Source organism: Eurosta solidaginis, chromosome 5, assembly GCF_040869045.1.
Source record: "Eurosta solidaginis isolate ZX-2024a chromosome 5, ASM4086904v1, whole genome shotgun sequence".
In the NCBI taxonomy this organism is placed as follows: domain Eukaryota; kingdom Metazoa; phylum Arthropoda; class Insecta; order Diptera; family Tephritidae; genus Eurosta; species Eurosta solidaginis.
The window spans coordinates 53,214,355-53,286,443 of NC_090323.1; the positions used below are offsets into that span (position 1 = coordinate 53,214,355).

At 38.4% G+C, this 72,089-nt stretch overlaps 1 protein-coding gene and 1 long non-coding RNA gene across 2 annotated transcripts; both read left to right on the plus strand.

Annotated features, from left to right (window-relative positions):
* Window positions 1–38,888: 38,888 nt before the first annotated feature.
* Window positions 38,889–40,701, plus strand: LOC137251697 (uncharacterized). The gene is made up of 2 exons (XM_067786464.1): window positions 38,889–38,991; window positions 39,876–40,701. The coding sequence occupies exons 1-2, from the start codon at window positions 38,946–38,948 to the stop codon at window positions 40,556–40,558; spliced, it is 729 nt and encodes a 242-aa protein (XP_067642565.1). The 5' UTR covers window positions 38,889–38,945; the 3' UTR covers window positions 40,559–40,701.
* An 18,933-nt stretch (window positions 40,702–59,634) lies between these two features.
* LOC137251902 (uncharacterized) lies at window positions 59,635–60,022 on the plus strand. Its single transcript, XR_010953389.1, has 2 exons — window positions 59,635–59,742; window positions 59,803–60,022. It is a non-coding gene; the product is annotated as an uncharacterized lncRNA (long non-coding RNA).
* Window positions 60,023–72,089: the final 12,067 nt, after the last annotated feature.

A 72,089-nucleotide genomic window follows, 5' to 3' on the forward strand; every position in this document is an offset into this window, starting at 1 on the left:
GTTCGAATGTTTATTGCTGTCCTCAATTTTGTTCAAAATACTGACTACCATTAAGGAAAGAACCGTCGTACTCCAAGCTGGAGACGCCACCATAGATGTTGAGATCCGACATCTGCTTCCCCCATAAATTTTCTTACAAACATCAAATTCTATAGAGTGAAAGAAAAATATAAATAGAACCGAACATAAATTTTACTCCAATAAACAAAACTCAATTGACCGCATTCAAAAGGCGACGACCGACAAACCAGACAAGGTTCCTAAAAAGGACATTTCCGACACATTTGACAAATTGTATGAGCGTGCAAAGAAGTGTATCGAAGTGAAAGGAGAGTATATTGGATAATAAAAAAGGTTTATAACTTTTCTTCAGTTGGAAGGTCATACTGGTGAAAGTCTAGCGATTCAAACTTTAAAGTTTCTTACTGAAAACTGTGGTTTAGAAATAAATATAAAATTGTAGAAGACAGTAATATGACAACACATTAAACATGTCCGGGAAGAATTAACGTGTGCAAGAAAGAACATTGACTTTGTATGAGAATGCGATGTATGTTCCCTGTTCAGCGCATTCCCTAAATTTGGTTGGAGAACATGCTGTGAAGTGCTGTTTTATTTTTGTTTTTTTAGCATCCAATATATTTTGCCAACTGTATACATAGAATACATGTAAACAATTTTTCGGTTTTTCAAAAGTAATTCATAATTAATTAAACTTAATATACTTGGTGGGCATGGATGGGTTGCTCTTGTACTGCAACCATTTTTATACTCAGCAGAGCAGAGCTCACAGAGTATATTAACTTTGTTGGCATAACGGTAATCCGTAACGGCATAAACTAATCGAAATAGATATAGACTTCTATATATCAAAATGATCTGGGTGAAAAAAGAAATTCATTTAGCCATGTCCGTCCGTCCGCCTGTAAACACGATAACTTGAGTAAATTTTGAGGTATCTTGATGAAATTTGATATGTAGGTTCCCGGACGCTCATCTCAGATCACTATTTAAAATGAACGAAATCGAACTACAACCACGTCCACTTTTTCGATATCGAAAATTTCGAAAAACCAAAAAAGTGCGATAATTCCTTACCAAAGACGGATAAAGCGATGAAACTTGGTAGGTGCGTTGACCTTATGACGCAAAATAGAAAATTAGAAAAAATTTGGACAATTGGCATGGCACCGCCCACTTTTAAAAGAAGGTAATTTAAAGTTTTGCAAGCTGTAATTTGGCAATCGATGAAGATATCATAATGAAATTTGGTAGGCACGTTACTCCTATTACTATATGTGTGCTAAATAAAAATTAGCGAAATCGGATGACGAACACGCCAACTTTTAAAAAAAAAAATTTTAAGTCAAGTTTTAACAAAAAATTTAATATCTTTACAGTATAAAAGTAAATTATGTCAACATTCGACTCCAGTAATGATATGATGCAACAAAATACAAAGATAAAAGAAAATTTCAAAATGGGCGTAACTCCGCCCCTTTTCAATTAATTCGTCTAGAATACTTTTAATGCCATAAATCGAACAAAAATTTACCAATCCTTGTGAAATTTGGCAGGGACATAGATTCTATGACGATAACTATTTTCTGTGAAAATGGGCGAAATCGGTTGAAGCCGCGCCCAGTTTTTATACACAGTCGACCGTCTGTCCTACCGCTCGGCCGTTAACACGATAACTTGCTCAAAAAACGATATATCTTCACTAAACTTAGTTCACGTACTTATCTGAAGTCACTTTATCTTGGTATAAAATATGGCCGAAATCCAAATATGACCGCGCCCACTTTTCCGATATCGAAAATTACGAAAAATAAGAACATGCCATAATTCTCCAAATATGAAAAAAGAGATGAAACATAGTAATTGGATTGGTTTATTGATGCAAAATATAACTTTACAAAAAAATTTGCAAAATGGGTGTGACACCTACCATATTAAGTAGAAGAAAATGAAAAAGTTTTGAAGGGCGAAATCAAAAGCCCTTGGAATCTTGGCAGGAATACTGTTCGTGGTATGACATATATAAATAAATTAGCGGTTCCCGACAGAAGATGTTCTGGGTCACCCTGGTTCATATTTTGGTCGATATCTCGAAAACGCCTTCACATATAAAACTACCACCACTCCCTTTTAAAACCCTCACTAATACCTTTAATTTGATACCCATATCGTACAAACTCATTATAGAGTCACCCCTGGTCCACCCTTATTGCGATATCTCGAAAAGGCGTCCACCTATAGAACTAAGGCCCACTAATTTTTAAATAATCTTTAACACCGTTCATTTGATACACATGTCATACAAACACATTACAGGGTTACCCTAGGTTCATTTTGCTAAATGGTGATTTTCCCTTATTTTGTCTCCAAAGCTCTCAGCTGGGTATGTAATGTTCGGTTACATCCGAACTTAGCCTTCCTTACTTGTTTTTTACTGTTTTTATGCAGCCGATTTTTTCGCCATAGTTGGGGCGTATTAAAAAATAAAATAAACAAGTAAAGATTTCTAAGTTCGGGTGTAACCGAACATTGTATACTCAGCTTGAGCTTCAATTGTACATTTCATTTCAGATAAATTACTTTTCTACATAACACGTGGCACCGCCCGTTTAAAAGAAATATTTCTCCTCATTTCCTCTTACAGTAAAACTTGATAAGTGAAATATATTTCATTCAAAATTATTGTTTGCTAAATTGAAGCTTATTATTCCAGTACGATCCTTTTAAACTTGTTTTATATCTAAGTTGCCGTGGTCTTTAACCAATCCAGTCCATTTTTACTAGAAATGTTTTCTGCAATAAGTAAAATAAGTGTAAACAATTTTGTTACGATCCGTTAATTTTTTTTCGAGTTATGGCTCCTGAAACATAGAAAATCGCTTGGTCCTAAAAGGGGCGGTGTCACGCGCATTTTTTAAAATTTAAAGTTTTTCCTATTTATTGATATAAATGCGCTTGGGAAATTAAATACCATTGACATAAAGCTCTTTTTTTGCAAAGATATAGCATATTTTATTCGTCCACGACTTTTAACATTTTTTTTTATAAAAGTGGGCGTGATCCTTAACCAGTTTCGTTAATTTGGTGAAGATATCTCAATATTTACTGAAGTTATAGGGTTAACATACGGACGGACGGACATGGCTCAATCAATTTTTTTTTCGATACTGATGATTTTGATATATGGAAGTCTATATCTATCTCGATTCCTTAATACCTGTACAACCAACCGTTATCCAATCAAAGTTAATATACTCTGTGTGCAAAGAACTCTGAGTATAACAATGAGACAATTTTGAAGACATTGTCAACCACACGCTATGAAGCACATTCGAGTGCGACGAATGCAGTTTACCATTCATTTGATATCGTATTAGAGGCTCTAGAAATCGTTGCTGATGATGAATCACAAAATACTGATACTCGTTATGAGGCGACGTGTATCGCGAATAAAATGCAAAAGTTCGAATTTTGTTTTATGTTGATTTTATAGAACTCTGTTTTGACTGCTATGCGTTCAGTGACTAAGTCGTTGTAAAGTTAAAAAGCAGATTTGCAAACGTGTGGTTTTTTGTACGGATTGTTATAAAAGAGTTTAGTTTCATTCCGTGAAAATTTCAATGATTTCGAGGAAAAAACAAAACAATTATTACCTGGTGTATATTATACAGAAATCGTGAAATGTACTCGTCGTAGAAAAAAACTAACCTAATGACGGAAATGCTCCAGAAGTCCAGAGGTAGAATTTTCGCCTCGCAATGATTTTAGGACAACCTCGAAATCATCGACAATATTCACAGTGAAATCAAATGACGTGCGAAAGTGTATATGGAAGTTTCAACAGAGAGATTTGCATTTCTCACTTTTCTCTAAGTGATGGAGACCTACACGAAGCTATAAATAACATAGTTCCTTTTTATTCTAGAGATTTGGGAGATTTTTTTATCGAAATGAAACAATACCAAAGTTACGTGAACTCCAGATACACTGATTCACAAAAAACTCATAGTCATTTGTATAACATTCTAATGGAAGATCAATTAGCCGATGTATTTCCTAGCACAGAAATAGCTCTTCGGATTTTTTTTTAATGATCACAAATTGTTCTGCCTAACGCTGCTTTTCGCAATTAAAAAGGATCAAAGCTGCTGAAAGAGCTACAATGCGACAAGAGCGACTCGGGATGTTAGGTATACTTTGCATTGGGTCAGATTTATTGAACAAAATCAATATTGATGATAAATTGATGAATTTGCCGAAAACAAAACGACATATTTAAAATGTAGATAGTAATTTTATTAATTATTTTATATTAAATTTGTATTTTTAATCGAAACCAGAAGGGAACGGACGTGAAACAGGGCCCCAAAATTGATGGTTGCCTAGGGCCCCGTTGAGGGCTAAGCCGGCCCTGGGTGGCGCGACGTCATTCGAAGTGCGTTTGGGACACACGCTAACATATTTAATTTCATATATAAAATAAACAAGTAAAGGTGTCTAAGTTCGGGTGTAACCGAACATTATATACTCAGCGTGAGCTCAACTGTACATTTCATTTTATTTTTATTTATTTGTTTATTTATTTATTTTCAAACACACAACCTTAAGTTACTTTACAGTGTTTGATCTTAAACTAAATTAAAGTAAGTTGAGCTTAACCCATTAATTAATTGATCAGGGCGACGAACTGAGTTGATATAGCCATGTCCGTCTGTCCGTCCGTCTGTCTGTTTGAACGCAAACTTTGGTGGTGTGATGGTAGCGTGCTCCGCCTACCACACCGAATGCCCTGGGTTCAAACCCCGGGCAAAGCAACATCAAACATTTTAGAAATAAGTTTTTTCAATTAGAAGAAAATTTTTCTAAGCGGGGTCGCCCCTCGGCAGTGTTTGGCAAGCGCTCCGGGTGTATTTCTGCCATGAAAAGCTCTCAGTAAAAACTCATCTGCCTTGCAGATGCCGTTCGGAGTCGGCATAAAAATCACGTAGGTCCCGTCCGGCCAATTTGTAGGGAAGTCAAGAGGAGCACGACGCAAATTGGAAGAGAAGCTCGGCCTTAGATCTCTTCGGAGGTTATCGCTCCTTAAATTTATTTATTTATTTTATTTATTAAATAGTTTCTCACAGTAGATCGAATTGAATTCCAGAGACGTATGGTGTTGACGAAGAACAGCCTAGTAGATGCCACATAATTCAAACTGGGTAGATTCAGAGTACATGACCTAGTCGACCTATTAAACGAAAGCTTGTCATACAAGTATGGGGGAGACTTCGCTAAAATTACACTGAATAAAAATATGCAGCTCCTGGCCCTTTGATACTCAGTTAGGTTGCAACCTAATAGACGAGATCTCCATGCATATACATTGTCAAATTTGTGCCAGCCTATGTGTATGGCCGAGTGACGTGTTTGAAAGCAACCTCCATTGTATGGTAGAGCTCAAGTCTAATGCATTAAATACCAACCCTTGTTATGATTATGTATGTTATGATTGGCATAATGAGCTGTATGGCAAGCTTGCTCCTAATATGAAGGGGAGTGTAGGGCGCAGACTGCCTCAGATTACGCAAAGTGCCATAAACCTTACCCATCACGGCGTTAATATGATCGCTGCCATTAAGTCTGGAATTAATCACTATACCAAGATTCTTTACTTTATTGACGGTCTTCACGTTAGAGTTACCAATAATTATTGCAGGTATTTGAAGACCCGATACGTTTTTCTTAGCAATGGGTAACATGCATGATTTTGAAACATTGAGACATAGGCCATTGTCATTCGCCCAACGTAGCATGGACGACAAATCACTATTTACTCGACAACATAACTCACATATATCAGTAAACTCACTAGACAAATACAACTGAATATCGTCAGCGTATATATGCAGATTTACAAATTTACACACATTAAACACATCATTAACAAAGAGACTAAATAGCAAAGGACCAAGAATAGCCCCTTGAGGAATACCAGCTGTTAATTCCTTTGGCTGCGTTACATCAGTACCGTTGCTCACGAATTGCGACCAGCTGAGTAGTTAACTTTTTATCAAGTTGTGGGCGTTATTACCGTTAAAGTATCGTTGCAACTTTTAACATAACAATGAGTGGTTAACAGAGTCGAATGCTTTGGAAAATTCGAGTAAGCATAAAAAGCGTTAGTTGGCCTTTGTCAAAGGGCACACGTACGTCTTCCTAAATTTTTATTAGGGCAGTTGAGCAGCTATGTCCAGCTCTGAATCCTGACTGATACGGAGATAAAAAGTTATGTTTAAGCACGTGTGTGCCAATTTGTTCCGCTATTAAACTTTCAAATGCTTTGGACAAAACTGATAAAATGCTTATAGATATAAAGTATCCCAGAGAGCTTGCCTTGCTATTTTAAGATGAGGTACAACCTTGGCCACTTTCCATACATCCGGAAAGCATAAGGTTGTAATGGAATGATAGATGATGTGAGTTATTGTCCCTATTATAAACGGAAGAATAATTTTTAAACATTTTATAGTCATTTCATCCACTCCTATAGCCTTTGTTTTAATTTTGAGGATGCACCTTCTGTCACCGCAGAGAACTCAAGCCGATATAACTTTCATTATTCAAGCATTATTCCAGTATTATTCCAATCAAATAGCATCTGAAGCCCCTCGCACTTACGCCATTCTGCTTCAAGTATTATTCTTGTTAATGGCTTTCTCACCTTCTTCTTTTCCCCGTAATATACCATCTCATTTCCATGAAAGGTATAAAAATAATTACTATAAAACACTTATAAGTAAACAGTGAGGGAAATGAAGGCTAAGTTCGGGTGTAACCGAACATTACATACTCAGCTGCCAAATTACAGCTTGCAAAACTTTTAAATTACCTTCTTTTAAAAGTGGGCGGTGCCACGTCCATTGTCCAAAATTTTACCAATTTTGTATTCTGCGTCATAAGGTCAACCCGCCTACCAAGTTTCATCGCCTTGTCGGTCTGAATTATCCCACTTTTTGGGGTTTTTCGAAAGTGGGAGTGGTTATAGTCCGATTTCGTTCATTTTAAATAGCGATCTGAGATGAGTGCCCAGGAACTTATATACCAAATTTCATTAAGATACCTCAAAATTTAATCAAATTATCGTGTTTATGGGCAGATGGATGGACGGATGGACGGACGGACATGGCTAAATGAATTTATTTTTTCGCACAGATCATTTTGATATATAGAAGTCTATATCTATCTCGATTAGTTTATGCCATTACGCGGTACCGTTGTGCGAACAAAATTAATTTACTCTGTGAGCTCTGCTCAGCTGAGTATAAAAATAGGATCGCAAAGTAATCTCGAATGTGCTCCTTAATGGAGTCCTAGTCAGAATACAAGTCATGAATCCAAAGTCCTCTTCTTTTAACAATAGAGTAACATTGTAAGTCTTAGGTTGTAGCACCTACACGTGATCTTCGAAACTTAACAGCGTCGCGCTTGGGTGAACGAATTTTCCGCTTGGTCCATCATGGGCAGCTCTTGCATTTTCTTAATCACGCCGCATCCTTTTTCGCTAGCTCAGCAGATTTTTCATTGCCATCTATTCCCATATGCCCTGGGGCCCAAATGAATGACATCAAGTGCAGCGCTCGAGTTGTGTTTTTTTGGGCTCCCGTAATGCGAAGCAATAATAGCCTGAAAACCGGCTCTACTTTTTTGAAAAGGGTTATTTTTTGTGGGGCTGTCCATCAAACAAGGACTCCTCAGTACAACATAGGTTTTAAAATCGCTGTAAATACCCAACGAATGGGAGAGGCCGCTAGACCTCACGTACACACTATCGTTCTTCTACATGCATAAAGTAGCGTCGTGGCCTTCTTCACTCTCTCCTCCACCTTAGACTTTCACGTCAACTTACTGTCTAGCATGGGAATAAACCCAAAGAAGTAGTAAAGATAATGTCAACGAAAGAGATTAAGACGACAACGAAGCTAGAAACTAACACGAATGTGTTTAGCTAAGCCAAAATATGCCCTTTGTCCCTATAACACTTTAATTTGTGAAAAAAATAATAAATATTTAGCGCGATTCTTTATACGAAAGATGTAAACGATAGATTCCACACTGTCTGAGAAACTCTTATTCAAGTTTTTGGTATGTGTTTTACACCAATTCCACACGATAACGGGCAAATGGGTTTTTGGACTGAATATTTTCATGATACTTTATGGGGTGACTGAGCCGATGAGGACCCCCGGTTAAATAAAGTTTTGAAATAGGTTATTATGAATGAAGGTATTTGAAGTCAGGTGGTGTCTTATTATATCCCAGCAATTTTATATGTGCAATAAAACTTGTAATAAGGTTATTGTTATAACAGCTTATGTAAGCCTGATTTTGGATGGGCTATATATAAGACTTATATAAAAGAACTTAACAAAGCAAGTACTTTCTTTATATTCCATCTTATGGCTTATAATAATTCCTTACGTAAATTTTACTTTATATGGCCTATAAGCCTTATACACAAACACGTTTCTTTCAAATAAATATTATTTTGACATAAGTACAGAAAAACAAGAAGTTAGCCCATTCGTGTGGGTGCCATTTGCAACGGTTCAAGTCTGCCGTTTTACGCAGCATATATGTATCGTTGCATAGCTATTTTGTCTACTCAGTTAAATGTTTCTGAAATAAAAAAATTCAATTTCACTCAGTCATAGAATCGAATGACAAACACACGGAACGAAAAACTATATCAGGTTCATCTTGCCTTAATAAAGTTAATACGCCTACCATAATGTCAACAGTTTGTTTTCCTTAGCCCCTATTTTTTAAATCTAGCCCAAGTTCATTCAATGTTCTTAAAATTGAATCTACATACCCGTAAAACTGTTTATCTATTCTAAAATATAGAAAAAAGCTAAATAGCGACTTTTCAAGCTAAACGGAGAAAAAAACGAAAAAATAAAAATTAGTAGAAAAAAGCTAAAATGGCAACACTGGGTGTATCATGCGAATAGACGAATGCATTCCGGCCAAAGAGGATAAATATAATAAGAGCCACCAGTCTGCTACGAGTGGCGAGTAACTCGCTGGAAATAAAAAAATTTATGCCAAATATTTTCTATGCGGGATATTTTTGAATTGTCTCCCATTTATCCATTCGATGCAGGCACCTTATGCCAATGTGATTTTTGGAAAGAGAATAAATTGATTAATGAAGCACAGTCGGAAAATAAACACAAATACCCTACAAAAATGTATAGAATACTTTTTATGCACATCTCGCCAAAACAAAAAAAACAGCGACTACCTTGAAGAAAACATCGAGCAAGTGGCTACAAGTAACGAGTGACGTCTCTTAAAAAGTATTTCTTGGGTCCTATTAAGGTGGCAGACACACAATAGCAAACAACAATATTATATATTAAATAATTTATACCTCATTTATTGGCAATTTAATACCGCAAAAAAAAATTTAAAGCTGCGTCCGGTTCCGAGAAACGGGAGTGTCTGCTAGCTTAAGACTCAAGCCAGCAGACACTTCGTGAAAACACGACCTACGCCTTCCGAACGACTTGGATAATTGATATTACATTTATTGGCAATTTAATACCGCAAAAACAAATTTAAAGCTGCGTCCGGTTCCGAGAAACGGGAGTGTCTGCTAGCTTAAGACTCAAGCCAGCAGACACTTCGTGAAAACACGACCTACAACTTCCGAACGACTGATAATTGATATTAAATTTATTGGCAATTTAATACCGCAAAAAAAATTCAAAGCAGCGTCCGGTTCCGAGAAACGGGAGTGTCTGCTAGCTTAAGACTCCAGCCAGCAGACACTTCGTGAAAACACGACCTACGACTTCCGAACGACTTGGATAATTGATATTACATTTATTGGCAATTTAATACCGCAAAAAAAAATTTAAAGCTGCGTCCGGTTCCGAGAAATGGGAGTGTCTGCTAGCTTAAGACTCAAGCCAGCAGACACTTCGTGAAAACACGACCTACGACTTCCGAACGACTTGGATAATTGATATTACATTTATTGGCAATTTAATACCGCAAAAAAAAATTAAAGCTGCGTCCGGTTCCGAGAAACGGGAGTGTCTGCTAGCTTAAGACTCAAGCCAGCAGACACTTCGTGAAAACACGACCTACGACTTCCGAACAACTTGGATAATTGATATTACATTTATTGGCAATTTAATACCGCAAAAAAAAATTTTAAGCTGCGTCCGGTTCCGAGAAACGGGAGTGTCTGCTAGCTTAAGACTCAAGCCAGCAGACACTTCGTGAAAACACGACCTAGGACTTCCGAACGACTTGGATAATTGATATTACATTTATTGGCAATTTAATACCGCAAAAAAAAATTTAAAGCTGAGTCCGGTTCCGAGAAACGGGAGTGTCTGCTAGCTTAAGGCTCAAGCCAGCAGACACTTCGTGAAAACACGACCTACGACTTCCGAACGACTTGGATAATTGATATTACATTTATTGGCAATTTAATACCGCAAAACAAAATTTTAAGCTGCGTCCGGTTCCGAGAAACGGGAGTGTCTGCTAGCTTAAACTCAAGCCAGCAGACACTTCGTGAAAACACGACCTACGACTTCCGAACGACTTGGATAATTGATATTACATTTATTGGCAATTTAATACCGCAAAAAAAATTTAAAGCTGCGTCCGGTTCCGAGAAACGGGAGTGTCTGCTAGCATAAGACTCAAGCCAGCAGACACTTCGTGAAAACACGACCTACGACTTCCGAACGACTTGGATAATTGATATTACATTTATTGGCAATTTAATACCGCAAAACAAAATTTTAAGCTGCGTCCGGTTCCGAGAAACGGGAGTGTCTGCTAGCTTAAGACTCAAGCCAGCAGACACTTCGTGAAAACACGACCTACGACTTCCGAACGACTTGGATAATTGATATTACATTTATTGGCAATTTAATACCGCAAAAAAAATGTAAAGCTGCGTCCGGTTCCGAGAAACGGGAGTGTCTGCTAGCTTAAGACTCAAGCCAGCAGACACTTCGTGAAAACACGACCTACGACTTCCGAACGACTTGGATAATTGATATTACATTTATTGGCAATTTAATGCCGCAAAAAAAAAATTTAAAGCTGCGTCCGGTTCCGAGAAACGGGAGTGTCTGCTAGCTTAAGACTCAAGCCAGCAGACAGTTCGTGAAAACACGACCTACGACTTCCGAACGACTTGGATAATTGATATTACATTTATTGGCAATTTAATACCGCAAAACAAAATTTTAAGCTGCGTCCGGTTCCGAGAAACGGGAGTGTCTGCTAGCTTAAGACTCAAGCCAGCAGACACTTCGTGAAAACACGACCTACGACTTCCGAACGACTTGGATAATTGATATTACATTTATTGGCAATTTAATACCGCAAAAAAAATGTAAAGCTGCGTCCGGCTCCGAGAAACGGGAGTGTCTGCTAGCTTAAGATTCAAGCCAGCAGACACTTCGTGAAAACACGACCTACGACTTCCGAACGACTTGGATAATTGATATTACATTTATTGGCAATTTAATACCGCAAAAAAAAAAAAATTTAAAGCTGCGTCCGGTTCCGAGAAACGGGAGTGTCTGCCAGCTTAAGACTCAAGCCAGCAGACAGTTCGTGAAAACACGACCTACGACTTCCGAACAACTTGGATAATTGATATTACATTTATTGGCAATTTAATACCGCAAAAAAAAATTTAAAGCTGCGTCCGGTTCCGAGAAACGGGAGTGTCTGCTAGCTTAAGACTCATGCCAGCAGACACTTCGTGAAAACACGACCTACGACTTCCGAACGACTTGGATAATTGATATTACATTTATTGGCAATTTAATACCGCAAAAAAAAAAATTTAAAGCTGCGTCCGGTTCCGAGAAACGGGGGTGTCTGCTAGCTTAAGACTCAAGCCAGCAGACACTTCGTGAAAACACGACCTACGACTTCCGAATGATTTGGATAATTGATATTACATTTATTGGCAATTTAATACCGCAAAAAAAATTTAAAGCTGCGTCCGGTTCCGAGAAACGGGAGTGTCTGCTAGCTTAAGACTCAAGCCAGCAGACACTTCGTGAAAACACGACCTACGACTTCCGAACGACTTGGATAATTGATATTACATTTATTGGCAATTTAATACCGCAAAAAAAAAAATTTAAAGCTGCGTCCGGTTCCGAGAAACGGGAGTGTCTGCTAGCTTAAGACTCAAGCCAGCAGACACTTCGTGAAAACACGACCTACGACTTCCGAATGATTTGGATAATTGATATTACATTTATTGGCAATTTAATACCGCAAAAAAAATTTAAAGCTGCGTCCGGTTCCGAGAAACGGGAGTGTCTGCTAGCTTAAGACTCAAGCCAGCAGACACTTCGTGAAAACACGACCTACGACTTCCGAATGATTTGGATAATTGATATTACATTTATTGGCAATTTAATACTGCAAAAAAAATTTAAAGCTGCGTCCGGTTCCGAGAAACGGGAGTGTCTGCTAGCTTAAGACTCAAGCCAGCAGACACTTCGTGAAAACACGACCTACCACATCCGAACGACTTGGATAATTGATATTACATTTATTGACAATTTAGTACCACAAAAAAAAAATTTAAAGCTGCGTCCGATTCCGAGAAACGGGAGTATCTGCTAGCTTAAGACTCAAGCCAGCAGACACTTCGTGAAAACACGACCTACGACTTCCGAACGACTTGGATAATTGATATTACATTTATTGGCAATTTAATACTTCAAAAAAAATTTTAAAGCTGCGTCCGGTTCCGAGAAACGGGGTGTCTGCTAGCATAAGACTCAAGCCAGCAGACACTTCGTGAAAACACGACCTACGACTTCCGAACGACTTGGATAATTGATATGCCATTTATTAGCAATTTAGTACCGCAAAAAAAATTTAAAGCTGCATCCGGTTCCGAGAAACGGGAGTGTCTGCTAGCATAAGACTCAAGCCAGCAGACGCTTCGTGAAAACATGACCTACAGCTTCCGAACGACTTGGATAATTGATATTACATTAATTGGCAATTTAATACCGCAAAAAAAATTTAAAGCTGCGCCCGGTTCCGAAAAACGGGAGTGCCTGCTAGCATAAGACTCAAGCCAGCAGACACTTCGTGAAAACACGATCTACGACTTCCGAACGACTTGGATAATTGATATGACATTTATTGGCAATTTAGTACCGCAAAAAAAAATATAAAGCTGCGTCCGGTTCCGAGAAACGGGAGTGTCTGCTAGCATAAGACTCAAGCCAGCAGACGCTTCGTGAAAACACGACCTACCACTTCCGAACGACTTGGATAATTGATATTACATTTATTGGCAATTTAGTACCACAAAAAAAAAATTTAAAGCTGCGTCCGATTTCGAGAAACGGGAGTGTCTGCTAGCTTAAGACTCAAGCCAGCAGACACTTCGTGAAAACACGACCTACCACTTCCGAACGACTTGGATAATTGATATTACATTTATTGGCAATTTAATACCGCAAAAAAAAATTTAAAGCTGCGTCCGGTTCCGAGAAACGGGAGTGTCTGCTAGCTTAAGTCTCAAGCCAGCAGACGCTTCGTGAAAACACGACCTACCACTTCCGAACGACTTGGATAATTGATATTACATCTATTGGCAATTTAGTACCACAAAAAAAAAAATTTAAAGCTGCGTCCGATTCCGAGAAACGGGAGTGTCTGCTAGCTTAAGACTCAAGCCAGCAGACACTTCGTGAAACCACGACCTACCACTTCCGAACGACTTGGATAATTGATATTACATTTATTGGCAATTTAATACCGCAAAAAAAAATTTAAAGCTGCGTCCGGTTCCGAGAAACGGGAGTGTCTGCTAGCTTAAGACTCAAGCCAGCAGACACTTCGTGAAAACACGACCTACCACTTCCGAACGACTTGGATAATTGATATTACATTTATTGGCAATTTAATACCGCAAAAAAAAATTTAAAGCTGCGTCCGGTTCCGAGAAACGGGAGTGTCTGCTAGCTTAAGTCTCAAGCCAGCAGACGCTTCGTGAAAACACGACCTACCACTTCCGAACGACTTGGATAATTGATATTACATTTATTGGCAATTTAATACCGCAAAAAAAAATTAAAGCTGCGTCCGGTTCCGAGAAACGGGAGTGTCTGCTAGCATAAGACTCAAGCCAGCAGACGCTTCGTGAAAACACGACGTACCACTTCCGAACGACTTGGATAATTGATATTACGTTTATTGGCAATTTAGTACCACAAAAAAAAAATTTAAAGCTGCGTCCGATTCCGAGAAACGGGAGTGTCTGCTAGCTTAAGACTCAAGCCAGCAGACACTTCGTGAAAACACGACCTACCACTTCCGAATGACTTGGATAATTGATATTACATTTATTGGCAATTTAATACCGCAAAAAAAAATTTAAAGCTGCGTCCGGGTCCGAGAAACGGGATCGTCTGCTAGCTTAAGACTCAAGCCAGCAGACACTTCGTGAAAACACGACCTACGACTTCCGAACGACTTGGATAATTGATATTACATTTACTGGCAATTTAATACCGCAAAAAAAAATTTAAAGCTGCGTCCTGCTCATATACCTACGAACTATAAATACAGGACAAACGACAACAATAGGTCAGAACGAAAATCGACACTGACGATGGCACAACGCCGAAACCGGTTTGTCTCAAAACCAAATTTGACAAGGGATGACGGAAAATCGTTCCAATATACATCATTTATCCACCCTGTCGGAAAATCAACCAAACAAGATAAGTCAGTAATTGCTTGTCAGGCTTTTAACTTGAACGCGAACGGACTACTAACAATTTAGAAGCGACGCCTACTGAAAATATATAAAGCAAAGGCGAGCATTTGGTTCAACAAACAATGCCTGGAATTGAATGTTACTCCGAAATTCGCAAAAATAACAATAAAGGCAAATACCAAATCTAGCAGGAAAACAGTTAGAAAAGCGGAAAAGGATTTTTTAAAATATGAGTTGGAAAGCTTGTACTCGAAGAAGGATGAGATAAATGCCGAGTTATTATCTATCCATTTAAGATTGGCAGAACAACTACCTACGACTGCATTAATGGAATGTTTCGACCGCATTAAGACAGAGGTCGATCAGGAACTACAACAAAAATACAGGTCGCTGAACCGAAAATTGGACAAGCTGGCAGGACGACGAGAGGGTAACCAAAACAAAAACACTCACCAGTTTCATGACAAGTTCGTTAACCTCACAACAGTGGCCATTACCAAGGAAGAGGCACAACTTCTCGAAAAGGGCCTGGAGCACAATATCATGGACCAGAATACTGTAAGAAAAACGGAGCAAGCGATTGTAGATGCGGAGATCGCAATATCATTGATACCACAGGAAGAACAGGAGCACGCAAGACACATGTGCAGAGAAATTATAAAAAAGGAGGTGAAAGCACAGGAAAGACAAAAATCGAATACAGAGGAGAAAACAATAAAGAATCTACGGCATAAACTAAGGAAAAACAATATTGTCACAACGAAAGCGGACAAAGGAAACACCACTGTGCTTATCGAAAAAGAGCAATATATATCTAAAACCGAGGATCTCATAGAGGAAATGAAATGTCGTAGAATGAGAGAGGATCCCACAGATGAGTACCAAAAACAAATCAAAGTTGCTATAAAGAATGCAACCAATATAGTAGATTCTAACATGGCACATAGATTGGTCCAAATGAACCCTTCGGCTCCTCCACTGGTTGCGCTACCAAAAATCCACAAGCCGGACACGCCAATGAGGCCCATCATTAACTTTAAATCGGCACCATGTTACAAACTGTCCAAATATTTAAAAACGATATTGATAGATACTCTGGAGCTAAGGAACGAATATGCAATAGCTAACACAACAGAACTAATAGAGAGACTCGAGACCGTAGCGCTAACAAGAAAGAGCAAATTGGTATCTTTTGACATAAAAGATTTATACCCATCTATACCACTATCGGAGACTTTGGACATAGTTAGCTCAACAATAGTTCATAACACAAAAAACAAAGTGAAAAGTATGCAAATCACAAATACGCTAAGAACCACTTTACGTCAAAACTATTTTCAATTCAACAATAAAATATATAGACAAACAAACGGTCTTGGAATGGGAAGCCCCACATCAGCAATTCTTATGGAAGTGTTCATGCAAAATCTGGAAGAAAAGTACATACAGGAGCTGAAGTCCAAATTAGGCGTGTCATTTTATGCTAGATACGTGGATGACATAATATGCGTTTTAACTACTAATAACGAAGAGCTTGTACTGGAGTACCTCAACAAGCAGCACGGAAATATAAAATTTACAATGGAAACCGAAAAAGACGGAGGAATCAACTATCTAGACCTCACGATAAATATTGATAAAGAAGCCAAAAGATTTAACTATGACATATATAGAAAGTCAACGGCCACCGATACAATAATACACAATACCTCAAATCACCCTCAACAGCATAAAAATGCAGCATTAAGGCACTTGGTACATAGACTTGAAAGAACACCGCTTACACAAGAGGCATATAAGAGAGAACTTGAGGTCATATATAATATCGCTGCAAACAACGGATATAAAAAAGCACTAGTAGATAAGCTTAGAAGGACAAATGGAGAACCAAAAAGAAATAATGAAAAGGACGACTATGACATATACTGGAAAAGCAACATATAAATTGGCAAACTTCTTTAAAAAATATAACATTAACACAGCATTCAAAACATCGAACAATCTAGGGCGAAAACTAAGAACTAACATTAACTCAGAGGATCCGTTTAGCAGCCACGGCGTATACAAGCTTACCTGCGGATGCCAGCATAGTTACATAGGACAAACAGGACGGCAAATAAGAACGAGGTTCAGAGAACATATTAGAGATTACAACAAAAAAATACGGAATCAAAACATTATACCCGAGTCTAACTTCGCGAATCACATGGTCGAGAATGAATGCTCCCCAGCAAACATCAATAAAACAGTTAGGGTTCTTCACATACAGGAAAAGGGCCGACGTCTCAACGTACTCGAAAACATGGAAATCTACAAACAGAAAACATTCGACGGTAGAATAATAAACAAACAGATAAACATAATTTCTGACACAATATTCGAGCCTTTAAAACTTGTTTACAGGAAACAACTTAATCACACAGGTACAACAGACAAACACACAACAACAAATAAACACAAAACAATTAACACACCAAAACAAAAAACCGACAAAGAAGGTCAAACGACTAAAATCACAGATTTCTACCTACCCCAGTCAGCCACACAAATCGATTAGTAAACCACCCTCGGTTCTGAATGAACACACAGCACATACACATAACTAAATATACGCAAGCATCAATTTGACAATACCTGCTCATATACCTACGAACTATAAATACAGGACAAACGACAACAACAGATCAGAACGAAAATCGACTCTGACGATGGCACAACGCCGAAACCGGTTTGTCTCAAAACCAAATTTGACAAGGGATGACGGAAAAGCGTTCCAATATACATCATTTATCCAACCTGTCGGAAAATCAACCAAACAAGATAAATGGTAAAGCCTTAATAGAGTTACTCCTACCACAGGAAATTTTCAACATTTATAGTGCATGCAAAGAACATAAATGGCTACCCCGTTTATTAGCTGATTTTCAAAAACGCACACAGAATTATTTCCTGCATTTAAATTTTCGCCGCTAAAAATTTGTGAAGTTATGAAAATAAATTGCCACGATCAGGTGGTTTAGCAGGGTTGTTCTGCGACACCGCCATTTTTTGCAGGGTAAAAGAGTAACGCTTTTGCGTTGCGAGCAGGCAACAATTACACAAAAGAACGAAATACCCCGTAAAGGCTTTACCTGATTTTAGAATAGAACAAAATATATTTATAACTCTGGCGCTGCGTACAAAAATAATAACACTTTTGCCAGAAAAGAAAACGCTATAAGACCGGATCATTAAGTAAACGTCATTAAAGCGTAGGTACACATCGAATAAAATTTCCCCATGTAATTTGTAATAGAAAAATAGATTCGCATGATGCACATCTTAACATTAAAATTAAAACCTGCAATTTTTACAGGCTAAATTTTTCGTTGTCCTAGACAATATTTTCTAATAGCATGAGATAGCAGGAGATCTACCCTAGTGCGTACATATGAAAACAGATATGTACAATGTGCATGCCAGGGTTGCCGTTTGGATAGAATTGTATTTATTTGAATACATTTTTAATGAGTGGATACAAATATACAAAAAATTTGATATGTATACATTTTATTTTGGAAGATTGAAGCTCTGTCCCTGTCATGGGAACTACACATTTTCAGTAAGATTTCTAAAAAATGTTTGAATATGCAGTTTTATAGTAAATCAAATTTTAGAATGATATTTATTTTTTCCTTTATATCTATATTACAAGCAAGCGGCTCGCTATATAAACGTGCCAAGTAATATTTTCACCCCCGCTGAGCGGGTTGTGCGCTGGGCTTGGGACCCGCCACGTAAAACCATACTCCAATGAAATATAACAACAAGCCTCGGATAAATACACTCTCTATTGATGACGACCATGGCAAACGTTTGAAGGACAATGAATTGAGGGCATGCACCTGGAACGTCCGCTCCCTGAATGGGATTGGTGCAGATGCCCGGCTGGTTGATGTCCTCGTCAAAGCAAAATCTGACATCACCGCCATCCAAGAAATGCGTTGGACGAAGCAAGGAAGAAAGAAGATCAAAAATTGTGACATATATTGGAGTGGCCATGCGAATAAGCGCAGTTTCGGCGTCGGATTCGTGGTGGGAGAGAGACTTTGTCGCCAAGTGCTGGCGTTCACGCCTGTGGACGAGCGTCTCGCCGCTATTCGAATAAAAGCAAAATTTTTTTAATATATCATTCATCTGCGCCCATGCGCCGACAGAGGAGAAAGACGATGAGGTGAAAGACACTTTTTATGAACAATTAGAACGCACATACGAGCGCTGCCCCCGTCATGATATAAAAGTCGTGCTTGGCGACTTTAACGCCAGGGTGGGCAAAGAAGGTGTTTTTGGCCCTACAGTCGGAAAGTTCAGCCTACACAATGAAACTTCTCCTAACGGACTGAGGCTGATTGACTTTGCCGGTGCTCGAAACATGGTCATATCAAGCACAAGGTTCATGCATAAAAAGATACATCAAGCTACATGGCTGTCTCCTGATCGAAATACTCGCAATCAGATCGATCACGTTGTGATAGACGGACGGCATGCCTCCAGTGTTTTAGATGTGCGAACGATCCGAGGACCTAACATCGATTCGGACCATTATCTCGTTGCAGCCAAAATACGCACCCGCCTCAACGCGGCTAAAAACAAGGAACAAAAAACACAAGGAAAGCTAGACGTCGAAAAGCTTCAATCACAACAGACTGCCAATGATTTCGCAACTCGACTCTCACACCTGCTCTCTGAGGGCACAACTCATCCTGAAGGAATACAGGAGCAGTGGGAGCATATCTCCAAAGCACTTCATACTGCCGCCGAGGAAAAATTGGTTACCGGCGGCCACGAAAAAACAACTGGTATGATGAAGAATGCCGCGTTGCAACCGAAAGAAAAGACGCTGCCTACAGGGCTACGTTAAAAGCGAGCGCGACAAGAGGAGTGTGTGAACGCTATCGTGAGTTGAAAAGGGAAGCGAGACGCCTTTTCAGGAAGAAAAAAGCAGAAGCAGAAAGGCGTGAGTGCGAGGAGCTTGAGCTGCTAGCCACCAGGAATAACGCCCGAAAATTCTACCAAAAAATACGGCGACAGACGGAAGGTTTTAAGCCCGGGGCAAACTCCTGTAGGAATGAAAACGGCGACCTTGTAACTGATGTCCAGAGAGTGCTTAGATTATGGAGGGAACACTTCTCTGCTCTCCTAAATGGAGGCAGCAATTCACCGCGCAGAGATGAAGAACCCGATCCCGCAATCGATGATGATGGAATATATGTCCCCCCTCCCGATTATGACGAAGTTAGAATAGCAATAACCAGATTGAAAAACAACAAGGCCGTGGGCGCTGATGGATTGCCTGCGGAGCTATTCAAGTTCGGCGGCGAGGAGTTGGTAAGGCGCATGCAGCAGCTTCTTAGCAAAATATGGGCGGACGAAAGCATGCCCGACGGTTGGAATCTAAGTGTTCTTTGCCCAGTCCACAAGAAGGGGGATACTGCAAAATGCACCAACTATCGTGGAATCAGCCTACTTAATATCGCATATAAGGTCCTTTCAAGTGTATTGTGCGAAAGATTGAAGCCCACCGTGAACCGGCTGATTGGACCTTATCAGTGCGGCTTCAGACCTGGTAAATCTACCATCGACCAGATTTTCACAATGCGCCAAATCTTGGAAAAAACCCGTGAAAAGAGAATCGACACACATCACCTCTTCGTCGACTTTAAAGCCGCCTTCGACAGCACGAAAAGGAGCTGCCTATATGCCGCTATGTCTGAATTTGGTTTCCCCGCAAAACTTATACGGCTGTGCAAAATGACGTTAAGCAACACCATCAGCTCAGTCAGAATTGGGAAGGACCTCTCCGAGCCGTTCGAAACTAAACGAGGTTTCAGACAGGGTGACCCCCTATCGTGCGATTTCTTTAATTTGATGCTGGAGAAAATTATACTAGCTGCAGAACTTAACCGCACTGGAACAATATACTATAAAAGCGTGCAATTACTGGTATATGCTGATGACATTGATATCATCGGCCTAAACACCCGCGCTGTTAGTTCTGCTTACTCCAAGCTGGAAAAAGAAGCGGTAAAGATGGGTTTGATGGTGAATGAGGACAAAACGAAGTACCTGCTGTCATCGAGCAAAGAGTCAGCGCATATGCGCCTTGGCAACCACGCTACTGTTGGCAGCCATAATTTCGAAATAGTAAAAGACTTCGTTTATTTGGGAACCAGCATCAACATTAGCAACAACATCAGCACTGAAATCCAGCGAAGAATCAATCTTGCCAATAAATGCTACTTTGGACTAGGTAGGCAATTGAAAAGTAAAGTCCTCTCTCGGCGAACGAAAATCATACTCTACAAGTCACTTATCGTACCCGTCCTGCTATATGGGGCAGAAGCATGGACCATTACAACAGCAGATGAAGCGGCTTTGGGAGTGTTCGAGAGAAAAGTTCTTCGAAAGATTTATGGACCTCTATGCGTTGGCGATGGCGAGTACCGAAGAAGATTTAATGATGAGCTGTACGAGCTATACGCAGACATCAACATAGTCCAGCGAATTAAAACGCAGCGGCTGCGCTGGCTAGGCCATGTTATGCGAATGAAAGATGATGCTCCGGCCAAGAAAGTGTTTCTATCGGAACCCGCCTATGGAAGCAGAGGTAGAGGGCGGCCCCCACTCCGTTGGAAGGACCAGGTGGAAAACGATTTAAACTCCCTTGGTGTGACCAATTGGCGCCGGTTGGCGGAGCGAAGGAGCGACTGGCGCGCCTTGTTGGACGGCCATAACCGTTTAGACGGTTAAGCGCCAATTAAGTAAGTAAGTATCTATATTACATATATAGATAAACCGTATTTCTTCTACATAATTATTTTGTTGGTATTAGTTTTGTTTAAAATAAGTAGTGTTTGTTAAAAAACGTATAACAGCGACATTTATTTAAAACTGAGCGTTGGTAAAATTTTATAAAATTCAGTTGTGTGATCCGTTTAGCCAAAATAGTGCGGTGATGTTTTGTTTTAAATATTATTAATTTCAGAATTTTGTTTCACACATTATATAAAATTCAGACGAAATGACTCAAAAACTATGTATCAATCTATTAAAACGAATTGATACAAATTTTCAGGAATGATACACTTTTGGAACAAAAAAAAATTGGCGAGTGGCAACGCTGGAACATACATTCAAGGTAGCGAGCATACTTACTACACATGATTTGAGTAATGAGTAAATTTATTTGCATGAATATGTTGATTGTGTATGTGTTAGCACAAACTGATATGTTTGCTACTATAACGGTTTCTAAAATACATCTCGCTCTACTATTTTTCGAAAATCAGAGAAAAGTTTGTATTTCGATATGTTTCAAATGGCATGCGCGCAGGATCTCTGCGCTAACGGGTACATATGAAAAAGTGCATATTAGGGTGGTTCGAAAAAAATTTTGTCCAAATTCTATCCTCTGAAATGTTTCAATTTGATGTAAAAATAAAACCCTCACCAAAGTTTGGTCCTATTACTCCACCCTAAGTGGTACCCTAAAAACGGATTTCCCGCCTAGTTTTAAGGTCTTGTACAGGCTACAAACAATTTTTATAATTTTTTTCTCTAATCATATCATTTATAAACACTTTATTATATTGAGATCTTAATTACGATTTTTGTCCAAAAGTCGTGGCCATTTGAAGTTGTGTTCTTTGACGAAATTGTGTAAACAGTTATTTCACACTTAAAAAGTGTATTGAAATGATAAAGCATAAATTCACATAGCCATAACTAAAACAATATAATAATAACATAAATTCGTAATTAAGGTCTCAATACCTCAAGAGTGTTTTCATATGATATGATTAGAAAAAAATCATAAAAACTTTTTGGTCGCGGGGTCGAGCTCAAGGGCTAACAATAATTTTTTATCAAAATAAAAACTTTTTGTAACCTGTACAAGACCTCAAAACTAGGCAAAACGGCACATACAAGATTTTCGTAAAAAGTTGAGTAAATTCAAGTTTGGACAAAAAATAGTTGTTCCCATGTTAACGAAATGGGAAAATAAAATAAAAATATCGTACCCTGTAGAGTGGAGTTATAGGACCCATCTTTGGTAAGGGTTTTTTGTTTTTAATAAAATAGAAACATTTGAGAGGATAGAAATTGAAAAGTTGTTTTTCTCGGAACACCCTAAAGCACATATGTACATACATATGTACCCGTTATCAGAAATCCTGCACGCAACCGGGAAAATACAAATACGAAATATGCACAAACTTGTCTCTGATTTTCGAAAGAAAGATGACCGACATGTATTTCATAAACCGTTATAGTTGCAAACATCATCAACACAAAAACAATCAACATATTGATGCAACTAAATTTACGCATTACTTAAATCATTGTATGCGCGCTTACATGTACATTGTACATGTGTACATATGTATGCATGTATGTTCATACGTGTTTTCGCGAAGCGTTTGCTGGCTTCAGACTTAAGGGCCCATTACTGATACTTAGCATAGACTTGACTTGACTTGGCGTAAACTTGGCAATTTAGCACCGATTATACTCCACTTAGCGCATACACTCTGGCATCATAATCAATAAATGTCAATCTGTATGTCAAAATGAAATGGAAACAAACAAATGGCATCTCAAAATGTAAACGTCACCTAGAACTTACATAGAAAATCAAAATTCAACAGACTTCTAAGTCAAGTTAAGTGTTACTAAGTTTTGAGTAATCAGTAACATACAACTCACTGATTTTCGAAAGTTATAATTTATGTTTATTAGGGTCGGCAAAATATAAAATTTAATTTTTCCTTTTGGTATAGTGAAAATATTTTTCAGGACAACGAAACATTTAGGCAATCAATAAGGTATAAATTATTGTAGTCGTTAGGGAGCTGTACGTCGTGTTGTCACGAAGTGTCTGCTGGCTTGAGTCTTAAGCTAGCAGACACTCCCGTTTCTCGGAACCGGACGCAGCTTTAAATTTTTTTTGAGGTATTAAATTGCCAATAAATGTAATATCAATTATCCAAGTCGTTCGGAAGTTGTAGGTCGTGTTTTCATGAAGTGTCTGCTGGCTTGAGTCTTAAGCTAGCAGACACTCCCGTTTCTCGGAACCGGACGCAGCTTTAAATTTTTTATTGCGGTATTAAATTGCCAATAAATGTAATATTAATTATCCAAGTCGTTCGGAAGCTGTAGGTCGTGTTTTCACGAAGCGTCTGCTGGCTTGAGTCTTATGCTAGCAGACACTCCCGTTTCTCGGAACCGGACAGAGCTTTACATTTTTTTTGGGGTACTAAATTGCCAATAAATGTCATATCAATTATCCAAGCCGTTCGGAAGTCGTAGATCGTGTTTTCACGAAGTTTCTGCTGGCTTGAGTCTTAAGCTAGCAGACACTCCCGTTTCTCGGAACCGGGCGCAGCTTTAAATTTTTTTTTGCGGTATTAAATTGCCAATTAATGTAATATCAATTATCCAAGTCGTTCGGAAGCTGTAGGTCGTGTTTTCACGAAGCGTCTGCTGGCTTGAGTCTTATGCTAGCAGACACTCCCGTTTCTCGGAACCGGACGCAGCTTTAAATTTTTTATTGCGGCATTAAATTGCCAATAAATGTAATATCAATTATCCAAGTCGTTCGGAAGCTGTAGATCGTGTTTTCACGAAGCGTCTGCTGGCTTGAGTCTTATGCTAGCAGACACTCCCGTTTCTCGGAACCGGACGCAGCTTTAAATTTTTTTTGCGGTACTAAATTGCCAATAAATGTCATATCAATTATCCAAGTCGTTCGGAAGTCGTAGGACGTGTTTTCACGAAGTGTCTGCTGGCTTGAGTCTTAAGCTAGCAGACACTCCCGTTTCTCGGAACCGGACGCAGCTTTAAATTTTTTATTGCGGTATTAAATTGCCAATAAATGTAATATTAATTATCCAAGTCGTTCGGAAGCTGTAGGTCGTGTTTTCACGAAGCGTCTGCTGGCTTGAGTCTTATGCTAGCAGACACTCCCGTTTCTCGGAACCGGACAGAGCTTTACATTTTTTTTGGGGTACTAAATTGCCAATAAATGTCATATCAATTATCCAAGCCGTTCGGAAGTCGTAGATCGTGTTTTCACGAAGTTTCTGCTGGCTTGAGTCTTAAGCTAGCAGACACTCCCGTTTCTCGGAACCGGGCGCAGCTTTAAATTTTTTTTTGCGGTATTAAATTGCCAATTAATGTAATATCAATTATCCAAGTCGTTCGGAAGCTGTAGGTCGTGTTTTCACGAAGCGTCTGCTGGCTTGAGTCTTATGCTAGCAGACACTCCCGTTTCTCGGAACCGGACGCAGCTTTAAATTTTTTTTGCGGTACTAAATTGCCAATAAATGTAATATCAATTATCCAAGTCGCTCGGAAGTGGTAGGTCGTGTTTTCACGAAGTGTCTGCTGGCTTGAGTCTTAAGCTAGCTCTGCGCTAACGGGTACATATGAAAAAGTGCATATTAGGGTGGTTCGAAAAAAATTTTGTCCAAATTCTATCCTCTGAAATGTTTCAATTTGATGTAAAAATAAAACGCAGCTTTAAATTTTTTTTTGCGGTACTAAATTGCCAATAAATGTCATATCAATTATCCAAGTCGTTCGGAAGTCGTAGGACGTGTTTTCACGAAGTGTCTGCTGGCTTGAGTCTTAAGCTAGCAGACACTCCCGTTTCTCGGAACCGGACGCAGCTTTAAATTTTTTTTGCGGTATTAAATTGCCAATAAATGTAATATCAATTATCCAAGTCGTTCGGAAGCTGTAGATCGTGTTTTCACGAAGCGTCTGCTGGCTTGAGTCTTATGCTAGCAGACACTCCCGTTTCTCGGAACAGGACGCAGCTTTAAATTTTTTTTGCGGTACTAAATTGCCAATAAATGTCATATCAGTTATCCAAGTCGTTCGGAAGTCGTAGGACGTGTTTTCACGAAGTGTCTGCTGGCTTGAGTCTTAAGCTAGCAGACACTCCCGTTTCTCGGAACCGGAAGCAGCTTTAAATTTTTTTTTGCGGTATTAAATTGCCAATTAATGTAATATCAATTATCCAAGTCGTTCGGAAGCTGTAGGTCGTGTTTTCACGAAGCGTCTGCTGGCTTGAGTCTTATGCTAGCAGACACTCCCGTTTCTCGGAACCGGACGCAGCTTTAAATTTTTTATTGCGGTATTAAATTGCCAATAAATGTAATATCAATTATCCAAGTCGTTCGGAAGCTGTAGATCGTGTTTTCACGAAGCGTCTGCTGGCTTGAGTCTTATGCTAGCAGACACTCCCGTTTCTCGGAACAGGACGCAGCTTTAAATTTTTTTTGCGGTACTAAATTGCCAATAAATGTCATATCAGTTATCCAAGTCGTTCGGAAGTCGTAGGACGTGTTTTCACGAAGTGTCTGCTGGCTTGAGTCTTAAGCTAGCAGACACTCCCGTTTCTCGGAACCGGACGCAGCTTTAAATTTTTTATTGCGGTATTAAATTGCCAATAAATGTAATATTAATTATCCAAGTCGTTCGGAAGCTGTAGGTCGTGTTTTCACGAAGTTTCTGCTGGCTTGAGTCTTAAGCTAGCAGACACTCCCGTTTCTCGGAACCGGGCGCAGCTTTAAATTTTTTTTTGCGGTATTAAATTGCCAATTAATGTAATATCAATTATCCAAGTCGTTCGGAAGCTGTAGGTCGTGTTTTCACGAAGCGTCTGCTGGCTTGAGTCTTATGCTAGCAGACACTCCCGTTTCTCGGAACCGGACGCAGCTTTAAATTTTTTATTGCGGTATTAAATTGCCAATAAATGTAATATCAATTATCCAAGTCGTTCGGAAGCTGTAGATCGTGTTTTCACGAAGCGTCTGCTGGCTTGAGTCTTATGCTAGCAGACACTCCCGTTTCTCGGAACAGGACGCAGCTTTAAATTTTTTTTGCGGTACTAAATTGCCAATAAATGTCATATCAGTTATCCAAGTCGTTCGGAAGTCGTAGGACGTGTTTTCACGAAGTGTCTGCTGGCTTGAGTCTTAAGCTAGCAGACACTCCCGTTTCTCGGAACCGGAAGCAGCTTTAAATTTTTTTTTGCGGTACTAAATTGCCAATAAATGTAATATCAATTATCCAAGTCGCTCGGAAGTGGTAGGACGTGTTTTCGCGAAGTATCTGCTGGCTTGAGTCTTAAGCTAGCAGACACTCCCGTTTCTCGGAACCGGACGCAGCTTTAAATTTTTTTTGCGGTATTAAATTGCCAATAAATGTAATATCAATTATCCAAGTCGTTCGGAAGCTGTAGATCGTGTTTTCACGAAGCGTCTGCTGGCTTGAGTCTTATGCTAGCAGACACTCCCGTTTCTCGGAACAGGACGCAGCTTTAAATTTTTTTTGCGGTACTAAATTGCCAATAAATGTCATATCAGTTATCCAAGTCGTTCGGAAGTCGTAGGACGTGTTTTCACGAAGTGTCTGCTGGCTTGAGTCTTAAGCTAGCAGACACTCCCGTTTCTCGGAACCGGACGCAGCTTTAAATTTTTTTTTGCGGTATTAAATTGCCAATAAATGTAATATCAATTATCCAAGTCGCTCGGAAGTGGTAGGACGTGTTTTCACGAAGTATCTGCTGGCTTGAGTCTTAAGCTAGCAGACACTCCCGTTTCTCGGAACCGGACGCAGCTTTAAATTTTTTTTGCGGTATTAAATTGCCAATAAATGTAATATCAATTATCCAAGTTGTTCGGAAGTTGTAGGTCGTGTTTTCATGAAGTGTCTGCTGGCTTGAGTCTTAAGCTAGCAGACACTCCCGTTTCTCGGAACCGGACGCAGCATTAAATTTTTTTTGCTGTATTAAATTGCCAATAAATGTAATATCAATTATCCAAGTCGCTCGGAAGTGGTAGGACGTGTTTTCACGAAGTATCTGCTGGCTTGAGTCTTAAGCTAGCAGACACTCCCGTTTCTCGGAACCGGACGCAGCTTTAAATTCTTTTTGCGGTATTAAATTGCCAATAAATGTAATATCAATTATCCAAGTCGTTCGGAAGTTGTAGGTCGTGTTTTCATGAAGTGTCTGCTGGCTTGAGTTTTAAGCTAGCAGACACTCCCGTTTCTCGTAACCGGACGCAGCATTAAATTTTTTTTGCTGTATTAAATTGCCAATAAATGTAATATCAATTATCCAAGTCGTTCGGAAGTCGTAGGTCGTGTTTTCACGAAGTGTCTGCTGGCTTGAGTCTTAAGCTAGCAGACACTCCCGTTTCTCGGAACCGGACGCAGCATTAAATTTTTTTTGCGGTATTAAATTGCCAATAAATGTAATATCAATTATCCAAGTCGTTCGGAAGTCGTAGGTCGTGTTTTCACGAAGTGTCTGCTGGCTTGAGTCTTAAGCTAGCAGACACTCCCGTTTCTCGGAACCGGACGCAGCTTTAAATTTTTTTTTGCGGTACTAAATTGCCAATAAATGTAATATCAATTATCCAAGTCGCTCGGAAGTGGTAGGACGTGTTTTCACGAAGTATCTGCTGGCTTGAGTCTTAAGCTAGCAGACACTCCCGTTTCTCGGAACCGGACGCAGCTTTAAATTTTTTTTTGCGGTATTAAATTGCCAATAAATGTAATATCAATTATCCAAGTCGTTCGGAAGCTGTAGATCGTGTTTTCACGAAGCGTCTGCTGGCTTGAGTCTTATGCTAGCAGACACTCCCGTTTCTCGGAACCGGACGCAGCTTTAAATTTTTTTTTTTGCGATATTAAATTGCCAATAAATGTAATATCAATTATCCAAGTCGTTCGGAAGCTGTAGATCGTGTTTTCACGAAGTGTCTGCTGGCTTGAGTCTTAAGCTAGCAGACACTCCCGTTTCTCGGAACCGGACACGGCTTTACATTTTTTTTGCGGTACTAAATTGCCAATAAATGTCATATCAATTATCCAAGTCGTTCGGAAGTCGTAGATCGTGTTTTCACGAAGTTTCTGCTGGCTTGAGTCTTAAGCTAGCAGACACTCCCGTTTCTCGGAACCGGGCGCAGCTTTAAATTTTTTTTTGCGGTATTAAATTGCCAATTAATGTAATATCAATTATCCAAGTCGTTCGGAAGCTGTAGGTCGTGTTTTCACGAAGCGTCTGCTGGCTTGAGTCTTATGCTAGCAGACACTCCCGTTTCTCGGAACCGGACGTAGCTTTAAATTTTTTATTGCGGTATTAAATTGCCAATAAATGTAATATCAATTATCCAAGTCGTTCGGAAGCTGTAGATCGTGTTTTCACGAAGCGTCTGCTGGCTTGAGTCTTATGCTAGCAGACACTCCCGTTTCTCGGAACCGGACGCAGCTTTAAATTTTTTTTGCGGTACTAAATTGCCAATAAATGTCATATCAATTATCCAAGTCGTTCGGAAGTCGTAGGACGTGTTTTCACAAAGTGTCTGCTGGCTTGAGTCTTAAGCTAGCAGACACTCCCGTTTCTCGGAACCGGACGCAGCTTTAAATTTTTTTTTGCGGTACTAAATTGCCAATAAATGTAATATCAATTATCCAAGTCGCTCGGAAGTGGTAGGACGTGTTTTCACGAAGTATCTGCTGGCTTGAGTCTTAAGCTAGCAGACACTCCCGTTTCTCGGAACCGGACGCAGCTTTAAATTTTTTTTTGCGGTATTAAATTGCCAATAAATGTAATATCAATTATCCAAGTCGTTCGGAAGTCGTAGGTCGTGTTTTCACGAAGTGTCTGCTGGCTTGAGTCTTAAGCTAGCAGACACTCCCGTTTCTCGGAACCGGACGCAGCTTTAAATTTTTTTTGCGGTATTAAATTGCCAATAAATGTAATATCAATTATCCAAGTGGTTCGGAAGTCGTAGGTCGTGTTTTCACGCAGTGTCAGCTGGCTTGAGTCTTAAGCTAGCTCTGCGCTAACGGGTACATATGAAAAAGTGCATATTAGGGTGGTTCGAAAAAAATTTTGTCCAAATTCTATCCTCTGAAATGTTTCAATTTGATGTAAAAATAAAACCCTCACCAAAGTTTGGTTCTATTACTCCACCCTAAGTGGTACCCGAAAAACGGATTTCCCGCCTAGTTTTAAGGTCTTGTACAGGCTACAAACAATTTTTATGATTTTTTTCTCTAATCATATCATTTATAAACACTTTAATATATTGAGATCTTAATTACGATTTTTGTCCAAAAGTCGTGGCCATTTGAAGTTGTGTTCTTTGACGAAATTGTGTAAACAGTTATTTCATACTTAAAAAGTGTATTGAAATGATAAAGCATAAATTCACATAGCCATAACTAAACCAATATAATAATAACATAAATTCGTAATTAAGGTCTCAATACCTCAAGAGTGTTTTCAAATGATATGATTAGAAAAAAATCATAAAAACTTTTTGGTCGCGGGTTCGAATCGAGCTCAAGGGCTAACAATAATTTTTTATCAAAATAAAAACTTTTTGTAACCTGTACAAGACCTCAAAACTAGGCAAAACGGCACATAAAAGATTTTCGTAAAAAGTTGAGTAAATTCAAGTTTGGACAAAAAATAGTTGTTCCCATGTTAACGAAATGGGAAAATAAAATAAAAATATCGTACCCTGTAGAGTGGAGTTATAGGACCCATCTTTGGTAAGGGTTTTTTGTTTTTAATAAAATAGAAACATTTGAGAGGATAGAAATTGAAAAGTTGTTTTTCTCGGAACACCCTAAAGCACATATGTACATACATATGTACCCGTTATCAGAAATCCTGCACGCAACCGGGAAAATACAAATACGAAATATGCACAAACTTGTCTCTGATTTTCGAAAGAAAGATGACAGACATGTATTTCATAAACCGTTATAGTTGCAAACATCATCAACACAAAAACAATCAACATATTGATGCAACTAAATTTACGCATTACTTAAATCATTGTATGCGCGCTAACATGTACATTGTACATGTGTACAGATGTATGCATGGATGTTCATACGTGTTTTCGCGAAGCGTTTGCTGGCTTCAGATTTAAGGGCCCATTACTGATACTTAGCATAGACTTGACTTGACTTGGCGTAAACTTGGCAATTTAGCACCGATTATACTCCACTTATCGCATACACTCTGGCATCATAATCAATAAATGTCAATCTGTATGTCAAAATGAAATGGAAACAAACAAATGGCATCTCAAAATGTAAACGTCACCTAGAACTTACATAGAAAATCAAAATTCAACAGACTTCTAAGTCAAGTTAAGTGTTGCTAAGTTTTGAGTAATCAGTAACATACAACTAACTGATTTTGGAAAGTTATAATTTATGTTTATTAGGGTCGGCAAAATATAAAATTTAATTTTTCCTTTTGGTATAGTGAAAATATTTTTCAGGACAACGAAACATTTAGGCAATCAATAAGGTATAAATTATTGTAGTCGTTAGGGAGCTGTACGTCGTGTTGTCACGAAGTGTCTGCTGGCTTGAGTCTTAAGCTAGCAGACACTCCCGTTTCTCGGAACCGGACGCAGCTTTAAATTTTTTTTGCGGTATTAAATTGCCAATAAATGTAATATCAATTATCCAAGTCGTTCGGAAGTTGTAGGTCGTGTTTTCATGAAGTGTCTGCTGGCTTGAGTCTTAAGCTAGCAGACACTCCCGTTTCTCGGAACCGGACGCAGCATTAAATTTTTTTTGCGGTATTAAATTGCCAATAAATGTAATATCAATTATCCAATTCGTTCGGAAGTCGTAGGTCGTGTTTTCACGAAGTGTCTGCTGGCTTGAGTCTTAAGCTAGCAGACACTCCCGTTTCTCGGAACCGGACGCAGCTTTAAATTTTTTATTGCGGTATTAAATTGCCAATAAATGTAATATTAATTATCCAAGTCGTTCGGAAGCTGTAGGTCGTGTTTTCACGAAGCGTCTGCTGGCTTGAGTCTTATGCTAGCAGACACTTCCGTTTCTCGGAACCGGGCGCAGCTTTAAATTTTTTTTTGCGGTACTAAATTGCCAATTAATGTAATATCAATTATCCAAGTCGTTCGGAAGCTGTAGGTCGTGTTTTCACGAAGCGTCTGCTGGCTTGAGTCTTATGCTAGCAGACACTCCCGTTTCTCGGAACCGGACGCAGCTTTAAATTTTTTATTGCGGTATTAAATTGCCAATAAATGTAATATCAATTATCCAAGTCGTTCGGAGGCTGTAGGTCGTGTTTTCACGAAGAGTCTGCTGGCTTGAGTCTTATGCTAGCAGACACTCCCGTTTCTCGGAACCGGGCGCAGCTTTAAATTTTTTTTTGCGGTATTAAATTGCCAATTAATGTAATGTCAATTATCCAAGTCGTTCGGAAGCTGTAGGTCGTGTTTTCACGAAGCGTCTGCTGGCTTGAGTCTTATGCTAGCAGACACTCCCGTTTCTCGGAACCGGACGCAGCTTTAAATTTTTTATTGCGGTATTAAATTGCCAATAAATGTAATATCAATTATCCAAGTCGTTCGGAGGCTGTAGGTCGTGTTTTCACGAAGAGTCTGCTGGCTTGAGTCTTATGCTAGCAGACACTCCCGTTTCTCGGAACCGGGCGCAGCTTTAAATTTTTTTTTGCGGTACTAAATTGCCAATAAATGTAATATCAATTATCCAATTCGCTCGGAAGTGGTAGGTTGTGTTTTCACGAAGTATCTGCTCGCTTGAGTCTTAAGCTAGCAGACACTCCCGTTTCTCGGAACCGGACGCAGCTTTAAATTTTTTTTTGCGGTATTAAATTGCCAATAAATGTAATATCAATTATCCAAGTCGTTCGGAAGTCGTAGGTCGTGTTTTCACGAAGTGTCTGCTGGCTTGAGTCTTAAGCTAGCAGACACTCCCGTTTCTCGGAACCGGACGCAGCTTTAAATTTTTTTTGCGGTATTAAATTGCCAATAAATGTAATATCAATTATCCAAGTGGTTCGGAAGTCGTAGGTCGTGTTTTCACGCAGTGTCTGCTGGCTTGAGTCTTAAGCTAGCAGACTCTCCCGTTTCTCGGAACCGGACGCAGCTTTAAATTTTTTTTTTTGCGGTATTAAATTGCCAATAAATGTAATATCAATTATCCAAGTGGTTCGGAAGTCGTAGGTCGTGTTTTCACGCAGTGTCTGCTGGCTTGAGTCTTAAGCTAGCAGACACTCCCGTTTCTCGGAACCGGACGCAGCTTTAAATTTTTTTTGCGGCATTAAATTGCCAATAAATGTAATATCAATTATCCAAGTGGTTCGGAAGTCGTAGGTCGTGTTTTCACGCAGTGTCTGCTGGCTTGAGTCTTAAGCTAGCAGACTCTCCCGTTTCTCGGAACCGGACGCAGCTTTAAATTTTTTATTGCGGTATTAAATTGCCAATAAATGTAATATCAATTATCCAAGTCGTTCGGAAGCTGTAGATCGTGTTTTCACGAAGCGTCTGCTGGCTTGAGTCTTATGCTAGCAGACACTCCCGTTTCTCGGAACCGGACGCAGCTTTAAATTTTTTTTGCGGTACTAAATTGCCAATAAATGTCATATCAATTATCCAAGTCGTTCGGAAGTCGTAGGAAGTGTTTTCACGAAGTGTCTGCTGGCTTGAGTCTTAAGCTAGCAGACACTCCCGTTTCTCGGAACCGGACGCAGCTTTAAATTTTTTTTTGCGGTACTAAATTGTCAATAAATGTAATATCAATTATCCACGTCGCTCGGAAGTGGTAGGTCGTGTTTTCACAAAGTATCTGCTGGCTTGAGTCTTAAGCTAGCAGACACTCCCGTTTCTCGGAACCGGACGCAGCTTTAAATTTTTTTTGCGGTATTAAATTGCCAATAAATGTAATATCAATTATCCAAGTGGTTCGGAAGTCGTAGGTCGTGTTTTCTCGAAGTGTCTGCTGGCTTGAGTCTTAAGCTAGCAGACACTCCCGTTTCTCGGAACCGGACGCAGCTTTAAATTTTTTTTTGCGGTATTAAATTGCCAATAAATGTAATATCAATTATCCAAGTCGTTCGGAAGTCGTAGGTCGTGTTTTCACGAAGTGTCTGCTGGCTTGAGTTTTAAACTAGCAGACACTCCCGTTTCTCGGAACCGGACGCAGCTTTAAATTTTTTTTTTGCGGTATTAAATTGCCAATAAATGTAATATCAATTATCAAAGTCGTTCGGAAGTCGTAGGTCGTGTTTTCACGAAGTGTCTGCTGGCTTGAGTCTTAAGCTAGCAGACACTCCCGTTTCTCGGAACCGGACGCAACTTAAAATTTTTTTTTTTGCGGTACTAAATTGCCAATAAATGTAATATCAATTATCCAAGTCGTTCGGAAGTCGTAGGTCGTGTTTTCACGAAGTGTCTGCTGGCTTGAGTCTTAAGCTAGCAGACACTCCCGTTTGTCGGAACCGGACGCAGCTTAAAATTTTTTTTTGCTGTATTAAATTGCCAATAAATGTAATATCAATTATCCAAGTCGTTCGGAAGTCGTAGGTCGTGTTTTCACGAAGTGTCTGCTGGCTTGAGTCTTAAGCTAGCAGACACTCCCGTTTCTCGGAACCGGACGCTGCTTAAATTTTTTTTTTGCGGTATTAAATTGCCAATAAATGTAATATCAATTATCCAAGTCGTTCGGAAGTTGTAGGTCGTGTTTTCACGAAGTGTCTGCTGGCTTGAGTCTTAAGCTAGCAGACACTCCCGTTTCTCGGAACCGGATGCAGCTTGAAATTTTTTTTTGCGGTATTAAATTGCCAATAAATGTAATATCAATTATCCAAGTCGTTCGGAAGTGGTAGGTCGTGTTTTCACGAAGTGTCTGCTGGCTTGAGTCTTAAGCTAGCAGACACTCCCGTTTCTCGGAACCGGATGCAGCTTGAAATTTTTTTTTGCGGTATTAAATTGCCAATAAATGTAATATCAATTATCCAAGTCGTTCGGAAGTGGTAGGTCGTGTTTTCACGAAGTGTCTGCTGGCTTGAGTCTTAAGCTAGCAGACACTCCCGTTTCTCGGAACCGGACGCAGCTTTAAATTTTTTTTGCGGTATTAAATTGCCAATAAATGTAATATCAATTATCCAAGTCGTTCGGAAGTCGTAGGTCGTGTTTTCACGAAGTGTCTGCTGGCTTGAGTCTTAAGCTAGCAGCCGGACGCAGCTTTAAATTTGTTTTTTGCGGTATTAAATTGCCAATAAATGTAATATCAATTATCCAAGTCGTTCGGAAGTCGTAGGTCGTGTTTTCACGAAGTGTCTGCTGGCTTGAGTCTTAAGCTAGCAGACACTCCCGTTTCTCGGAAACGGACGAAGCTTTAAATTTTTTTTTTGCGGTATTAAATTGCCAGTAAATGTAATATCAATTATCCAAGTCGTTCGGAAGTTGTAGGTCGTGTTTTCACGAAGTGTCTGCTGGCTTGAGTCTTAAGCTAGCAGCCGGACGCAGCTTTAAATTTGTTTTTTGCGGTATTAAATTGCCAATAAATGTAATATCAATTATCCAAGTCGTTCGGAAGTCGTAGGTCGTGTTTTCATGAAGTGTCTGCTGGCTTGAGTCTTAAGCTAGCAGCCGGACGCAGCTTTAAATTTGTTTTTTGCGGTATTAAATTGCCAGTAAATGTAATATCAATTATCCAAGTCGTTCGGAAGTTGTAGGTCGTGTTTTCACGAAGTGTCTGCTGGCTTGAGTCTTAAGCTAGCAGCCGGACGCAGCTTTAAATTTGTTTTTTGCGGTATTAAATTGCCAGTAAATGTAATATCAATTATCCAAGTCGTTCGGAAGTTGTAGGTCGTGTTTTCACGAAGTGTCTGCTGGCTTGAGTCTTAAGCTAGCAGCCGGACGAAGCTTTAAATTTTTTTTTTGCGGTATTAAATTGCCAGTAAATGTAATATCAATTATCCAAGTCGTTCGGAAGTTGTAGGTCGTGTTTTCACGAAGTGTCTGCTGGCTTGAGTCTTAAGCTAGCAGCCGGACGCAGCTTTAAATTTGTTTTTTGCGGTATTAAATTGCCAGTAAATGTAATATCAATTATCCAAGTCGTTCGGAAGTTGTAGGTCGTGTTTTCACGAAGTGTCTGCTGGCTTGAGTCTTAAGCTAGCAGCCGGACGAAGCTTTAAATTTTTTTTTTGCGGTATTAAATTGCCAGTAAATGTAATATCAATTATCCAAGTCGTTCGGAAGTTGTAGGTCGTGTTTTCACGAAGTGTCTGCTGGCTTGAGTCTTAAGCTAGCAGCCGGACGCAGCTTTAAATTTGTTTTTTGCGGTATTAAATTGCCAATAAATGTAATATCAATTATCCAAGTCGTTCGGAAGTCGTAGGTCGTGTTTTCACGAAGTGTCTGCTGGCTTGAGTCTTAAGCTAGCAGCCGGACGCAGCTTTAAATTTGTTTTTTGCGGTATTAAATTGCCAATAAATGTAATATCAATTATCCAAGTCGTTCGGAAGTCGTAGGTCGTGTTTTCACGAAGTGTCTGCTGGCTTGAGTCTTAAGCTAGCAGACACTCCCGTTTCTCGGAAACGGACGAAGCTTTAAATTTTTTTTTTGCGGTATTAAATTGCCAGTAAATGTAATATCAATTATCCAAGTCGTTCGGAAGTTGTAGGTCGTGTTTTCACGAAGTGTCTGCTGGCTTGAGTCTTAAGCTAGCAGCCGGACGCAGCTTTAAATTTGTTTTTTGCGGTATTAAATTGCCAATAAATGTAATATCAATTATCCAAGTCGTTCGGAAGTCGTAGGTCGTGTTTTCATGAAGTGTCTGCTGGCTTGAGTCTTAAGCTAGCAGACACTCCCGTTTCTCGGAAACGGACGAAGCTTTAAATTTTTTTTTTGCGGTATTAAATTGCCAGTAAATGTAATATCAATTATCCAAGTCGTTCGGAAGTTGTAGGTCGTGTTTTCACGAAGTGTCTGCTGGCTTGAGTCTTAAGCTAGCAGCCGGACGCAGCTTTAAATTTGTTTTTTGCGGTATTAAATTGCCAATAAATGTAATATCAATTATCCAAGTCGTTCGGAAGTCGTAGGTCGTGTTTTCACGAAGTGTCTGCTGGCTTGAGTCTTAAGCTAGCAGACACTCCCGTTTCGCGGAACCGGACGCAGCTTTAATTTTTTTTGCGGTATTAAATTGCCAATAAATGTAATATCAATTATCCAAGTCGTTCGGAAGTCGTAGGTCGTGTTTTCACGAAGTGTCTGCTGGCTGATGTAATTTTGAGAGACCAGTTCGCAGCGAAATTGGTATTATATTTACACGTAAGTACTTACTTGTCAGCAAAAACATGGTGAATATTATAATAAATTGTTTGTTTTGCGTTGCTATTTGAATGCATTAGGCAGTAACATAAATTTTTTGCATCATCAGCATAGATCTTAAGATTATTTTAGGTAGCGTAATAGCCTTATTCTTCTTTTTAAGAATGGCTTATGGGGCTTCGCATTCCAAGCCCGTTTATTTGTCTATATATTTTATTGTTGAATTGAAAATTCCAATGCCAGCACAGTTACATAGGACAAACAGGACGATAAATAAGAACGAGGTTCAGAGAACACATTAGAGATTACAACAAAAAAACACGGAATCCAAACATTGTATCAGAGTCTAACTTCACGAATCACATGGTCGAAAATTAATGCTCCCCAGCAAACATCAATAAAACAGTTGGGGTCCTTCACATACAAGTAAAAGGACGACGTCTCAACGTATTCGAAAACATGCAAATCTACAAACAGAAAACATTCGACGGTAGAATAAAAAAGAACAGATAAACACAATATTTGAGCCTTTAAAACTTGCTTACACGAAACATAGTAATCAGACAGGTACAACAGACACACACACAACAACAAATATACACAAAATAGTAAACGCACCAAAGCAATAAACCCACAAAGAGGGTCAAACGACTAGATTTACTGACTTTTACCTGCCTTACTCAGCCACACAAATCGCTCAATAAAAACCATTAAAACGACTATAATTAATGACCTTTTTCTGCCTCAGTCAGTCGATCAGTAAAAAAAACCTTCGGTTCTGAACACACAGAACATACACATAAATATACACAACTATACAAACGACTGCAACAGATCAGAATGAAATTCGACACTATGGCACAACACCGGAACTGGTTTGTCTCGAAATGAAATTTGACAAGGGATAACGGAAAATCGTTCCAATATATATCACATATCATCCAAAAATTTAGCATGTAAGTTGTTGCACCAGAAGATTATTTTACTCGGCTCTCAAACCTGCTCACTGAGAACAATCATTGGTCTGACCTGCACAATGGCAGCACATTTCGCCCTCATAACGTACAGTTGCTGCTGACAGTATATGAAGTTGTCCAGCGAGCCCTCAAACACAACGAGATCTAAAAAAAAAACGTGTGGCAGAATGGCGTGAGTGCTCGAAGTAGTAGACGCTGTCCTCTCACCACCGAATAATGACTGAAAGTTTTAACAAAAAATCCGGCAGATGATGGTATGATATATGACATATCGCTCAAGGCGGACGATTTCGGACTCTTGGGTGCGTTCATTAAGAGCGTATGCGCTCCGCTTTAGGATTCATTTCTTTTCCTTCCTCCTACTACTCCTTTTACGAGTTAAAATGTTTACAGGGAATACATTTTATACTCAAACTTTCCCCTTTTACACACAAAAATGTTACGTTTGCATTCACAGCTCTGATGGAGTTGAGTAACACTGGATTAGAAATTGGCCAAAATTTTCGATGGAATTTTAAAATTCCCGATTCGTAGGAAAACGCAAATTATAACAGAAACTCGTGATAGATCTCCTTAAAAGTATAACGAGACTTGTATTTATTTTTATTTGTTATTTATTATTAAGTGTTTTTTTTTTTGCTTTAAGTCCTTCCATATTTGCACTTATTTTCAATAACACTGTCCGCCTGTTTGTTCTTTTTCTGTCTCTCACACACCCAAATAAAAGCTTAAACAATATGCGAGAAATGTTCGGCAATTTTTTTTTTTAAGAAACCAGAATTTCGGTTGGTACCTAGAACACTTTTAATTACATAAGCTCTTTGCACTTTCGAACATGCCAGCGCATTCGCTCAAAATTATTATTTATAATTACAAAATCCTGTTATTAAAAATCTTGTATAAATAAGAAAAACGTTAAAAGAACAGTTCATTTAAAGTCGGATTTAAATTTACTGGTTCACTGTCGTCCCCGAAAACATGGCTAATATTATAAAAATCGCTTGCTTTATGTGGTTAATTTCAGGTAAGCCACAATACCTTCTGAACTAATCAGCCCTATAGCGATAGGTGGAGACAGTCACGCAAAGCGACAGTTTCGCACTACTGCCATAATGACTATCTCCAACTGATGCTAATCGGAAGCAGAGCGGAACAGTTATCCTTATACCAGTAGTGCTTAAGACAGGGAAATATTTATTTAAATTGATCAACCAAAGGCAGCGAACCACCTAAGATTGAACAAGTTAAGAAAGCATTAAAAAAAATAATAAAAAAAATTTGGTCGGCCGGGACTTAAGACATAGCATTGAGACATTCTTTTAACATGTACCCGTACACAATACAACGAGAAAAATCGTTTACTCCAAAATTAGGTTTGGTATTAATCTGAACCGTGTTAATATTGGACACAATTTTTTTGTGTGTAGTGCAATAGCTCTGCTTTACTTCGGAACTAGTGCGATTCGCTGCAGGGAGGGGAGGCAGTAATATAGATATTTAACCAGACCATTTCAGCATAGTTCTTAAAAGCTCATTTCGAGATCGCAAAATTTTGAAATAATCCTTACATAAGCCAGTGAATATGGTTCAGGGCGCAAAAGGTATATGAGTAACCAATACAACGAGATATTTTGGAGCTGTGGATCCAAACATGAGTCAGGTTTTCTACAATATGTGTTTAAAGGTCACGTCTACTATTCCTTACGACTCTTTACACAGTGTTGATAAAGAGTATGCAGTATCTAGTCAGCTTCTTTCGAAATTGACTTTACAGTTACGCTTTATTGAACATTTCCCTAAAATCAAAGGCAGAGTCCAAATATATGTTGAATTTAAACTTTCCAAAAAAACACGCCTATCATAATGTATATATACATACAATTAACTAATAACAAAATATAATTTCAGCGCTGGCTGTGCAGAAATGTGAGTCACAGGAATCTGACGAAACTGAGGGGGATTATACGGAGGGGGATTATACGGAGGATGAAGCTACAGGGGATGAATATACAGAAGAAGAAAATACAGAGGATGAAAACACAGAGAATGAACATATAGAGGAGGAATCTGAAACAGACGAGCCTGGAACCTTCAGGAAGTTTGCACATGCGACTGGGGATTTTGCTAAAGGCGCTGTCCTCGCTGCCGGCAAAAGCATTGCAAAACAAGCTGCAGAAAAAGTAATTAAAAAAATTAATCCTGTTCGTAAATGCTTAGAATGTGATGGTGATAAAGATGAAGAATATACTCCAACAAAAGTTGTTGGAGCTAAAACTCAGGGAGGTGCACGAGAAGTTCGAGGTAAACCTAAAGGAGCTGCAAAAAAAACTGGTGGTGTATTTCAGGGAGTAGGACATAAACTTGGTGGTAAACCTCAAGCAGTTGCAAAAAAAAATGGTGGTATATTTCAGGGAGTAGGGAAAAAAATTGGTGCTAAAGTTCAAGGAGTTGTGCAAAAATTCGGTAGTAAAACTCAAGGAGCTGCACCAAAAGCAGGTGGTAATGCCCAAGGACATGAACCGAAAGATGGTAGTAAGACTAAAGGAGGGGCACAAAAAGTTGGTGGTAAACTCAAAACGTTTTTCGGTTAATTAAGAGGTCACCAGAGAATGGCAATCGCAGTAGCGGAAAATATTCGTAAAAAGGATGTTTTTCTTGTGTTTATATGTATGTTAGCTTACATTGATAGAACAACTTGGATTTCAAATAAAAAAATGTATGTTTTTTTCTCAAACTGCGATTATTTTTTAAAAGAGAGATTTCAGATTTTAAGATCATCAGGAACATTTGGTAAAAGTTAGCCTGAATTCGAAATATTGGAAATAAATAAATGTTCGAACTATAGCTCCAGAAATGGCGAAAATGCCTGGTCAAATAAGGGGCGGTGCCGCGCCCATTTTCAAAATTTGTTTATTTTTAAACGGTTTTATTTAGCTTGAATCTGTGTAGCGGCCGGCCTACCGTTGTCTACAAATTTTGTAATTAAAATTTAAGTAACTGCCCGATAAGCTACACGCTAGAAATTTGGAATATATTTCAGAACAAGATGCCAATGCAATAATAAGAAAAAACTCCGATAGATGGCACGTGGATCGAAATATTTAAAAAAAAATATTTTTGGTCCGATTTGGATCATATTTGGAACACATAATGCATACATGAATAGAAAGCCAGGTATAAAAAAACAACACCAGATTGCGCAAGGATCGAAATAGTCGAGTAAAGTCTTTGGAAGGATTATGTATTCTATTCTGGTTCGTGCCAATTGATAGGATAGTAGGATTAATGAAGACAAACAAAAAACCGCTGTGGTGGCTGAATGGTTATAGCAGCGGAGCCTAAACGTTGCCGATGAAGGAATTTAGCAGTTCCCGAAATGGATCTATACAACGAGCTTTGGCAGTTGTCTAAAAAATTTTTTTCTTTCTTCTATTCTAATTAAAAAATTTTTTCAATTAAGAAAAAATGTATCATAACAATAATAATGATAAAAAATTATTGTTAGGCCTTGAGCTCGATTCGAACCCGCGATCTTAAAATCAGTAGGCCGATATAACGACAAAAATTGTTAATACATCCCAGAGCACGGGGAAAAAAGTGTCAATAAAATATGACACTATGGCAGCATTACCAACAAACAAGTCCAATTTCCACAGCCATTCTGCAACAGATGTCGCAGTGTTGTGAATATCAATTGGCACGAACCAGAATAGAAGTAGGATTAATGAAGACAAACAAAAAACCGCTGTGGTGGCTGAATGGTTATAGCAGCGGAGCCTAAACGTTGCCGATGAAGGAATTTAGCAGTTCCCGAAATGGATCTATACAACGAGCTTTGGCAGTTGTCTAAAAAATTTTTTTCTTTCTTCTATTCTAATTTAAAAATTTTTTCAATTAAGAAAAAATGTATCATAACAATAATAATGATAAAAAATTATTGTTAGGCCTTGAGCTCGATTCGAACCCGCGATCTTAAAATCAGTAGGCCGATATAACAACAAAAATTGTTAATACATCCCAGAGCACGGGGAAAAAAGTGTCAATAAAATATGACACTATGGCAGCATTACCAACAAACAAGTCCAATTTTCACAGCCATTCTGCAACAGATGTCGCAGTGTTGTGAATATCAATTGGCACGAACCAGAATAGAAGTAGGATTAATGAAGACAAACAAAAAACCGCTGTGGTGGCTGAATGGTTATAGCAGCGGAGCCTAAACGTTGCCGATGAAGGAATTTAGCAGTTCCCGAAATGGATCTATACAACGAGCTTTGGCAGTTGTCTAAAAAATTTTTTTTTTTCTTCTATTCTAATTTAAAATTTTTTTCAATTAAGGAAAAATTTATCATAACAATAATAATGATAAAAAATTATTGTTAGGCCTTGAGCTCGATTCGAACCCGCGATCTTAAAATCAGTAGGCCGATATAACAACAAAAATTGTAAATACTAAAAACTTGAAAATAAAACATTTAAAAAAACTTATACTCATACTTTCATTCTCTACCACCCTCACACCCACTTTCGCTCTTTCTACCTCTCCCACGTAAACAAAATCATATACGGAATATATATAGCAAAGCATATATATAGGGAGTTGAAAATGTTTGTTTCATTTACACTCGTTCCTACCTGGACTTTCACTCTTGCTCGTAATATTATATTCAATTCTATCCCTCCACCTATAATAGTTAAGTTTTTTGATATTTAGGGTTTCTATACAAACTATTGGATACCTGCTAATCTCAAAATTGTAAGTCCTTAAAGGAGAAGAAATAGACCCACCATTAAGTATACCGAAAAGATCAGGATGAATAGATGAGTTGATTTAGCCATCTCCCTCTGTATGTTTGTATGCAAACTAGTCCCTCAATTTTTAAGCTATCTTGATAAAATTTCATGAGCGGGTATATTTAGGCGTCCGATTAGACATTTGTCGGAACCGGCCGTATCGGACCAGTATAGCATTTATTCCTCATACAACATATTTTTCAGAAAAGAGGATTTTTGTCATATATTCCTCAAGTCATCGGATTAAAGCTTCAAACTCATGCATATATCTGAGATACTCCCGAAAGTATGCAATCATTTGTGCAAGTATCACTCAAATATACACGAGCATGAGCTTTGCGAGAAGCTATAAAATCGTGCATCTGTAGTTGTAGCTGGTGAACGAGTAAATTCTAGAAATAGAAGCGCCTAGAAGTATGGAACGAGGAAATCGAAGAGAATAAAAGAGCGCAATCTGAGCAATCAGCAATGAGTTTGATTTAAGCACGCTATCTGTCGAGAAGTAGTAATATTGTGAATTACTTGAATAAAGGCCATTTTGCATTATTGAATAGTGGAGTAATTTATTCAACAGTTTAGTGATTCGAACGTTAGCAGAAGTTTGCAGAGGTTTATATTTACTTGTACTTACCCATCCGCGAAAGCATGGCGAATATTATAAAAATCGCTTGTTTTGTGTTGCTACTTGCAGGTACTTGCCACAATAATTTCTGAGCTAAGGCAATTCAGTACCTGGTGTTGTTATCAAAACAGCTGATTGCTTCTTCTTGATTATTTTCCACACAACGCCTTATACTACAATATGTCAGTTAATCGAAATCCATGAAAATTGTTGTTTTTTTTTTCCGCGAGGCGAATTGGTTGAATGCACTTTGTCAACACCTGGCATGGATTCGCCTTGTTTTGATCTGCAGCGATTTTGGGGGAGAGTCAGGCAAAGCAACATTTCGTAGGACATAATAATGTTAAAAATGTCAGTTGAAGGCGGTGTGTGGGGACAGAATGAGAATTCGTACAATCACTTAATGTAAGATATCTGCATTACTTCGGCACTATTGCGTTTCTCTGCTGGGTGAATAATGTGAATATTTCACCAGACGGTCGTAACATAGATCTTAAGTCCATTTCGAGCCTGCGAAGGACTCAAACTGAGATATGAGTTACCTCCCGTTTCAAGACAACGGAATATTTTGGAGCTGTGGATCTAAATATTAAACAGGATTTGTACAATATGAGTACCAAGTTCACATCTATAAATTCTTACCACACTTTGAACATAGGTCGTAAAGAATGTAAACAACACCAAGTTTCGATAATTCAAAATATTGTGGAGACATTTACTTGTACGAGAAACTAGACGATTTCTTTTCGAAATAAACTTTACAGTCACGATATACTGAATTTTTCTCTAGAGTTTTATGTAGAATCCAATAGAAGTGAAATAAAACGTTTCATAAAAACACTCCCACCCGAATGCTATGCATAACTGTGCATCACAGGAATCTGACGAAGAGGATTGAGCGGGGAGGAATATGCAGAGGAGGAGTATGCAGAGGAGGAACCTACAGAGGAAGAAAATACACAGGAAGATTATGCGGAAGAAGAATATGAACAGGAGGAACCTGGACACCTCAAGAAGTTTGCAAAAAAGACTGGAGATCTTGTTCGAGGTGCTGTTCAGACTGTTGTCAAAAAACTAAATAAAAAAAGTAAGGAAGGCTAAGTTCGGGTGTAACCGAACATTACATACTCAGCTGAGAGCTATGGAGACAAAATAAGGGAAAATCCCCATTGGGGAAAATGAACCTAGGGTAACTTTGGAATGTGTTTGTATGACATGTGTATCAAATGGAAGGTATTAAAGAGTATTTTAATAGGGAGTGGGCCACAGTTCTATAGGTGGACGACATTTAGGGATATCGCCATAAAGGTGGACCAGGGCTGACTCGAGAATTTGTTTGTACGATATGGGTATCAAATGAAAGGTGCTAATGAGTATTTTAAAAGGGCGTGGACCTTAGTTCTGTAGGTGGACGCCTTTTTGAGATATCGCCATAAAGGTGGAACAGGAGTTACTCTAGAATTTGTTTGTACGATATGGGTATCAAATTAAAGGTATTAATGAGGGGTTTAAAAGGGGTGGTGGTAGTTGTATATATGAAGGCGTTTTCGAGATATCGAACAAAATGTGGACCAGGGTGACCCAGAACATCATCTGTCGGGTACCGCTAATTTATTTATATATGTAATACCACGAACAGTATTACTGCCAAGATTCCAAGGGCTCTTGATTTCGCCCTGAAGAACTTTTTAATTTTCTTCTACTTAATATGTTAGGTGTCACACCCATTTTACAATTTTTTTTCTAAAGTTATATTTCGCGTCAATAAACCAATCCAATCACCATGTTTCATCACTTTTTTCGTATTTGGTATAGAATTATTGAATTTTTTCATTTTTCGTAATTTCGATATCGAAAAAGTGGGAGTGGTCAAGTCGGATTTCGGCCATTTTTTATACCAATACAAAGTGAGTTCAGATAAGTACGTGAACTGAGTTTAGTAAAGATATATCAATTTTTGCTCAAGTTATCGTGTTAAGGGCCGAGCGGAAGGACAGACGGCCGACTGTGTATAAAAACTGGGCGTGGCTTCAATCGATTTCGCCCTTTTTCACAGAAAACAGTTACCGTCCTAGAATCTAAGCGCCTACCAAATTTCACAGGGATTGGTAAATTTTTGTTCGACTTATGGCATTAAAAGTATCTTAGACAAATTAAATGAAAAAGGGCGGAGCCACTTTTTTATACTCAGTTGAGCAGAGCTCACAGAGTATATTAAGTTTGATTGGATAACGGTTGGTTGTACATATATAAAGGAATCGAGATAGATATAGACTTCCATATATCAAAATAATCAGGATCGAAAAAAAATTTGATTGAGCCATGTCCGTCCGTCCGTCCGTCCGTTAACACGATAACTTGAGTAAATTTTGAGGTATCTTGATGAAATTTGGTATGTAGGTTTCTGAGCACTCATCTCAGATCGCTATTTAAAATGAACGATATCGGACTATAACCACGCCCACTTTTTCGATATCGAAAATTTCGAAAAACCGAAAAAGTGCGATAACTCATTACAAAAGACAGATAAAGCGACGAAACTTGGTAGATGGGTTGACGTTATGACACAGAATAGAAAATTAGTAAGATTTTGGACAATGGGCGTGGCGCCGCCCACTTTTACAAGAAGGTAATTTAAAAGTTTTGCAAGCTGTAATTTGGCAGTCGTTGAAGATATCATGATGAAATTTGGCAGGAACGTTACTACTATTACTCTATATGTGCTAAATAAAAATTAGCAAAATTGGATGAAGAACACGCCCACTTTTTAAAAAAAAAATTTTTTTAATTCAAATTTTAACATAAAATTTAATATCTTTACTGTATATAAGTAAATTAAGTCAAAATTTAACTCCAGTAATGATATGATGCAACAAAATACAAAAATAAAAGAAAATTTCAAAATGGGCGTGGCTCCGCCCATTTTCATTCAGTTTGTCTAGAATACTTTTATTGCCATAAGTCGAACAAAAATTTACCAATCCTTCTCAAATTTGGTAGGAGCATAGATTCTATGACGGTAACTGTTCTCTGTGAAAATCGGCGAAATCGGTGGAAGCCACGCCCAGTTTTTATACACAGTCCACCGTCTGTCCTTCCGCTCGGCCATTAACACAATAACTTGAGCAAAATCCGATATATCTTTACTAAACTTAGCCCACGTACTTACCTGAGCTCACTTTTTCTTGGTATAAAAAATGGGCGAAATCTGACCATAACCACGCCCACTTTATCGATATCGAAAATTACGAAAAATGAAAAAAATGCCATAATTCTATACCAAATACGAAAAAAGTGATGAAACATGGTAACTGGATTGGTTTATTGACGCAAAATATAACTTTGGAAAAAACTTTGTAAAATGGGTGTGACACCTACCATATTAAGTAGAAGAAAATAAAAAAGTTCTACAAGGCGAAATCAACAGCCCTTTTAATCTTGGCAGGAATACTGTTAGTGGTATTGCATATATAAATAAATTAGCAGTACCCGACAGATGATTTTCTGGATCACCTGGTCCACATTTTGGTCGATATCGCGAGAACGCCTTCACATATACATCTAAGGGCCACTCGCTTTTAAAACCCTCATCAATACCTTTAATTTAATATCCATATCGTACAAAAACATACCAGAGTCACCCCTGTCCCACCCTAATGGCGATATCTCGAAAAGGCGTCCACCTATAGACCTAATGCCCCCTCCCTCTTAAAATGCTCAGTAACACCTTTCGTTTGATATCCATATCGTACAAACATTCTAGAGTCACCCCTGGCCCACCCTAATGGCGATATCTCGAAAAGGCGTCCACCTATAGACCTAGTGTCCACTCCCTCTTAAAATGCTCAGTAACACCTTTCGTTTGATACCCATATCGTACAAACATTCTAGAGTCACCCCTGGCCCACCCTAATGACGATATCTCGAAAAGGCGTCCACCTATAGACCTCATGCCCACTCCCTCTTAAAATGCTCAGTAACACCTTTCGTTTGATACCCATACCGTACAAACATTCTAGAGTCACCCCTGACCCACCCTAGTGGCGATATCTCGAAAAGGCGTCCACCTATAGACCTAATGCCCACTCCCTCTTAAAATGCTCAGTAACACCTTTCATTTGATTCCCATATCGTACAAACACATTCTAGAGACACCCCTGGTCCACCTTTATGGCGATATCTCGAAACGGCGTCCACCTATGGAACTAAGGATCACTCCTTTTCAAAATACTCATTAACAGCTTTCATTTGATACCCATATCGTACAAACACATTATAGAATCACCCCTGGTCCACCTTAATGGGGACATCTCGAAAAGGCGTCCACCGATAGACCTAAGGCCCACTCCCTCTTAAAATGCTCAGTAACACCTTTCATTTGATACCCATATCGTACAAACAAATTCTAGAGTCAGCCCTGGTCTACCTTTATGGCGATATCCCTAAATGGCGTTCATCCATAGAACTATGGCCTACTCTCTCTTAAAATACTCTTTAATACCTTTCATTTGATACACATGTTATACAACCACATTCCAGGGTTACCCCAGATTGATTTTCCTTATTTTGTCTCCATAGCTCTCAACTGAGTATGTTATGTTCGGTTACACCCGAACTTAGCCTTCCTTACTTGTTATTTTTGTTTTTTGTTGCACCATATCATTACTGGAGTTGAATGTTGACATAATTTACTTATATACTTTAAAGATATTAAATTTTTTGTTAGAATTTGACGTTAAAAAAATTTCTTTTTTAAAAGTGGGCGTGGTCGTTCTCCGATTTTGCTAATTTTTATTAAGCATACATATAGTAATAGGAGTAACGCTCCTGCCAAATTTCATCATAATATCTTCAACGACTGCCAAATTACAGCTTGCAAAACTTTGAAATTACCTTCTTATAAAAGTAGGCGTTGACACGCCCATTGTTCAAAATTTTACTAATTTTCTATTCTGCATCATAAGTTCAACTCACCTACCAATTTTCATCGCCTTATCCGTCTTTGGTAATGAATTATCGCACTTTTTCTGTGTTTCGAAATTTTCTATTTCGAAAAGTGGGCGTGGTTATAGTCCGATATCGTTCATTTTAAATAGCGATCTGAGATGAGTGCCCAGGAACCTACATACCAAATTTCATCAAGATACCTCAAAATTTACTCAAGTTATCGTGTTAACGGGCAGACGGACGGACGGACGGACGGTCATGGCTAAATCAAATTTTTTTTCGATACTGATGATTTGATATATGGAAGTCTATATCTATCTCGATTCCTTCATACCTGTACAAACAACCGTTATCCAATCAAAGTTAATATACTCTGTGAGCTCTACTCAACTCAGTATAAAAACGGCAAAAAACATGATTCAAAGGCTTAATCCTTTGTTAAAAAGACTTGCGAGGAAGTTGAAGAGGATACTCCACAAAGAGTTGGACAAAGTATTGGCGGCAAATTTCAAGGATTTACAAGACAAAATGCATTTAAGCGTGGTGGTAAACCTCAAAGGGTTACACCAAAACCTGGGGATAAAGCTCGTGGAGTTGCACCAAGACCAGGTGGTAAAGCCCAAGGATTTGCGCAAAAGTTTGGTGGTATACTTCAAGGAGCTGCACAAAACTTTGGCGGTAAAGGTATACAAGCTATTCAAAAACCTGCCGGTAAATACAAAAATATGTTCGGTTTGCTAAAAGTTCACCCGGAAAATGGCAAAAGATGTTTTTGTGTATTTATTTTTTGATGAGCTTAAGCCACGTTTTAAATAAAGGATGTGTGGTTTTGTTATTTTTTTTTAAGTATGGCATCAATTTGAAGTAATATCACTAGGAATATTTGGCGGTATTTACACTGTATTCAAAGTATTGAACTTAAATAAATTTTTTTATTGAAAACCAAAAAGTATGAAGTGTTTATTCACGGCGATTTAACAGTAGAGTAAAAAAAAGGATGTTTAAGTTCATTCACATACTTAGTGTTAAATTGGCATACACTTGCTGTTGAAAATGTAACGTCACATTTTCTATACAGTAATTCTTAGTTAAGTAAGAAACCACAATATGCTCAGATTTTCGATTCATTGGCAACATTTTTTGGCAATAAAACTAAAATTCATAGAAGCAATCCTTAGTTTAAATAAAGTAAGGGTATTTAAAATCGGTATGTAACTAATTATTAAATACCCAACTGAGAACTGCTATCGTTCATTTAGCCTTAGTTTTTTGTCATTAAGCAATATCAATGTTGGGCTTGTTCATTCGTCGATTTTTCCCAGTTTTATTATAACTACTAGAGTATACCACAAACTTGGCTTTGGTAGAAAACTTGTTTGCATACATTTAAAAGTTCAGCCTTATTTCCGTTCTTCACTATCTATCCCATTCTGTTCTACTCTATATTCCTTTTTTTTCAAAATGCTTGTTCATCCCTTATTCCATTTGTCTGCCTTCCACTCCTACTCCCACTCCTCCTTCCTATCTCCACTGCAAACCCATTCCTACTACAACACCCGCTCTTACTTCTGCAAAACTTCACATTCCCTTTCCCACTTTCAGTCCTAGTCACAAAAGAGAGAGACAGCTCTCACCTCAATTTCCTCATACATGGAATCTCTATAGCAAATATGGAATGCATCTTTCACCTGGTCGACCGATTTCAATATTTTTGCTTGTACAAACCTTTACAAAATAATAATATGAAACTATGGCATGTTTTGAAATCTCTTTTATTTTTATACCTTTCATGAAAATGAAATGGTGTATTAAGTTTGTCACTAAACTTAAGATTGTATGTCCCACAGTTACAGTTGGTACCTGCTCTTTTCCACAACGTCCGTGTTTGAACAACTTGACTGGCAGTTCATCATTGCCCGGGGCTTTTTTATTATTTCGCCGGAATTTTGTCATTATCACTTCGACGGGTTTTCGCCTTCATCCTCTCTGCTTAGCAATGAGGGGAACTCCTCCCTCCACAACACTCTGTTCGTCAGCTACCAGGTGCCCGTATCAGGTATTATTCTTATTAATGATCTTCTCACCTTCTTCTTTGCGTTAGATAGCACATCCCGCTCTGTCTGCAGCGTGGCCTTGTAAGCTCGCGTATAACATAGAGTATTTTTAATTTTTTTGTTAGCAACTTTTATGATTAAGTTGAAAATTTACAAAATTCTATTCAAATGCATGATTCAAAACACTAGCCCTTAGTTGACCAAACAAAAAAGGACGGAGCTGTGTTGAGCTATGCCGAAGACTTTATACCTTTCATGAACAGAGTTGAGAAATAACCTTGTCTCGGAAATCGGTTGTACGTGATATATGCTATACATTCGACCGACTTTTTCGATTTTTTCAGACCGAAATATTTTTATGTAGGAAATCGTGTGGGGAAATTTGAAGCTTGAATCTGTTAAATGTCAATGAGTGAGATATGACAAAAATCTCTTTTTTCAAAATCGGTTGTGTGCGAAATATATGTTTTAGTGGTCCGATCCGAACGGTTCCGACGAATGTCTAATCGGACCACCTAGTTATATATAATTATATAAATTATATACCCAGGTATGTGCTTTCACATGCATACTAAGGATATATTTAAATAGAAATGTGTGGATCATGAAATAGTATGAAAGCAAAAATATATTACTTATCGTCTTCCGTAAGATTTTTTTTCGAATTGTGACCTTTAACGTATTGTGAAAGGGTTAATCTAAAGCAGCAAAGCCACGATCACTTATGCATGTATATTTATACTCAGCTGAGCAGAGCTCACAGAGTATATTAACTTTGTTCATATAACGGTAATACGTAACAGCATAAACTAATCGGGATAGATATTGACTTCTCTTTATCAAAATGATCTGGGCGAAAAAAGAAATTCCTTTAGCCATGTCCGTCCGTCCGTAAACACGATAACTTGATTAAATTTTGAGGTACCATAATGAAATTTGGTATGTAGGTTCCTGAGCACTCATCTCAGGTCGCTATTTAAAATGAACGAAATCGGACTATAACCACGCCCACTTTTTCGATATCGGAAATTTTGAAAAATCCAAAAAGTGATATAATTCATTACCAAAGACGGACAAAGCGATGAAACTTGGCAGATGATTTGAACTAAAGACGCAAAATAGAAAATAAGTAAAATTTTGGATAATGGGCGTGGCACCGCCCACTTTTAAAAGAAGGTAATTTCAAAGTTTTGCAAGCTGTAATTTGGCAGTCGTTGAAGATATCATGATACAATTTGGCAGGAACGTTACTCCTATTACTATATGTGTGTTAAGTAAAAATTAGCAAAATCGGATTACGAGCACGCCCACTTAAAAAAAAACTTTTTAAAAGTCAAATTTTAACAAAAAATTTAATATCTTTACAGTATATAAGTAAATTATGACAACATTCAACTCCAGTAATGATATGGTGAAACAGAATACAAAAATAAAAGAAAATTTTAAAATGGGCGTGGCTCCGCCCTTTTTCATTTAATTCGTCTAGAATACTTATAATGCCATAAGTCGAACAAAAATGTTCCAATCCTTGTGAAATTTGGTGGGGGCATAGATTTTGTGACTTTAATTGTTTTCTGTGAAAATGGGCGAACTCAGTGGAAGCCACGCCCCGCTTTTATACACAGTCGTCCGTCTGTCTTTCCGCTCGGCCGTTAACACGATAACTTGAGCACAAATCGATATATCTTTACTAAACTTAGTTCACGTACTTATCTGAACTCACTTTATCTTGGTATAAAAAATGGCCGAAATTCGACTACGATCTTCTATACCAAATATGAAAAGAGATGAAAAATGGTAATTGGATTGGTTTACTGACGCAAAACATAACTTTAGAAAAAACTTTGTAAAATGGGTGTGACACCTACTATATTAAAAAGTTCTGCAGGGCGAAATCAAACGCCCTTGGAATCTTGGGAGGATACTGTTCGTGGTATTACATATATAAATAAATTAGCGGTACCCGACAGATGACGTTCTGGTTCACCCTGGTCCACATTTTGGTCTATATCTCGAAAACGCCTTCAACTAGGGCCACTCCCTTTTAAAACCCTCATTCATACCTTTAATTTGATACCCATATCGTACAAACACATTCCAGAGTCACCCCTGGTCCACCTTTATGGCGATATCTCGAAAAGGCGTCCACCTATAGCATTAAGGCCCACTCCCTTTTAAAATAATCCTTAACACCTTTCATTTGATACCCATATCGTACACACACATTCTAGTGTCACCTCTGGTGCACCTTTATGGCGATATCTTGAAAAGGCGTCCACCTATAGAACTATGGCCCACTCCCTTTTAAAATACTTTTTAATATCTTCCATTTGAAACCCATGTCATACAAAGACATTTCAGGGTTACCCTAGTTTAATTTTGCTAAATGGTTATTTTCCCTTATTTTGTCTCCAAAGCTCTCAGCTGAGTATGTAATGTCCGGTTACATCCGAACTTAGTCTTCCTTACTTGTTTTTTTAATTTTCGTACCTTTTCCCACCATATCACTACTGGTATGTAGTTACGTAGCATAATTTTATTTGCAAGTTTTTTAAAACTAAACCTTTAAAAAACTTAATTTAAAAATGAGGGCATAGTCGTTAATCGGTTTTGCCCAGATATAATTATGTTACCAACAACCGTACTTCTTCGAATTTGTAAAGTGATATCAGTTGCTTTTGATTTACAGCTTTCAAAAAATTTAAAATTTCTTTTACTAAATGTGGGCGTTGCCACTCCTGTTTTTCAAAATTTCACGAAATTTTTATTCTGCGTCATAAAGTTAATACAGTCGCGACTAGTCACTAGGTTTTACGACTTTATTCGTATTAGTGAATGCATTTCCCCAGTTTTTCCATTTTGCGAAACTTCAAATAACTAGAAAGTAGGCGTGGTTATAGTTTGATGTCGACAACTTTCAATACATACCCAAATAGTTTGAGTATAATTAAGCTTGTATACGAAATTTGATGAAAATCTCGAAAAATTTGCGCAAGGTTTCGTGTAAACGAACGGACGAAAGGACAGAAGAACGACTGGGTTTAGAAAGTAAGTGTGGTTTATAATCGATTACTCATTTACTTAGTTGGAACTTAACATTTTGAATTGTTACGGCCGTCCAATAAGACGCACGAGCCGCTTCTTCGTAGTGCTTACTGGTGCCAATTGGTAATACAAAGCGATTTAAAATCGTTTTTCACCTTGTTCTGCCAGCGGAGTGAAACCCAGTCCTTTTCCTCTACTTCTATAGGCGGGTTGCGATGTGTTTACTCTTTTGGCCGCAGCATAGTTTTTCAATCACATAATATGGCATAGCCAGGGTAGGACGTGTTTTAATTCGCCGAATTATATTGGTGTCTTTACAAAGGTCATACAGCATATCATTAAATCTTTTCGTTACACGCGAGCACTTTTTTGCTGCACAGAGGCGTTAACGTATTTTACGTAATATTTCAGCGTTCAACCCCCAGCAGTGATCGTAAGAGGCGACTAAAATACCAAATATATTCAAGTGGTAGTGTAGCGCAACCCTTTTAAGGGGTTGCCAGCGCAATATATAGCTTCTCCAACCAAAGTGTCAACCTCACCTATCCGTGGCGAATCCGGTTTTATTAACAGCCGAGGCTCTGGCGACCCGGAAATCCTCATGGATCAAGGGGGTGGGAGGGGATTATGGCCTAGAAGGACGCATGTTGTCATAACAAACCGTTCCCGAGAAGGTCGAGCTTGGTAGAGGAACGTACCGGATCTCTATCCGGCAAAGGACAATCAACATCGATAACACTCCCCAAGACCTTCGGAGAGTGTCCTTATCGCAACAACAACAACAACATAAACATATATAAACAGTCTCATGAACGAATATATATAGGGATAATAACTTAAGTTTCTAAAAAAAAGAAAAAAGGGAAATAACTATTGTATTTCGAGAGAAAAAAACTCAAATAATAGTAGGGGATTTGCTAAAACAATATTCTAAACATACAAAGAACGTCATTGTCTATAAAAAATTTTGCATGATTATTCATGAGCATGCTTTTCGTTACTTAAGAAAGTTACAAACAGGTTCGTTCCATGTAAAATAGTAAATTTTGGCCGATTTCTTTGTAATTTTCAATGCCAATCTTTATATGGATATATCCCCTGTGCGTGTGTATGCTAATAAACTCATCTCAAACAGGTAGACCGATTTTCACAAGTTTTTGTGAGTGTGTTCAATGGGATGCTAAAGATTCAGAATTTTATCTTCCTTTTCCGCGATGTGAACCAAAGAGAAATTACTCATATTGCGAAACTTTTAGTTTGGGAATTGGACCAGTCGCTGACCTATTTGAAAAAGTCTTATTTATGGTGCGTTTCCGCTGAAAGTTCTTACCGAAAAGTGAACCAAAGGCCAAACTACCTATTTCAAAATATGTTATTAATGATTCGATCTGCTTGAAATTTGTTGAAGGGGTAACTCCATGACTAACTTAAAATATCATTCCGGAAGGTGTGCCAGAATCAGAGATATTGCAATAAATCGCATTCATGATGCGACTTTCTGGAGATTTTTATCTAGGTAGTCTATCGAATAGCACACTCTTATGTATAACAAGTAAGGCTAAGTCCGGGTGTAAACGAACATTACATACTCAGCTGCCAAATTACAGCTTGCAAAACTTTTAAATTACCTTTTTTTTTTAAAGTGGGCAGTGCTACGCCCATTGTCGAAAATTTTACTAATTTTCTATTCTGCTTTATAAGATGAACGCACCTACCAAGTTTTATCGCATTATCCGTCTTTGGTAATGAATTATCGCACTTTTTCGGTTTTTCGATATTTTCGATATCGAAAATGTGGGCGTGGAAATAGTACGATTTCGTTCATTTTAAATTTCGATCTGACTGCCCAGGAACTTACATACCAAATTTCATTAAGATACCTCAAAATTTACTCAAGTTATCGTGTTTACGGGCAGACGGACGGACATGGCTAAATTAATTTCTTTTTTTGCCCAGATCATTTTGATATGTAGAAGTCTATATCTATCTCGATTATTTTATGCCATTACGGGGTACCGTTATGCGAAAAAAATTAATTTACTCTGTGAGCTCTGCTCAGCTGCGTATAAAATCGAATGCTAAAACAGTTGATGGGAAATGCAGAGAAGGGAAGCATATGAAGAAAAAAATAGAGGGAGGTTAAGCGTGAAGAAAGATAGTTGCAGTAAAAGAAAGAAACATAGGAAAAGGGAAAGGGAGAGGATATAAAGGAGAGAAATAGAGAGGAGGAGCAAAAAGATACAAAAATTTTTCTTTGCAGAAGCTACAATATGACAATTGCCTTTTGTTTCCTGAGAGAGTAGATACATTGCAGGCAGTGTTGCCAGGTGATGAAAAAAAAGAAGCCAGATTGGCAAAAAAAAGCAAAAAAAAAAAAGGTTAGAAAAAGCTAAATTTAGAAAAAAAGAAGCTAAAAAAGGCCAGAAATCTTTTTGGTTAATTCGTAAAATTTTTTTTTATATTTTAGTTTACACATTTGTAAATAAAAACTTATAAACATAACTTAAACACAACTTCTTGTTTCAAAACATATCAGGCACATTTTCCTTGACTAGCACATGGAATTACTTTAAATGATTGCATATGTGTATTAATTATTTATATAAAATATTCCCCGTCTGACAAATCAGAAGAGCTTAAGTCTGCGTATAAAGTTTGGCTATTTACCATAGATATGAGATCATCGGTAATTTCAAAATCAATACAACATTTAGATAAGCGTTTTAACGAGCATCTAATATTAAGATGCGCATTAAGCATTTTAATTTTTAGTTTGTTCCTTAATTTAGTTTTCAGATTTTTCATGCCACTAAAAATTCTTTCAACCTCCGCGTTACTGAGTGGTAATACTAAAAAACTAAATATAAATTCGACAAGTTCTAAAAAAGGGGGTTCGTTTAATGCATTTTTATGTTCTCGGACTTCCGACCAAAATTCCATGGTGGAGTGTACATTTTTCCATTGTATAGTTATAAGTGTTCGCCACTGCAGCTCCATTAATTCTATTTGACTTGAAGAATAACTATGCTTCTCTTTTTCAAAGTAAGCAAATACATCTGGCTTTGAAACTTTCAACGCATTTTCAGCAGAAAAAGAATTAATCTTTTGTAGAGAACTCATATTATTAGGTATTAGGTGTTCACAGGAACTATTGAAATTATTTTATTTTAGAAATTATTAAAAATACATTCGGATTAAAAAAGGCTAGAAAAAAGTCACGAAGCTAAACCCAAAATTTCGAGGCTAAAGGCAAATACAAAAGGCTAAATCTAGCCTCGAAAAGGTTAACCTGGCAACACTGATTGCAGGAAAGAATGTTATCGGACAGGAAAACGTCTCATCTATGTCTCTCATTATTTCTCATATATACAATTCTCATGCCATAGTGTTTGTGGTTGGACTCCTTCGAAACGGCTCTACCGATTCTCATGAAATTTTGTGAGCATATTTAGTAGAATTGGGAATCGCATCTAATATATTTTTCATACACCGAAATGGTAAGGATGGTCCACCTCGGAATAATTTTTTTTTTTACATAGTCTTTTTGTTTTTAAACAAACAGCATTCGAAAATTTTAACAAGCCTCTTAGACTAGGACTGAGACTGGGAGTAAGGGATAGAGAAGAATAAAACGGACTATAGAGAACAAAAACGAGGGAAGGAGAAAGAGACTGAGAAAGAGATTGGGATAGGCAAAGATAGAGATTTAGTGATAAATGCCGCGGGGGAGGGAGAAGGAGAGGAAGCTAGAAAGAAAAGAAGGGTTGCGAAAGACGGAGAGGGAGAAAGAGATGCATAGAGAGGAGTTAATGAAAGGATTAAGAAAATTGGGCTGAGAAGAGGGGAGCGGGAGTTAGAGGTAAAAGCTTTTTAAAAGTTATCCAGATAGACCAACGTAAGGGCAGAACAACGTCAGCCAGGTCTCCTAGTTTTATCTATAACAATCAATGTGATTAAAAAAACTGCACCCCATTTAGTTTCATATAGTTTCGTGGTGACTTATGAAAACAAAGATATTGAACTCTGTCGGTTAAATTTAGCAAATGCTCAATATTTCGTATAGAAATTTCATATATGAAGAAATCGGAGTGAGACTTGAAGTTGGTGAGTGGGTTTGGGGCGGTAGGGAGATAAATGCAAAAAGCAATGCACAAGAATAAGAAAAAATGGACGATAAAGTGGAAGAGAATGGATATAGAGTGAAAAGGGTAGCAACGCACAGTTTTATTTTAATGTTGGCAAACCAATTTTAGGGCAGCAAAGTCTGCCCTATATTTTGGTAAACATACATATATAATTTTTATTTTTATTTACCTTGATACAAGTACTACAAAATTTAATGTTTGTTTTGTTGTAAATGTTATTGGTGTCGCTAAAATTTCATATGACTCACTGTAATCGAGAATTATGTAAAAGTTTACCGCCCCGTACAAACGCATGCTTATATACAATTTTTCACGACCGTATACAAATTTATTAAATGTATTTTGCTATTTTTGTTTGAACAATTAAAAATTAATATATTTGGCGCGGGGAGATTTAGGACGAGCTTCTCTTCAATATTTCGTTGTCCTCCCTTTTAATATTCCCCGCAAATTGGTTGGAAGCCACTTACATATTTAATACCGACTTCGAACTTTTTATAACCAAAATACCCTCAGACTTGTCAAGCCACTGCCAGCGGACGAACCCGCTAAGAAAAACTTTTTTCTAGTCGAACAACTTTTTATAAATTTTTGATGTTGCTTTGCCCGTCACACACGGCAGCCGCCACTCTGAACATTTACTACGCAATATTAAGCAGCAAATACTTTGTCTGATAAAGTTATGGTTTGTCTTTAGTAGTTAAGTAGGAAAAATGTAAAAATGCATACGATTTGTCGCGTATTAATCGCGGAATGCTCCATTACATATGAATATCGAAGTTACGTAAACAACAATTCAGCTGGTCACCCAATAACCTAAAAAATTTTAAAAATATAATACGTTTTTTGTGTAAATAAATAAATTTAGATTCTATATAAATATGCATGAAAGAACAACAGATTTTGAAAAAAAAAAAACTTTTTTTAAGCAAAAATTCACATTAGCCCTTTTGATCGTGTCATAGTATAATGATATTGTGATTTTCATAACTATTTCATCAATTAGTTAGACTTATTAGGGGATAAATGTTAGCAAGTATAAAGCTACCACACCGAAGATCCTGAGTTTAAGGCCTAGAAAAAGTAATATACAGATAGTTTAGTTTTAGTTTCTCTGAAAGCAGTCGTCCCTCGAAAATTGTTTGCAAACACGCGGGTTTCATTTTTGCCGCTTCTCGTCAGATACCATTCGGAGCTCATATAAAATATTGTAACGAATTTACTGAAATTCCTCTTATTTGCAACCTTCTACTAACGTTCGAATCACTAAACTGTTGAATAAATAACTCCACTATTCAATAATGCAAAATGGCCTTTATTCAAGTACTTCACAATACTACTACTCTTCTACAGATAGCGTACTTAAATCAAACTCATTGCTAATTGCTCAGATTACGCTCTTTTATACTCTTCGATTTCTTCGTTCCATAGGCGTTTCCAGAATTTACTTAGTTATCAGCTATAAAATTATAACTACAGATGGACGTGCATAGCTTCTCATATTCGCGTGTACATGATAGTGATACTTGCACAAATTATTGCCTAATTTTGGGCGTATCTCAGATATATGCATGTGTTTGTGCGTTGCTCTCCGCTGCTTGTATGGACATATGTGTAGACATAATGATTAATTTGGTTATGTGCATACAAGTCACTGCTCAGTATCGGCTTAGAGATGATAGTATCCCTTAGTGTTGCTAATATTCGACACAATATATAGCTACTTCCAATATATTGGAAAATATTGTATACACATGCCACAAATTGGAAGATAGCTTCGGCGTGAGTCTTCTTCAGGGAATAGCGCGCCTTGTTATAAATAACGCATACACATAGATCCTGGTGGTCTTTATAATCTTTAAGCCGCGTCTTCTTAGAGGTTGCTCGTCAAGAATACTGGGCCTTTACCTGCCGTCGATCCGACATGTCAGTCTTTGCTGGCGCTATAAACAAAATATGCCAAACACTTAAAGACTATTCTTTGTGGAGATACTATTAAACAAATACTTACAAATATACATATGTATTAACATTTTTTCTGGTTTTGTGCTATAAATAAGGCCACATTGAAAGGAATGATTTAGTTCGGCTTCTTAGTCCTATTTAAAGCAGAAACCGAAAGATGACGAGTATTATGAAAATATTTTATTTAGCATTGCTCTTTGCTGGTAATAATCTTTAATATTTTTTATATTTAAATTTACGTAATTACATAAAAAATTTTCCAGTAATGACTAAGCACGGTTGTGAGTCCCAAGAAAATGGAGATGGTATGCCAAACTGTTGTCCAGAGACAGTTATTCTTCCAGAAAAAGACGCTGACGAAATCGGATTAATTAGAAGCGCTGCACGTAAATTTGGAGATTCAGCCAAGTCTTTCTTTGACTTAATTTTCTAGTTAATTGAGAATAAGTTTTTTTTATTGTAAATACAATTTGCTGCAAAATTTCCAGTAGTCTTGATTATATTATAAACTACAAGCACCGAAGGTCCTAGTCACAAATCCTTTTAAGGGACACATTATGTATAGCGCGACGAGTCGTTTTTTCTCGTGTAAACGATAATTTGTATGATATAAGAGCACAGTAAACCTGAGTGCCTTTGTGTAATTTTTGGTATTATATAGTGATGAGTGTAAAAATCAGTGACTTCGATGCAGTGTCATACATACTCTGGGCCTAAATAATGTTGATTGAGGATTTAACACTCAACTGCTGTCTATGAGATTGGGCTGACCTGGTTCATTCGTGCGGACATCACGTATACTGAATATACTTGTAGTGTAACCAGACGTTTACCCGATGATCAAACTGAAAAACTTTTTCAAAATTAGGAACTAAAATAACTCCATCTTCTTGGAAAATACTAACAGGTTTTTAGTACTTTTCCTTCTCCTAGCCTGACAAGAGCAGAATAAGAGCTAGTAATGTGTTTGATCGTTTACTCATGCAACCAGCACCACCCGCACCTCCCTTTGCTTTCACTGACAAGGCTATTTTAAAACCCTATGACGTAAAAAAGCAGTATCCAGTCAGAATCATCACCCTATAGTCCTCTATTTATAGTGTTATAAGTAGCTTTGTACATAAACTCCACAATTTGCAACGCTGTGGTTCCTCACTCTTTCGTCGACCATGTGCAACTATTGCCTTCTTATTATCTCGCACATCTTATTAGAACGTCTACAGTTAATGATTCGTGGGATTGCTTACACTCTTACACCCTATTGGATGTTGTGCTATGTGAGATTTCTACCTTCACTACTGTTTCCTTTCAGACTGGACTGTTGCAGCTCGTGTTGAGCATTGAACTCGCTAGTGAATGGATCGCCGACATCCAGGCAGTATTCACTAGGTCAGCAGGTAACAAAATGGATTAATGCAACCGATGTCGGGGTCAATTACATATACATATTGCATTGCGCAGAGTGATGGTTAATGAATGCGAGGCGGCTCCATTTCCTTTCGCACAGTCTTTTATGTGTATGTTATAGTCGGAGCAAGTTTGCAGAGCAGATTTTGCGGCTAGCTTCGTCTTTTGTAGTGCACATATGCGGATATTGTGCTTTTTTATATAGTCATCTATATCCGTGTTTTTCCCAGCTAAACATTTACAGTCTAAGGGCAGTATTTTGAAGTATGAAGAGGCATATGTTGGGTGAGTGTCCTTGAATATCGAGAAAAGTGGCCATATACAAGGCAGGATATGCATTGGAGATATACTGGAAATATACAAAGCCTGTACTGATACGTGATGCATATGGTGGCAGGAACAAATTCGATTTCCTTGACCTACTCATGTACTAACAGAAGTGTGACCGTCCTAAATACATTATTTTCCAGAAAACGTAGCAAAACCATTCCCTAGGCCAGTGTTAGCTTCAAAATCTTTCCGGTTGAAGAGAGTATGGATCCGTCTAGCTGCTAGGATATGCCCCTAGGCGGAGGCGTAGCGACGGGGGCGGTTTGGGGGTTTAAGCCGCCCTTGCGACCGGATCATTTGATTTTTTAGGTCATTACAATTAAAATATTTGACGTTTTATGTCTATGTTAATAAATGTCTTTATAATTCTGCTACGTATTTACTTTGTTGGTTATATTATATTTTTAATATGCAAGCATATGTATGTACGAAGTGAACACTTATATATTTTAGTCATATTCTGTTTCATAATAATTCTGCAATTTATTAAATATACAAATGTACATGTTAACTTTTACTATAATTTCATAAAGAAGTTTCCTTGTAAATTTGCCTAACGACCATCTACATACATACGTTCGGCAACAACGGCAGCATGATCGTGTTCAATGATCCAACTTGCTTTGCCTCAACCGCGATTACATTCATTGGAATGAAAAGGTAAATATCAAAACTCCATGCGTCTGAATATTTGCATGATTCTTCTGCCCTTACGTCACGGCGACAAGCTACACATAAACATACATATAAATATTGCTTACGGTTCTGTTTGTTTGCCAAACTAAACGATACTGTAACGAATGTTAGCAGCACTGAGCGATGCTATCGTCTCTAAGCCGATGCTAAGCAGTGACGTGAATGCACATCAATAATTCAATCATTATGTATCTACATAAACGAAACAATAACTGCGTCTACATATATGTACCATGTACGTATACGAGCAGCGAAGAGTTAATGCACAAACACATGCATATATCTTATCTGAGTTGTCACAAGAGAGAGCAATAATTTGTGCACGTAGTTGTGGCTGGCGATTTTGTAGCCGAAACTAACTAGTAAGTTCTGGAAATCGAAGAGCCTAGAAGTATGCAGCGTAAACTATAAAAGCGGGGCAGGCGAGTAAGAAGTAATTCAGTTTGAGTTGAGCTATCAATCAGTTTGATTAAGCACGTGATCTGGCGGCCAATAGTAGAGTTTCATTTGAGTTATCAATCAGTTTGGTTATTAAGTCAGCGAGTAGCAAAGTATAAGTGTTATTGTGAAGTACTTTAATAAAGGCCATTTTTCCATTATTCAATATTGGAGTTATTTATTCAACAGTTTAGTGATTCGAACTTAGCAGAGGATTGCAAATAAGAGGATTTGCAAGTAAATTCGTTGCAATTGGTGTCAGAAGAGGAATTGTTGAATAAATTCCAGAGGACTACAAGGACATGGCAAAGTTCAGTGAATTGAAGATCCAGCATCTGAAGAAGGAGTTGGAGAGCCGTGGATTGAATACAACCGGCAATAAAATCGAACTTCAAGCACGGCTACGAGAGGTAATTGAGTTGGAAGGAATTTATGTGGACGAGTATGTCTTTTATCCCGATGTGGAAGAGCCAGCGACTAAATTGGAAGAGAAGATAGAGACTCCGAATCCATTGGCGAGTGTAGACACTAACGCGATACTAGCAGTGCTGAAGCAAATGTCGTCACAAATATCAACCGATATGTCAACACAGCTCGAAGTGCAAAAGACAGATATAACATCTCAACTGGAATCGCAGGAGACACGTATAACATCCAAGATGGAAAAACAACTAGAATCACAGGAGAACCGTATAACATCGAAGATTGAAGCACAAGAAACGCGTATGACAGAAATGTCGACACAGATTACATCGAAGATTGAAGCACAAGAAACGCGTATAACAGAAATGTTGACACAGATTACATCAAAGATGGAGACACAACTGAAGGAAAAAGAGGCACGCATAACAGAACAACTCGAAGCGCAGGAGGCGCGTATATCATCAAAACTCGAAGCGCGTATGGACGAGAAAATAGCGCAGTTTGAGGAAAAAATCGAAGCCGAGGTGGATGCTTTGAGAGGTCGTATACAGGAATTGCAACTTAATCGGCCGGCTGCTTCAGCGAGTAATACGAAGGTAAAAACTCCATCTTTTACGGCTCTGTTCCTTTCCAGGTCTTCAAGCTACAGTTCCAGAAGACCGCAGCAGTGAACAACTGGAATGCGGAAGATAAAGTTGCTGCACTGTTCGTTGCATTGAAGGGGCCAGCAGCGGAAATCCTACAGACGATTCCCGAAGGAGAGCGGAACAATTATGAAGCATTGATGGCTGCTGTAGAACGACGTTATGGAAGCGAGCATAGAAAACAGATATTCCAAATTGAGTTGCAAAACCGCTACCAAAAAGCGAATGAGACTTTGTAGGAGTTTGCCTCGGATATTGAAAGGTTAGCTCATCTTGCAAATGCGGACGCACCCGTGGAATACACTGAAAGGGTAAAAATCCAGAGCTTCATAAATGGCATACGAGATGTGGAAACGAAGCGGGCTACATATGCGAATCCAAAACTAACGTTTGCTGAAACGGTATCGCATGCACTGACTCAGGAAACAGCCTCACTTTTGAGTAAGCCAGTTTTCAAAGCACGTCGTGTGGAAGTAGAAAGGCCATAGTGGGTAGTCGCAATATTGGAGGCGCTGAAAGGATCGCAAAAGCGGAGTAAAAAAATTACCAAATGCTTCAAATGCGGGAAGTCCGGTCACATTGTACGATATTGCAGCAGCGGACCCAATAGCTCCAACAATGTGGGTGGCCATAAACGCAACTCTGGCGGGAATGAGCAAGAGCGTGTCGAATGTAAAGAACGAAAACTTGCCCCGGCTATTGAATGCCCGTGATATCTGTGTCGCAAATTGGCAGAAAATCGAGCAGTCTTACCGTCAGAGGGAATGTGGATGGCAAAGAACGAGTACTGACTGTAGATACGGGCGCATCTCATTCCTTGATCCGACCTGACTTGGTCAACAGGAGAGTAAAACCGTTACCTGGAGCAAAGTTGCGTACGGTCAGTGGCGAGTATAACCAAGTTCAGGGAGAAGTGATATGTGAAGTATTGATTGGGAAGGTCATGGTTCTACACAAATTTGTTGTGGCGGAGATTGTTGATGAAGTTATATTGGGAGTGGATTTCTTGGTTGACCATGACATCAAGATCGATATGCTGAGAAGGGTGATGCGTTATGAGAACCAAGATGTGCCACTTAACTTTAATTTGGAAAAAGGGTTCAGCAGTAATCGGGTACTGGTGGAGAAGACTCGACGAAGGCCACGAAATTCAAAGGTAAAGGTTGATGGAACAAATGGGCCAAACAAATCAAAGCCGAAGGTACCTGTGAGCGAAACACTGACATTGAAAAGTCCTAACGGACGTACTAAAACGAAGAAAGAATGCAAGGGTGGTTTCAAGCCAAGGCACACTACTGTTGTGAAGCGTCGGAAGGATACTGATTATGCAAAGCAAATCCGTCCAGCGCAAGATCTGCGAAGTAGTTCTTCATTGGCCGAGCAACAGAGTGCGAGGGAACGATCCAGAATAATGAGTAGTAAGATGGAACACAGGTACGACAAGGAATATAATTCGGAAGGTTTCCGGGAGGGAGATTTGGTACTGCTATACAACCCTCACCGGCGGAAAGGTGTTCCATCCAAATATCGGTGCAGTTGGGAAGGCCCGTACAGAGTTGTAAAGACGATCAGTGATGTCATCTGCCGCATACAAGCAATTGGGAAATCACGAAATAGAAGAGTTGTACATTTGGCGATGCTAGCAGCGTTTAGATCGAGAGATTTGTCTGATCGGGACGATCAGACTTAGGTGGAGGGCAGTGTAACGAATGTTAGCAGCACTGAGCGATGCTATCGTCTCTAAGCCGATGCTAAGCAGTGACGTGAATGCACATCAATAATTCAATCATTATGTATCTACATAAAGAAGCAATAACTGCGTCTACATATATGTACCATGTACGTATACGAGCAATAACTGCGTCTACATATATGTACCATGTACGTATACGAGCAGCGAAGAGTCAATGCACAAACACATGCATATATCTTATCTCAGTTGTCACAAGAGAGAGCAATAATTTGTGCACGTAGTTGTGGCTGGCGATTTTGTAGCCGAAACTAACTAGTAAGTTCTGGAAATCGAAGAGCCTAGAAGTATGCAGCGTAAACTATAAAGGCGGGGAGGCGAGTAAGAAGTAATTCAGTTTGAGTTGAGCTATCAATCAGTTTGATTAAGCACGCGATCTGGCGGCCAATAGTAGAGTTTCATTTGAGTTATCAATCAGTTTGGTTATTAAGCCAGCGAGTAGCAAAGTATAAGTGTTATTGTGAAGTACTTTAATAAAGGCCATTTTTCCATTGTTCGATATTCGAGTTATTTATTCAACAGTTTAGTGATTCGAACTTAGCAGAGGATTGCAAATAAGAGTATTTGCAAGTAAATTCGTTACAATACTAATTATCGTGCTTTGATGTTATTCTCCACATTTAAATAATACTAAATTTACAGCATTTTTTCGAAGTACACATTTCCTATTTTGAAATATAATACAAATTTGACATTATTTTCCATGTGGAAAACACATTATTATAATGTAATATCTACATTTTTTTCATGTCAAAACACACATTTCAAAAATGTAAAACTCAAATTATTTGATAAATGAAAAAATAATGTGTTTTTCACATTTTAAAATTTAAAAAACACATAAGTGTTTTTATACTTAGTTGAGCAGTTGAGTATATCAACTTTGACTGGATAACGGTTGGTTGTACAGGTATAGAGGAATCGAGATAGATATAGACTTCCATATATCAAAATCATAAGGATCGAAAAAAAATTTGATTGAGCCATGTCCGTCCGTCCGTCCGTTAACACGATAACTTGAGTAAATTTTGAGGTATCTTGATGAAATTTGGTACGTAGGTTCCTGATCGCTCATCTCAGATCGCTATTTAAAATGAACAATATCGGACTTTAACCACGCCCACTTTTTCGATATTGAAAATTTTGAAAAACATAAAAAGTGCGATAATTCATTACCAAAGACGGATAAAGCGATGAAACTTGGTAGGTGAGTTGAACTTATGACGCAGAATAGAAAATTAGTAAAATTTTGGAGAATGGGCGTGGCACAGCCCACTTTTAAAAGAAGGTAATTTAAAACTTTGCAAGCTGTAATTTCGCAGTCGTTGAAGATATCATGATGAAATTTGGCAGGAACGTTACTACTATTACTATATATGTGCTAAATAAAAATTAGCAAAATCGGAGAACGACCAAGCCGACTTTTAAAAAAAAAAATTTTAAAGTCAAATTTTAACAAAAAATTTAATATCTTTACAGTATATAAGTAAATTATGTCAACATTCAACTCCAGTAATGATATGGTGCAACAAAATGCAAAAATGAAAGAAAATTTCAAAATGGGCATGGCTCCGCCCTTTTTCATTTAATTTGTCTAGGATACTTTTAATGCCATAAGTCGAGCAAGCATTTACCAATCCTTGTGAAATTTGATAGGGGTTTAGATTCTGGGACGATAGCTTATTTCTGTGAAAAAGGGCGAAATCGGTTAAAGCCACGCCCAGTTTTTATACGCAGTCGACCGTCTGTCCCTCCGCTCGGCCGTTATCACGATAACTTGAACAAAAATTGATATATCTTTACTAAACTCAGTTCACGTACTTATCTGAATTCACTTTGTATTGGTATACAAAATGGCCGAAATTCGACAATGACCACGCCCACTTTTTCGATATCGAAAATCACGAAAAATGAAAAAAATGCCATAATTCTATACCATATACGAAAAAAGGGATTAAACATGGTAATTGGATTGGTTTATTGACGCAAAATATAACTTTGGAAAAATACTTTGTAAAATGGGTGTGACACCTACCATACTAAGTAGAATAAAATGTAAAAGTTCTGCAGGGCGAAATAAAAAACCCTTGAAATCTTGGCAGGAATACTATTCGTTGTATTATATATATAAATAAATTAGGGTTATCCAACAGATGATATTCTGGGACACCCTGGTCCACATTTTGGTCGATATCTGGAAAACGCCTTCACATATACAACTACCACCACTCCCTTTTAAAAGCCTCATTAATATCTTTAATATCTGATACCCATATCGTACAAACATATTCTAGAGTCACCCCTGGTCCACCTTTATGGCGATATCTCGAAAAGACGTCCACCTATAGAACTAAGCCCCACGCACTTTTGAAATACTGTTGTTATTGTAGTTCTAGCAATGCTTCGCCCCACCTAATAGCCGCGACCGATCACAAATTATCATCAATATCCTCTAACGAGAGTCCAAGGAAACTTGCCGTTTCAACAGGGGTGGACCATAAGGAAAGGGGTGTTAGAGGTGTTGGTTCCACATTACAATTAAAGAGATGGTTGGTGTCATGTTGGGGCACATTGCAAGCGGGGCATACATTTTGTATGTCGGGGTTGATTCTGGATAGGTAAGAGTTTAACCTGTTACAGTATCCAGAACGAAGTTGAGCAAGAGTGACAGGCGTTTCCCTGGGGAGTATGCGTTCTTCTTCCGCGAGTTTTGGATACTTTTCTTTAAGTACTGGATTTACCGGGCAATTCCCGGCATAATGGTCCGACGCCTGTTTATGGAGTTCACCAAGGACCTGCTTGTGTTTTTTTGCCCCATACGGCTGGGTTCTCAGGTGCCGTATTTCCTCAAAATGCTTACGGAGATGACTCCTTAGGCCGCTAGGCGGTGCTGGTTCATCAATCAGATGTCTGTTGGGATGCTCAGGTTTCTGGGTATTCAACAGGAACTGTTTGGTCAGCATCTCATTTCTCTCCCTCATGGGGAGTATTCTCGCCTCATTATGCAGATGGTGTTCTGGGAACATAAGAAGACAGCCCATGGTGATTCTGAGAGCAGTATTTTGGTAGGCCTGTAGTTTCTTCCAGTGGGTAATTTTTAGGCTTGGCGACCATATGGGTGACGCGTAGCACGTAATCGCCTGGCAAATTGCTTTGTATGTAGTCATGAGCATTTCTTTATCTTTTCCCCAGGTACTGCCAGCGAGGGATTTGAGGATTTTGTTACGGCTCTGAATTCTCGGAACAATTGCGGCCGCGTGGTCACCAAAATGTAGATCCTGATCAAACGTCACACCCAAGATTTTGGGGTGTAGGACAGTCGGTAGCGTGGTGCCATCGACGTGGATGTTCAAAATGGTCGACATTTGGGACGTCCATGTTGTGAATAAGGTCGCGGAAGATTTAGTCGGTGATAATGCCAGGTTTCGCGAGGTGAAGAAACTGGAGAGATCTGGGAGGTAGCCGTTTATTTTATTGCATAGCGAATCGATCTTTGGGCCTAGGCCTGTGGCCATTCTTATGCAGTCATCGGCGTAGGAAACGATTGTGACTCCTTCAGGTGGTGAAGGTAGCTTAGATATGTAGAAATTAAACGAAGGTGGGGATAGGACACCACCCTGTGGCGCCCCTTGTTTAGTTCTCCCTGGTTTTGATGTTTTGTTTCTAAATTACACCGATGCCTGCCGACCACCCAGATAATTTGCGGTCCACCTTTTAAGACATGGTGGAAGGGTAGACCCTTCCAGGCCTTGCAGTAACGAGCCATGGTTGACCGTATCAAAAGCTTTTGATAGGTCTAGCGCTACGAGTACTCTTCTATGGTGGGGGTATTGATTTAAACCGCAATTTATCTGGGTGCTAATGGCATTTAGCGCGGTGGTAGTGCTATGGAGTTTTCTGAAGCCATGCTGATGAGAGGCTAGCTGCAAATTTGCTTGGAAATAAGGGAGCAAAATGGCTTCAAGCGTCTTTGCCACTGGCGATAGGAGAGATATCGGACGATACGACTCACCTATGTTAGCTGGTTTCCCAGGCTCTTTTGAAATACTCATTGACACCTTTCGTTTGATACCCATATTGTACAAACGCATTCTAGAGTCACCCCTGGCCCACCTTTATGACGATATCTCGAAAAGACGTCCACCTGTAGAACTAAGCCCACGCCCTTTTGAAATACTCATTAACACCTTTCGTTTGATATCCATATTGTACAAACACATTCTAGAGTCACCCCTGGTCCACCTTTACAGCGATATCTCGAAAAGGCGTCCAACTATAGAACTAAGCCCCACGACCTTTTGAAATACTCATTAACACCTTTCGTTTGATACCCATATTGTACAAACGCATTCTAGATACACCCCTGGTCCACTTTTATGGCGATATCTCGAAAAGGCGTCCAACTATAGAACTAAGCCCCACACCCTTTTGAAATGCTCATTAACACCTTTCTTTTAATATCCATATTGTACAAACGCATTCTAGGGTCACCCCTGGTCCACCTTTATGGCGATATCTCGAAACGGCGTCCACCTATGGAACTAAGGACTACTCCCTTTTAAAATACTCATTAACACCTTTCATTTGATACCCATATCGTACAAACAAATTCTAGAGTCAACACTGATCCACCTTTATGGCGATATCCCTAAATGGCGTCCACCTATAGAACTATGGCCCACTCCCTCATAAAATAATCTTTAATACCTTTCATTTGATACACATGTCATCCAAACACATTCCAGGGTTACCCTCGGTTCATTTTCCTACATGGTTATTTTCCCTTATGTTGTCACCATAGCTCTCAACTGAGTATGTAGTATTCGGTTACACCCGAACTTAACCTTCCTTACTTGTTTCCGTCTAGTTTTGACTTTTTATACCTTTCATGAAAATGAAATGGTATATTAATTTTGTCACGAAACCCAAAATTGTAAGTCCTTAAAGGAAAATAGATAGACCCACCATTAAGTATACCGAAATAATCAGAATTAAGAGCTGAGTTGATTTAGCCATGTCCGTCTGTCCGTCTGTCTGTTTTTATGCAAACTAGTCCCTCAATTTTCGAGATATCTTGATAAAATTTGGTGAGCGGGTGTATTTAGGTGTCCGATTAGACATTTGTCGGAACCGGCCGGATCGGACCACTATAGCATATATCCTCCATACAACCGATTTTTCAGAAAAAGAGGATTTTTGTCATATCTTACTCAATTTAACAGATTGAAGCTTCAAGCTTCACCATATTATTTCGTATATTGCACATATTGTTGCCTGAAAAAATTGATGAGATCGGTCGTATATATAGTAAATATCCCCCACAACCGATTGTTCAGATAAGAAACTTTTCGTAATTACTGCCCTATTTTAAAAGCTAGAGGCTTCAAATTTCAACGAATGCTTACGTATATAGCATATATTATTGTCTGAAGAAATTGTAAAGTTCGGTGGTATATATAATATATATATAGTGGTATATATAATATATATATATATATATTCGCAATTTTAGCCCCATTTTATCAGCTAGAAGCTTCAAATTTCACCTATTGCTTACGTGTATAGCATATATTGATGTCTGAGAAAATCGTTGATATCGGTGGTATATATAGTATATATCTCATACAACCGATTGTTCAGATAAGAAACTTTGCGCAATTTCTGCTTCAAATTTCACCAAATGCGTACGTATATAGAATATATTTTTGTCTGAAAAAATCGTAGATATCGGTGGTATATATATTATATACTTCATATAAACTGTCATTTTTGCCCCTTTTTACGGCTAGAAGCTTCAAAATTCATCAAATTTCATCAAATAGTTGCGCTTACATCATATATTGTTGAAATACGTGATTCGTAGTCAGAGTTTTTACACGCAGACCACAAAAAACCTGAAACTTTGCATCCTCACACAAAGTACCTACCTGTTTTTTATTTTATATTTATCTTAAAAATCGTTTAGGTATGTAGATCTGTTCACTATATATTTCTTATCTTATACATCCGATTATTCGGAGATTACGAAAGGGATAAGATTATTGTTCAGCCCCATTCATGAAAGGTATGAAGTTTTCGGCACAGCCGAAGACAGTCCCGTTCTTACTTGTTTAAATTAAATTTTTTTCTATTCGATCAGTTTCTTTCTTTTGAATTTAATATACGTATATGTTAGATCTCATGCATAGGCTCAGAAAGCATGAGTTCTACTTATTCCTGTAGGAAGTACTTCGGTTTTTTTTTATCAATTTATCTATGATTAATATTACAGGAGTGCGATTCTGTGGCTTTTCCTAATGTTCACATGTTGTTGAAAATTTTGTGTACGCTTCCAGTAACAACGGGAACGAACGAGAGATCTTTTTCAACTCTTAGGCTGATTAAAAACGATTTGAGAAACGCGATGAGTGAAAATCGATTGAACGGCTGTGCATAACTAAGCATCCACCGTGATCAAATTGTTACCGTTATGAAGTTTTAGATGAAATGGCAAAGAAAAGCCGACGCATGCGCTTGAGTTTTTAATGTAACCTTTTTCATATCATATTCTAAATACACGTACTTTAATGTTAAAGCTAAAGACAACAATTTTTTTATTTCATTAACTGAACAAAAAAAATTTTTTTTATCTCAAAAGGGGGTTTTTCAAAACAAAATAAGGTGACTCAACCCGCAGTAAATACCTTAGAACCCCCAGTGCTCGCCCCCAGATAATACATACAAAGGTACAACAGGCCCATAGCGACCTCTGTTCTTCTACAAGAACAAACAAATAATAAAATTAAAAAAAAAAACTATTCGCCCTCCGAATCACCAAAGCTTAGACAATTATTGATGACACGGCGTTTCCCTGCCCAGTGTT

Coding starts and splice junctions, on each gene's coding strand:
- LOC137251697 (XM_067786464.1), top strand. CDS start 38,946: ATGGCTAATATTATAAAAATCGCTTGCTTTATGTGGTTAATTTCAG. Junction 38,992..39,875: donor CTTTATGTGGTTAATTTCAG/GTAAGCCACAAT, acceptor ATATAATTTCAG/CGCTGGCTGTGCAGAAATGT.